The following is a 72,089-nucleotide window of genomic DNA, read 5'->3' on the forward strand; positions in this document are numbered from 1 at the left end:
CTCGTGCTTCCTTCTTTCTTCGACAATCTCGAGCATAGTTGCCAAATCCTCAACAGTTGTAACAGTGCATCTCCTTCATGTCAACTTTCTTTCCATAATACTTGTTGCCCAGTTCTTTCTTGATCGAATCAAAGTAATTCTTTGAATTCTTTCTCGACTTCTCATCAATATCAAGATTCTTTTCCTGCTTCGCCTTCTCTTCCCATATTTCTTGATGAATCTTACTTGTAGTGCCTGTTCAACCATCTTCTCCCTTTATGAGTTCCTTTACTTCAGCCTCATCTCATGATCCTCTAAAGCTTGAAGTTCTTCGAACTTCATCTCAACTAGGTTCTTGGACTCTTCAATTGACACTACAATGTAATCAAAATTTGCAATCAGAGATCTCGACACTTTCTCAATCTTTTACAAATTGTTGAATGATTCACCATATTCCTTCATCTGGTTTGTTAGAAAAACACCACACATGAAAGATATTATGAGACTGATTCGTCTTCCTTCATCTGAGTCATCTCGAATTACTTTCGCAACGTCTGAAACTTCACCCTTTTCAGTTTTTCATCTCCTTCATACAAGTTCTTTAACTTGTCCCACACTTCTTTGGTTGTTTCTTCTTCAATTATTTTCTCAAACACGTTAGAATCCACACACTAGTGAATCAAGAACAAACATTTTTCATCCTTCTTTCTTTATTCCATGTATGCAGCTTGCTGAACAGCATCTGCATTCGCTTCCAATAGTGGTACTCCATCATTCACTATTCCAGACACATCTTGAAATTTGAAGATGACATTCATCTGCGCAATTTGTCATTCATAGTTCTCCCCTTTGAAAATCGATAGATTCGATGGAAGTTGCATTGATGTTGTGTTTTCCTTTGCCATTATAGATTTCTTATGAATCGTAACCCGAGCTCGTTGATACTAATTTGTTGGAACCAAATGTTTTCAAGAAAGATGAGGAAGAAGAAGAACGACAAGAGATATAAACTGAATTGTAGAAAATTAAGATTTATATTGAGTGAAGTTGTTATATTTAAATCATACAATGCCATTTATATAGGCAATTAAAGCCCGAACTCAAAAATTATACAAATCGACCCAAATCCAAAACATACCAAATGCAAAGTACAAAACTACCATTTATATTTCGACATACAAATGATATGATGTATTTGAGTCGAATACAACTGACTTCTACATTTCGATTGACTACAATTACAACTTCTAGATTTTTTAATGTTTTACCAATGATTTTAATTTTAATATTCAATTTATTTTTATATAAATTATTTAATATTAATGTTTTACCAATGATATTTAATAATAAATTATTAATTGTTACTCCCTTCGTCTCATAAAAAAGTGTCTTATTTGCATTTTTTTCTGTCTCAAAATAATTGTTCTTCTACAATATCAATACAATATTTATTATTATTTTTTCACTATCATACTCCTATTTATTAGTTTTCATTTTATTCAACCATTCTTTTAACTACTCCCTTCGTTCCTTTTTTAGTGTCATTTTTTGACTTTTTACACGTATCAATAAAGTTAATCATTATTGTTACTTTTTCAACAATATTTCTCATTTTACCTATAATACCCTTAATTATACATTACCTTCATTTTACTTTTTCTCGCTATATAATAATTACCTAGGGATAATTTTGACAAAATGTAATTAATATTACCTTGAGTTTTGTAAGTGACAATTAAGAAGAAGCAAAAAATTTTCAAAAAAGAGACACTTAAAAAGGAACAAAGAGAATACAATTAACAGGGGTATTCTAATAAATGATACTCTCTCCGTTCCTTTATAAGTGTCATTTTTAAAAAAAAAAAATTGTTTCTTTTTAACCGTCACTTGCAAAGTTCAAGGTTTAATTGCACTTTTATCAAAATTACCCCTAGATAATTATTACATAGAGAGAAAAAGTAAAATGAATGTAATAAATAATTAAGAGTATTATAGGTAAACGAAGAATTATTGTTTGAAAAGTGACAAATGACACTTGGGAAGTATTAGTTTTATCATCAAAACCAACACATTTAATAATTATCTTAAAAAATGTGAATTGTTCAAATTGGATACTTTTTATGAGACGGAAGAAATATTATCTTAATCATATATTATAAATAAATTTTATCTTTTTAAATTTATTAAATAATTAATATATCTGATATATATATATATATATATATATATATATATATATATATATATATATATATATATATATATATATATATATAGATTAGATACATTAATTATTTAATGAATTTAAAAATATAAAATTTATTATAATATGAGACTGACTAAGTAATTTGAAAGTGATGTGTCATATTTTTACTTGCTTCCATAACATTTATTTTTCATTTAATATGGAGTAGGTTGCTTTGATGTACTAACTGTCTATTTACAACGAAAATCCATTTTTCAAAATGATATTAAATGACTTCTCGATAGTCCCAATGTGTACGAATGAGTATATGATTAACTAACATACGTGCAAAATATGTACTACTAATATGTTACTCTGATGGACCAAATTTTCAATTTAAAGAAATTCCAATTTTTTAAATGATAATAATTGATTTCTCGGTCCCAAGATTTCAACAAATTCACGCTACTCAAGATCAACATGCATGTCAAAGCTAAATAATATTAAGGCTATTAATATGTCATTATAGATGACGGCCTACTACCTATGTAAATTATATTTATATTTAATATTTGCAAGAGTAAAATTATATAAGTTTAGTACATATTTTAATCTTTTAACTTTCGATTTAATCTTTAAATTAAAAGTGTTATAATAAGTTTGTGTCTTAACTTTATTTTTTATCCTATTTGATCATTTTTATATATTTTTAATAAGAAAATATTAAGTTCTAATGACGTGACGTGATAATACAATGATTTGTATAAATCTGCATTAATATTAATTTAAAAATTAATATAGTGTTTAAACTATAATGTTTTCCCAAAAATAAAATCTCTATAATTTAAATAGAGTATTTGTTTTTGACTACATATACTTATTCATATTTGTATCAATTGTTTTGCTGTCACGTCACGTTTTTTTAGTTAAAGCAGAACATTAAATTAAGTTAAAAGATTTATAATTAATTATATCAAATATATAAAATGGACACGACCCGCACGTGTAAATTTATTAAAATTAACGCGTATGAGTGTGGGATATCTTTTCTTATACCCGCACAATGTGTATCTATATATTTTAATTATATCATCTTATAAAAGATGTATGTTTATATATATATATATATATATATATATATATATATATATATATATATATATATATATATATATATATATATATATATATATATATATATATATATTAAATATCACAATTAAATTATTATATATTTTAATATAAGTATTCTTTTATTTCATAATTTAATGATAGAATTTTTTTATTTTTTTTTATTTTGATAAAATAATTTAAATAATATACTACTTATATTCTATATAAGTGAGAGCTCACTTTTTTTACTCATTGAATAACCAAAATATCTAATTTAAATCAAATATATTAATTATTCAAATTCAAAAAATAAATTGTCTTTTATATAAAAAAATAGATATAACAATAATTTCAATTGATAAATTTTATTTTCACAAGAATTGCGGATGATAAATACAGTATAAAAATTGGTTTTCACGCACGTATAAGTTCAATTATAAATATAGGGACAAATATTATGGCATTCTTTGTAAATTCTATTCATTATCATCCTTATCATTTAAAGACAACCATATTTCTTCTTGACTTCGTGACACTCTATCTTAATTTGTAAATGAATTTCAATTTTAGAAAATAATATTTACTCTATATGCAGTCCCAAATTTACCATAAATATGCATTGTTAAAATAATATAGATTTAAAAGACATAGATGAATTATTGATATCAAATCTAAGTTAATATTGATGTCTTTAATTTAAATTATTAAAATAAAATCAAATGAAAAGTGATATGACATTAAGTTATAATATTTAATTATATGTGATTATCAATATCTATTTAAATTCAATAAAATCAAAGCATTAATTTTAGAAAACTAGGTTTACTGAAGTCTTACTAAAAGTAGTGTTTTAAAATTCGAATCGTTTCGACTTTTTGGACCGTGAATTGGAGGGTAGAGTTTGTTGAAAGTTATTCAAGTAATTCAAGTGTAGTAACTGATTAATACGGGGTGGTAATCGGTTACAACAAGGTCAAAAGCACATCAAAGTAGTAGAAAAATTGTGTTTTTGTTGTTGTACTCGATTAACCTATTATATTAACTAGGCATGGCAACGGGTCGGGTCGGGCACGTTTTTTACCTCCACCAAACTCAAACCCGAACCCTCAAACAATCCACGTTCTCCACCCCAAACCCAAATCAGGATGGTGAATTAAAATCCAAATCCGTCCCAAACGGGTTCAAGTTGGGTTCGAATATCCCCGCTTCACCACCATCCATTTAGTAAAATCAATTTTTTAATAGAAATATTTATTTTTTTAAAAATCAAATTACATTACAAATAATAAAATAAAATAATCTAAAAAATATTTTAAATAATTAATACAAATTAAAATATCAAAATATAGGTCACTTATTTAATATTCTAAATTATAAAAAATAAATAATAATATACATAATTCAATAAACGGGGCGGGTTCGGGGTGGATACTAGTATCCCCATTACCCGACCTGTCCCCATATTTTATAATCGGGGAAAATTCAAACCCAAACCCAATCAAAATGGGTTTTTCCCATCAACTTCGAGACGGGTTCAGGTGGGTACCCGCGGATACGGATTATGTTGTCATGTCTAATGTTAATCGGTTATCATTGAAGGAGATTTAATTTTTATGTATGGTGTAACCAGTTACAAGCCCAATTTCTATATTTTTCTATTACTTTACTTGATCATTTTATTTCTCAATCACATTGTAACTCATGTATATATAATGCATTCTCATTCTAGGTTAATGCAATCATAACCTCTCACCCTCAACTAACTAACTCTCTCTCTCTCTCTCTCTCTCTCTCTCTCTCTCTCTCTCTCTCTCTCTCTCTCAATTCCCCTCTTTCACTTTCAACGTCCAAAGTTTCTCCACCATTGTTCACCAAACTTATGATGTCTTGTTCCAACATTTGGCATTAAGAGTCTGGTTATGATCCACAAACACCTAGTGTGCAACATGAATTTTGTCTCCAATGAAAGAATCCCTTTAAACCTACCTATCATTAATGCAAAGAATTACGACAAATGGTGCAATCAAATGAAGGTGTTGTTTGGCTACCAAGATGTTCTTGAAGTGATAAAAAATGGTGTTACTTCTCTTGTCCAAAATGCAATATAGGCGCAACAAGCAACATATAAGGAAGAGAAGAAGAAAGACTTTAAAGCTTTGGTTTTGATCCATCAATGTGTTTATGGCGACAACTTTGAGAAAGTTGGTGATTGCGAATCGTCAGAGCAAGTGTCGGAGATCTTGGAGAAGGCCTGTGTAGGGGCTAACAATGCAAAGGCGGTGTGGTTAGAAACTCACAAAAATTGGCTCGAATTGATTCAAATAGAGGAAAAGGAGACAATCAATAATTTCACACCAAGAACCACTTTATTGGTGAATCAAGTGAAGACACACATAGAAGTTGTTACATAGCAGTATGTTGTCCAAAAGTCTTGCGTTCTTTAGCACCATGACAATATAGTTGTGGCGATTGGGAAATCGAAGGATCTTGGGATGATGAGAAAAGAGGAGCTGCAAAGCTCTCTTGAAACTCATGAGCAAAGGATGGAGGAGAGAAATAAAAATAAGGCAAAGGCGGAGATCGCTTTGCAAGCTCGTTTCAACGAGAAGGACAAGCGATCAAAAGGAAAATGACCCATGAATAGCAAAGGGAATTTTCAGAATTTTGGTGGAAGGGAGTCCCAAAATTCAAACAATTCGACTTGTTAACAGGGTGAGAGAAGTTGCAATAAACATGGTGGTCAAGGAAACCTTAGAGGTGAAAAGAAGAGGTTTGACAAGAGCAATGAGCAATGCTATAAATGTCAACGATTCAGTCTTTTGCAAAAAAGTGCAATGCGAACAAGAAGGAATCTCAAAGGGATTAAGCCAAGGTTTCAAGACGAGAGTTTGATGAAGAGAATACAATTTTGGCCATGATCACAAAAGGGGATTGCATCAACAAACAACTGCAGAACAATAGCTCAAAGAATTCTGAAAATTTGAGTTGTGACCGGTTGAATGATGTGGTTAACCGGTTGCATGAAGAGGAAGACGGTGTGATGAGTATGAAAGGATGTTTTATTTTTATTATTGGCGGTCACTCACAAATTTAAGAGGGATTTTATTCTTATTGACATCCTCTTATATGTGTTATATTTTTTTGTTTGAAAGTTGGATATATTAATATTCATGATAAAAATATGGTTGGTTTGGATAATATTGAGTTAAAATTAGGGTGACAAAATGGATCGTGATCCTTCGGATTATGTTGAAATTTTTGTTGATTGAAGTTAAATACTTCAATTATAATTTTGGAATATTTGTCGAAGATTCTATTTATATATTTATCTGAGAATATATGTAATATTTTATTAAGTAAAATTTGTTTAAAAATTACTTTATAAAAAATTATTAAATAAATAAATAAATAATTTAATTAAAATATAAAATAGATACATCAATTTATTAAAAAAAATAAATAAATTTACTTTCACTTCCCCACCTATTTTTAAATTTAATTTCACTTTCCGAAGATAGATTTAAGACGGGGCAGTATCACCCCTAATCAAAAGGTTATTATGGTAAAGAATCTACATCCTTCTATCATTCCTTTCTCTTTCATTTCATCTTCCGCCATCGTCACCCATAATAGCTAGAAAGAAAAAATTTCAAGACCCATCTTCTAATAAACAATATACAATTTCAGTTATCTCCCTTAATCTTCCGTTACAACCCTATCAAATAATATTGAATGTCTAAAATCAAAAAGGAAAAAAAGTCAAAGAGAAAAAAATGACTACGGCAAAAAAAACAAGAGGGGAAAGGGAAAGCTTTTAAATTAGTCTTTGAATCAGTTAGGAAAACAAGAACGGAAATGTGAACCAAAAAAATACTAGTGGAATAGGACGTCAAGTCTATTTTATGAATTAAATAAAAAAAATTATTTAAACCTTTAGAATTTTTTTTACCACATTACTACTCTCATCCGTCTCATAAATAAAAAATATCTTGTTTTTATATTTTCTCTATTTCAAAATAATTATTTTTTATTTGTTTTATAAAAAATATCTTAGTTTTATTTTTTTTATATCTCAAAATAATTATTCTTTTATAATATGAATATAACATTTAATATTATTTTCACATTATCATATTTTTATTTATTAATTTTTAATTTATTCAATCTTTTTTTAATTATAATTAATAAAAATATTCTAAAAAATAATATTAATTTTATTATCAAAATTTATACATTCAATTTTATTCTTTTCAAAACTATAAATCATTGAAATAAGATATTTTTTTTATGAGACGATCCCTAAATGGAATAAAAAGAGCATCACTTTCTTTATCTACTGATTGAATTAGTGTCTTAATTGACTTCCTCGTCTCTTTCTTATGTAACTCTCTCTCTACTTGATTTTCTTGTGGGGTCTTTCATTTATTCTTCCCTTCCTACGTCACATATCGTAGTCAGCATTTATTAATTTATTTAATACTGTTAATGGAGGGTAATGTAATCTCAAAACAATCACTTATAATAATGCACAAAGATCTTGAGTCATCTAAGAAAACATATCACATTAAAAAAATAATATTCAGTCACAACTTTAAGTATAGAAACAAAATTCTTTTTAAAGGCTAAAAAATTCAAAGATAATAGTGTTATTTTTAAGTTAGTCAAAACTGATTTTATATCATTTAATTATTATTTTAATTTGAAGATATATTTTTTTAATGTCTTATCATTGATTATAATTTTAATATTCTTTTTTTTATATATAAATTATTTAACATTTAATTCACTTTTAAATTGCTGACAAATTGCTCACTCATCATTCATTCCTTAATACCAGTAGTAATACTTTCAAGATAAGAATTTAATCGCCCAACAAAATAGTAAAGGTTTTGATTTTAAGACTCTTAGTAATAGTCAATTTTGTATTATAGAAAGGATTAATTAGTTTCCATTTTACTCGTGAAGGCTGTTGAATTGAATTTTAATGATGTAGTAAATCTAAATCTAAATAATAAATAAAAATGTTATAAATTGATAACTAAATTAGATGATTGTGCAGCAACTCCATTTCCATTATTTATAATGCCACATTATTTATATAATTCATTTATATTTTCTTTCAATAATAAAAAATTATAAAATTTTAAGCAATTCATTTTTTAATTTTTAATCAATATTATTTCAAATTAAAATATTAATTAATTAATATTTTACATAACCTTAACTTTTGTAAAAAAATATATGTATTTTATCTAAAAGACTTTTACAATTTCTATGCTATTTACTTTTGGTACATTAAATTTCTCTACATTCATCATAGTTCTTAGTCTTCTGTGCACTTCGACATGCACTCCCTTCGTCATGATGTCTGCAATCTGATTCTCAGTTTTGTAGTGTTTCATATTCATCTTCTCATCTGCTACCTGCTCTCTAATATAATGGAACCTCATCTCGATGTGCTTGCTTCGACCATGTTCTATCAAATTCTTCACCAGATTGATAGCTGACATGTTGTATATCTTCATGGTAATTGCTCTATGACTCTTCGTTGTTATCTCTTCGACCAGATTCACCATCTACGTTTCTTGACATGCACAAAGAGAAGCAACTATATATTCTTCTTCTCACGACGATAATGCCACTACTCACTCCTTTCTCGAACTCCAAGCAACTGGTGCACCACCTAGCATAAACACATAGCCAATTGTGGATTTTCGATCCTTAACATCACTATACCAACTTGAGTCGGTGTACCCCACTAATTTGCATTTTTTTTCTTCATCATCCGCAGGAAACAAAATGCCATGGTCGAGAGTTCCTTTCAGATACCTTAGTATTCTTTTCGTCGCTGCTAAATGTGATACCTTTGGCTTCTACATGAATCTACTCACCATACATACACTGTATGCTAAGTCAGGCCTTGTGTGACAAAGGTATCGAAGTGGCCCAATAAGTCTTCTATATTAGGTTGGGTCGACATCATCTTCATCTGTATCTTTTGACAGTTGTAATTTGGGCTCAGTTGGAGTCGAAGTTGGGTTGCAATCTTGCATCTCAAATCTCTTGAGTATTTCACATGCATATCTTCTTTGGTGCATCATCAAACCTCTACCATTCTTGTAGAATTCGATGCCAAGGAAATATGAAATGTCACCTAGATCTAACATTTCAAATTCCTTGTTGAGATCACCTTTGAAGTTTTCGATCTCCTTCTTGCAGCTACCTATTATCAACAAGTCATCGACATAGAGACATAGTATAAGCAGTTCACTCTTGCGTCTTCTTACATATACTCCATGTTCAGATTTGCACTTCACAAATTCCTTTTCCCTTATAAATCCATCTATCTTCTGGTTCCAAGCTCTTGGAGCTTGTTTAAGTCCGTACAAGGCTTTATGCAGCCTGTACACCTTTTTTTCTTCGCCTTGTTTCACAAATCCAGACGGTTGTGCAACATAAACTTCTTTTTCTAAGGGGCCATTAAGGAATGCACATTTCACACCCATCTGACACATCTGTCAGTTGTTCATGTTTGCTAGAACAACAACCAACCTGATTGTTTCGATCCTAACAACATGTGCAAAAACTTCATCAAAGTCGATTCCTTCTTTCTGAAGAAATCCTTTCGCCATAAGCCTTGCCTTGTGTCGAGTCACTTTTCATTTGGGATTCAACTTCACCTTGTATACCTACTTCACATCGATTTCCTTCTTATCTTGGGGAAATTCGACAAGTGACCAAGTGTTGTTGACTTCGATTGACTTCAGCTCTTCGTCCATTTCTTTCATCCACTTCGAATCTTTCAATGCATCAACTTCATTGACAGGTTCAACATCTGCATAGAAAGCATAGTGTACCAACTCACCTTCTTCATTGACCATATCATCTGATGTAATCACACATTTTTACAACCTTTCAAGCATGTGTCTTGTTCTTTGAGATCTGCTTGTGCTTGCTTCACCTCTGACTTCTTCCTGTCGAACTTCTCTTTCGACTTCACTAGATGGTTCATCATAAAAGATTCTCACTGAATCTTTATTGATATTATCATTCCAATCGCACTCTCTAAGCTCATCTATAATCTCATCCCTGCTGATCACCACTTGTTTATTCACTGGGTCGAACAACTTGTATCCTCCAGTCGAATGATATCCTATCAGGATCATCTGATTCGACTTGTCATCAAGTTTTCTTCTCAACTGATCTGGCACATGTCTATGTGCTATAGATCCAAACACATTTAGATGACTCAAGCTAGGCTTGACACCATACCAACATTCTTCTGGCGTGATTCCTTCTAGCTTCTTCGTCGGACATCTGTTCAAAATATATGTCGTAGTCGACACAACTTCTCCCCATAACTCTTTGGGTAGATGTCTTCCTTTCAACATACTTCTAACCATATTCATAATGGTTATATTCTTCCTTTCTACGACTCCATTCTGTTGTGGAGTGTAGGGTGGCACCACCTCATGCACAATCCCTTCTTTCACACATAATGCATCGAAGTATTTCGACACATATTCTCCACCACCAACAGTCCTCAAAATCTTAATCTTTCGACCATTATGTGTTTCGACCATAGATTTAAACTTGGTAAATACCTCGATCACTTCACTTTTCTTCTTGATCAGGTAAGACCATAATTTTTTACTGAAATCATCTATGAATGTAACAAAGTATTTGTTACCTCCAATCGAATCCACCTGGAGAGGACCACATACATCAAAGTATATGACTTCAAGAATAGCCTTCGACCTGTTTCCTACATCCTTACTTAAGTTGTTCTTATGTTACTTTGCCTGCACACATTCTTCACACACTTCACTTGGAATGTCGATTTCTGGTAATCCTGAAACCATATTTCCTCTCTTCAGATCTCTGATGTCTTTGATATTGAGATGACCAAGTCTATAATGCCATATCCATTCATCTCTGTTGGCTGCTGTTGCAAGACACTTATGCTCCATCATATTTAGTTCAATCTTGAAGGTTCTATTCTGAGACATTTGAGCCTTCAAGATCAACCTTCCATTTGAGTCGGGAACTCTCATCATCTTGTCTTCAATCGATACTCTGTAGTTCTTTTCGACTAACTGCCTTATGCTGAGCAAATTACTCTTCATGTTTGGTATGTACAACACATTTGAAATTACTGACCTCTTGCCATATTTCATCATAATCATAACATCACTAACACCTTCAACTGCTAGAGTATTGTCATTTGCAAATTTCACCATGTTCTTCATTGAGGGATTTATGTTAACAAGCCAATCTTTCCTTTCAGACATGTGTGATGAGAATCCCGAGTCCAAGTACCGCTGGTCCTTGAATCTCTCTTCATCTCTTCTTATAACCATCAACAATGTCTCTTATTCTTCATGCTTCGTCAGCTTTGCACAAGTTTCTTGGTTCTTCTGCTTTTCTGGACAATCACTAGAATAATGACCATACTTTTGACAAGTGTAACACTGAATATGACTTTTGTCTGGCTTTTGACCATCACCTATTCCTCTACATGCAACACCACCTCTTTAGTTGCCCTGGTTCCAGGGTTTTCTCTGATTCGACTAGTTTCCTTCTTGCTGATTTCGACCAGTCGAATTATTGTAGTCTCCTCTGCCTTTGTTGCCATTTCAAATTCCTTTGCCTTTTCTTTCTTTTGCTGATTGAGCCTGCAAATCCATATCAGTTTTCGACTTTCCTGCAGCTTTTTCAACCATTCTTTGTTCATGAGATTCAAGCGTCCCTTGAAGCTATTCCTTTGCCAATTTTGACAAATCTTTTGACTCTTCTATGGCTACTACCACGTGGTTGAACTTTGGAGCCAACGACCTCAAGATCTTTTCAACAACATATCTTGATGTCAACACTTCTCCACATACCTTTATTTGATTCATCAGTTTCGTAACCTTGGTGAAGAAATCAGTTATGCTTTCATTATCCTCCATCTGAAGCAATTCATACGTTCTTTTGTAAGTTTGTAACCTCACATCTTTCACCTTCTCCGAGCCTCCAAACGATTTCTCCAGAATTTCCCATTCTTCTTTCCCTGACTCTACATCACTAACCTTTTCAAAGTTATCTGCATCAAAACATTGATGGATTATAAATAGGACTTTATAATCTTTCTTCTTTAATTCTTTATGTGCAACCTTTTTTTGATCTACCGCGTCTTCTGTAAGTGTTGCTACTTCTTCATTCACAAGATCCCAAAGATCTTGATAACAAAACACAACATTTATCTGTTTGCACTAATTCTCATAATTATTGTTCTTGAGAATCGAAAGATTTGCTGAAAAGTGCCTGTTTGGATGATTCGTTGCCATGGTGATTTTCTTCCCACGAATCGATTAAACCGGAGCTCTTGATACCAAATGATGGAAATCCACCAAAACCTATGGAGAATTTCAATCAATCTTGATGAACACGATTTTTATCACCCACATAATAGCAATGAAAAGAAAAACAATGGAGAAAGAAAGAAAGTAAAGAACGATGAAGAAGAAGAATAATTAAATTTTGCAGAGTTTCTCTCTGTCCACAAACTGTGGAAAACTTCTTATTCACTTTGCAACTGCAAAATACTGTGAATTACAATGTTATGAATACTCTATTCACTTCATTACAAAACTAAGGGTTATTCCCTCTATTTTATAGATTTAGGTTAACTTGGACCTCAAGCCAAAACTCTAAACTATAAAACCCCAAAATAGCTAACACTACAAAAATAGGCCTAAGTCGAAATCATGTGTGAAGCAACATGCTTTGACACTTCAACACACTAACACAACTCAACACACCAGGTGGCTCGACACTTCCTTACTTCTGTCGAGCAACCTGCTTCGACACAAGGAATTACAATTCAACACGGACACCATATACTTATATTTAGAATTGTTAAAATTGGTTATCTAGTCCTAAATAGCTGATTATGTAGGGTCTCAAGCCTTTTAGGGCTGCACCAAAAAAGCCTAATTGTAATATGAGTTCGGAAATTATTATCCGAATTCGATCTTAGATGGGCTTCGAACTATTTGACTCTAAACAGATTTTTTTAATAAAAAATTAAAATATAATATATTTTAAAATACTATATTATCTTTTATAAATACTGTGTTTTTAAATACAACACATATATAAATTATATAGAATAATATTAAAAAATTTAATATAAGAGAAACTAATAAAACATGAGAAAATAGTATTGATTATATTAATATATTAATATATTGATGTATAAGATTTAAAATAGAAAGATTGAATATAATATAATTTTTTTTAAATAAAGTTTAATATGATTATCTATTTAAATATTTTTTCATGTTAATACACACGTCACATTTCTTCATGTTAGGATTCCCGTTTGATATGATTATCTATTTAAATATTTTTTTAATTATCATAAACTTTAATTTAAATATCAACATTATGTATTATTTCATATAAAACAAATAAATTAAATTAATAAAATAATAATAGTTAATAATTCAAATATCTCGTAAATTAAGAATTAAACACAATTAATTAAAAACTCATCATATTATGGTCACAAAATAAATCAATGTGAATAAATGGTTCGACAGTTAATTAAAGAAAGAAGATTAAAGGTTCTGACTATAATTAAAAAAATAGGGTTTTACACCACTTATGTGAAAATGTTTGTGAAACTCCCATGCATGCATTAAGAAAATGCCCTAAGGAAGGTAGCAAGTGGAATGGTTATTGGGTTATGGGATGTCATGTATCATGGACGTGGCGGAATAAAGAAGGTCATGATGAGTCGTTTTTTATGATCCAGGACATATATACTAAATGAGTATGATAAAGCAAAAGACACGAATACTACTATCATTGATAGAGGTAAAACAGTTAGTATGGTTGGATGGAGGCATCCCTCCCAAAATAGGGTGAAACTGAATGCATATGATGCGTGCAAATGTAACTCATTGTGGGTAGGGTTCTGAAAACAAAAATCCATTCTTTATAATCAAATTGATATCCAAATTGTCTCAAATTTAAAAAATCAAATTAAATATTAAAATAAAAATTTAGGTATTAAAAATTTGATTTTGTTATTGGGTATCCAAATTTTAGTATGTGTTAGATTTGTATGTTGGTCTATTTTCATGTTTTATCACATTATAAATCAATTTTATATTTTAAATTTTTTTAAATTTTATAAAAAAATTACTTTAAAAATAAAATTCAGAATAATTTTTCACAAAAAAAATATTATATTCGGAATTTTTATTTCAAAAAAATTATATTTTATATATTTTTTTAAATAAAATATTTTCTTCTAAATAAAAAAATATTTTTTATCAAAAATATTTTATATTTTTTTTAGTAAAAAAAAATCTTTTTTAAAAAAATTTAGATTTTTTTTATATAATTTTTTTAATTTTCAAAAAGGTTATTTTTTCAAATTTTCAGAAAAAAATAATTAAAAAAAAAATATTTTTATAATTTCAGAATAGAAAATATTTTTTATTTTCAGAATTTTTTTATTTTCGATTTCCATTTTTTTTAATTAATTTTTTTTCAATTTTTTTTATTTTTAAGTTTTTTTTTCAATTTTGATTTTGATTTTTTCAATATATATTATAGATAATTACTCAATTTTGATTTTTCAAGATTGAAATTAATTTTTTTTTTTTATAGTTTCTTATTATTTCATCTTCGCCAACGAATAATGATTGATTTCAAGAGCGATTGAATAAAGTTATTTGAAGGAAAATTGATTTTAAAATTGATCCAAACAAAAACTATTTTTTTTAGTACAAACCAATTATTAACCAAACCGATCCAAACATAAACCGATTTTAAAAATATAAACCGGCAAAGTGGTTTTAAAAACCAAACTGATTCATATATTTGATTCAATTTGGTTTGGATTTTGAACTATACACACCCCTAATTACCCCTAGTTGTGGGGGAGTGATCCGAGATGAAAGAGGCACTTGGTTGAGAGGTTTTGCAAAATCGTTTGGTCAATGCAATGCATTCATGACAAAGTTGTGGGGTATGTTTGAAGGACTAAAACTCACAAAGATGCAAGGGTTGCGTAAGGTTGAAATTAATGCAGACTCTATTGAAATAATGTATACTATCGAGAAAGGAAGATCGAAATGGGTGAATGATTGACCTGATTAATTTTTTTTTTTTTTTGATATTCTTTGGAGATCATTAAACTCTGAAGATGAAACAGTTTTAGGTTTTTTTACCGAGATAACCCAGTTTATCGAAAAAATTCCCCAAATACCCCAGGTTTCAGAAAAATTCCCAATCTACCCCACTTTTAGGAGGAGGCGCCAATTGAATTGGCGACTCCTCTTAAAACTTGAATGGAGGCGCCAATTGGATTGGCTAGGGCAGGTGCCATAGCCAATCCAATTGGCGCCTATGTGTAAGTTTTAATAGGAGGCACCAATTCAATTGGCTTCTCCCTTAAAAAAGCCTCAAATGACAAAACCTCCAACATGAAAGTTGTAGATCTTTTCAAGACAATGAATTTGAACATAAATTTTGTATCATTTGGATTTTTTATGAGAAAGTTATGGGCAGTTGAAGTTGGACTTCTGAGTTTTTCAACTGTTATCTGACTTATAATGTTTTGTATTATCCCATGTGTTTCTTTTAGAATTATGAAATTTTGTCCAACATAACAATTGAAGTAGACATATCAAATTTTCCAATTCACTTGGTCCCACCTCAAAATAATTAAAAATGAGTGAGTTAGGTCCTTGCAAACTTGACCCCAAATTAGGGTTTCTGTCAAAATGACCTATAATGTTTTGAAATGAATGATGAGCTTCCAAGTTTCAAATGGATTTTTGATGAACATGAAATTTGTTCATATGGCGACTCTTCTTAAAACTTGAATGGAGGCACCAATTGGATTGGCTAGGGCGGGTGCCGTAGCCAATCCAATTGGCGCCTATGTGTAGGTTTTAAGAGTAGTCGCCAATTCAATTGGCGACTCCCTCATAAAATGCCTTTTTTGTCTTATAAATAGATGCGTTGTGTGACCAATTGTTCCACAACTCATATAATCATTTGCCTATCATGTTTGGTGTTCGTCGCCGATACGATAAGGTGATTTATGCGAGAGACAAACCTCAATTGCTGATGCTGTTTTGGAACATCACCACGTTCGATCAACTGAAGAGGGAGCTGGTTCGATGGTTAGACGGGAAAATACCAAAAGGGGAAAAAATCAGAAGTATTGAGAGACTTGACAGTATCTTTGGTTGGGTGCAAATGAACACTGATAAGGATGCTAGGGAAATGATGTTTGGTCGAGACGACATTAATTTGATTGTTGTAATCAGTTAGAATTATTTATGTTTTCAGATGTTTTGTACTGATGTTTGTTATGAAACTCGTTGTAACAAGAACTTAATGATATATAATGATTGATTGTTACAAAAATACAATGTTACAAAAAGCTTAAGATCTAGATGATGCTCCTTGATTGTGACAGTTGTTTTTGTTGTGTCCTGGTTGACGACAGATACTACATAATCTTATCATTTTATCTGTGGAATCCATCTCTGTTCTGATATGTGTGCTGTTTGGCCTTCCTTTCTTCTTTCTACGCATCTCTTCATTGTGCCAAACAATATCTCATTCATATGGAGGCCAGTAATCCTCCATTGGTAGTACTGAAAAGCTTTGACTATATACATTCATGATGGTGTTGGCCTTGTACACATCAGATAAATGGTTGTAAGCATCTTGACGAGTATAAGCGCATGCTGCAATGACATGGGAGCAAGGTATGCGGAAGGCCTGAAATTTTCCTCAATCGCACCAACTTCTGTGTAGTCTAACAGCGTAGGCTAAATTTGGTCTCCCCTCGTTGTTGCCCATTGTTTCCTGGACGCTGAAATTTTGTCTATGACGGTCAAAGACTGTTACAACGTGTGTCGTAGCTTTGATGCTCTCCTCTTTCATGACCTTCATGCAACACTCACTGAATACTTGTCCGGACATTAACACTGCACTCCATCTTTCACCTCTGGTTGCGAACATAGAAGCCAACCTATAATAGGTTGATCTTACCAAGGCGGTTATCGGCAGATTTCGAATTCCTTTGAAAACCCCATTCATGCATTCCACAATGTTTGTTGTCATGTGGCCCCATCGACAACCACCGTCAAATGCTCTTGTCCACTGCTCTACTGGTATGTTATTTATCCATCTCCCCGCGTCTTCATTAGACAGTCTAATTTCATCACGATAATATTGAAATGACGCCTGAGTTAAAGCATACCCAGCATTCACCACCTTCTTGCGAAGATTCTTATCTTTTATAGCACACATGAATTTTTGTGCAATGTGTCTGATACAGTAGACATGTGTAGAAGGAGGATCATGCCATCCATTGTCATGGTTGTTGTAGGCACTCTCAATGGCAGCATGTCTATCAGAAATCAAACATAGATTGGCTTATGGAGCCACATGCGTTCTGAGATGTCGAAGAAAGAAACCCCATCCACCAGCTGTTTCACCTTCAACAAGAGAAAAGGCAATGGGAAAGACATTGTTGTTACCGTCTTGTGCAACCGCCATGAGCAAAGTACCCTTGTATTTTCCGTATAACCAAGTGCCATCAATTTGTAAGATAGGTTCGCAGAGAGCGAAACCTTTGATGCACGGGTCAAATGCCCAAAAGAGACGGTGAAATATTCTATTACCTGTAGCACAGGTTCCGTCTGGCATCATTGCTGGCACTGTCTCCATAATTGCCACAGTTCCTGGGACATATGTTTTTAGTGCCCATAAAAACCGTGGCAATTCCTTGAATGAATCCTCCCAGTTGCCGAAAACCTGTTCAACAGCCTTTGTCCTTGCAATCCATGCTTTCTTGTAAGATGGAGTATAATTATATGTTGTTCGGATATGGGATATAATTATACTCACCTTCACTGATGGGTCTTTATTTACCAATGGCAGAATGTCTTGACATATCAAAGTTGTGCTCAGTTTACGGTGATCTTGTTCAACGTTAGTTGCAACGCAACTGTGCGGTGGGTCTATTGAAGCGATATCCCAAGAGTCATTTTCTTCTTGTAAGACGCAGCCAAACGAAACTTACAAAGCATGTTACGACATTCGATAACATACCTTCTAGAATCAGTGCGTTTCACTGTAAAGTCAGCAAAGTTGTTCATGTGGAATTTTTTGATTGCCAAAACACATTCTTCTTTGGTACGAAACATGTCTCCCACCTTTAATTCGCCTACTGGTCTCGGATATGGATTATAGAAGACACTGTAGGATGTTTCATCGTCGTGAAGATCCATATTTGTCATATGTTGAGGCGGATTGTAGACATGACTAGGAGGTATTGGTGGTGGTTGATCATCATCTTCATCGTCGTTGTTCAGCATGTGATCAACCTGTATCTCGGTCTCCTCTTCTTCTTCATCAACAACGTCGACTTCTACTTCAGCTTCTGGGTTGAGTTCACTTGACCATTGTGCATCATCTGCATCATCTTCACCAGCTTCATCCTGATCGGTTAGCTGAGACTGTTGAGATGGTATACATGGTTGTAGAGTAATGTACAACTCGATACAATTGTTGCCTGAATGTTCATGACTAACAAACATGTTTTCAACATCTTCATCGTCTCGTACCTTAAGGGGGAAAAACTTGCATTGACCATTCTAAAAAAATATTGGATTTTGATATGTGATCTTTGACACAATACCTGATCCTATAAAGGATTGTATTCTTTTTTTAAAATGCATAAAGGTTGCATTTCTCTTGATCGTGATTCTAATGGTATCAGTGTTTCGAAAACAAAAACCATGAAGCTCAGACTCACAAGTTTCACCGTTGCAGTGAACGTTGACACTGTATAATGATGAAGATGACATTGTGGAGATGAAAACTATTTTCCTACTGCAGATGAATGTGAGTGAAGTGTCTTGGATGTTGATAGTAAGACACTTAAATAGATGGTATCAGTGTCTCACATGCTAGCTAGTTCTGAGATGATGTGTCAGACATTCAAGCTACTCTGAGATGATGTGTCAAGCAAGCAAGCTAGTTCTGAGATGATGTGTCAGTCATGCAAGACAGTGTGAGTTGATGTCTCAACCATGCAAGCTATCAAGAAGTGACTCCTCAGCATGTAGGAGACAAGACAACCACGTGTCTGACATGTAAGCTAGTTCTGAGATGATGTGTCAGACATGCAAGACATTCTGAGATGATGTGTCAACCATGCAAGCTATCAAGAAGTTAGTCATCAGCATGCAGGAGACAAGACAGCCACGTGTCGGACATGTAAGATAGTCAGAGATGATGTGTCAACCATGCAAGCCATCCACAAGTGGCTTGTTCAGCATGCAGGAGACAAGACAGCCATGTGTCAGACATGCAGATGGTGTCGCTAAATGGTTTGGCGCCTCCACTTAATGCTTGTACATGGTCTCCAATTCAAGTGGCGACCTCATGCAATCAGACCTCGAAACCAAGCATTCAGACCTCGAAACCAAGCATTCAGACCTAGTTTTGCATGCATGTCCCTATGGAGGCGCCAATTTGAATGGCGACCCCTCTTTAGGATTGTACATGGTCGCCAAATGAGGTGGAGACACCATGCAAACACAAATTTTTATGCTCTCATCCATTTGCCTATAAATACATCCACTCCTTCAACACTTCTTCCACACCAACATTCTCACTACTTCCTCTACAATACTTCTTTTACAATTTCATCTTCAACAACATCTTCCAATTTCATCTACACCAACTCCCCAACAATATGTCTTTACTCACAATGGGCGAAGCACAAAGAGCAACAATTGCAAACATCGCAACATATGTAAGTTTTTTCTTTTGTTAACTTTTTATCTTTCATCTTCACCAACCCCATTTTATTTTGAAATACCAACTTAGTCAAGTGTTATATTATTTCTATTATAGGATGTATCAAGGTTTCGAACTCGAGTCCACGAATTTGTCCCAATGGACCCGATGATTCAACCTTATGTTGAACTCGTCGGTTTTGGTCATATTAGCAAGATTATGTCTTGGTCTATAGATAACAAGTTCATTCTAGCCTTATGCGAAAGATGGAGGCCAGAGACACACACATTTTGGTTTCCAACCGGTGAATGTACCGTGACGTTAGAAGACGTCTACATGCTTTTAGGACTATGAATTGAAGGCAAAGCTGTTAATGGTAAGACCAACTATGCAAATTCAATTTGCATGGAGCTTTTAGACACTGATTTGTTAGATGATAATGCTAGAGGTCAAGGTATACTACTCTCACGCCTAAAGTCATATTATAATAGTTTATATTTAGATGAGCATTCTATCGAAGATGCTTGAATTGTAAAAACTAGGTGTTACATTATGCTGTTACTAGGATCCTTTTTATTTCCCGAAGGTAGTGGTTCTAGCATGCATATTATGTACTTACCTCTACTTAGACATGTAGATAGAATAGGTAGTTACAGTTGGGGATCCGCTTGTCTAGCCTATCTCTATAGTTCGTTGTGCAAAAACTCCCACAAAGACACATCTACATTTTCTGGATGTGCTGTTTTGCTACAAGCATGAGGTTGGTCAAGACTACCGTCTCTAGCACCGGTCAATAACAACCCTTTCACTTTTTCATATGCAAAAAAGTAAGTTGTTTAAATTGTTATATCTTTACTTACTTCCTTAAAGTTTATTACCTCAAACTATTTTTTTTTAACTTTTTGGTGTAGATGGTCGGCACGTGGTATGAGTTACAGCAGATGTCCGAGACACTGTATTACTCAGTATCGCAACCTGTTGGATCACCTTCGACCGACAGACGTAAGCTAAATAACTTCATTATTTCGTCATATTATGTTAACTTTTTCTACATTCATTATAATCCTATCTTCTTTAACATTTCAGTTCATTTGGCGTCCATACCTTAATCTGGATCATGACCATGAGGTCAACGCTGAAGACGCAGCCGTATGGACAACATGCACACCGATAATACGGTTCACAACTGTGGAGATGCACAACACCGATCGTGTGAAGCTGCAGTTCGGTATGGTCCAGAATATCCCAGATCCCCCAGCTAGCCTAGGAGAATGACATATGCGTAAAGTGAACGACCAATGGAACTTCAACCCTTGGCAAACCTTCGCAAGATCGGAGTGTCGCAAGTGGAAGCACCGTCATGACCATGTCTTAACTGACGCAGTCATGCCAAATGAGGTAAAACCAAGTCGTACTTATATGGCTTGGTACAGATCGGTTGGTTTTCAATTCATCGCCGATGATATGTACCTCTACGACCCACGCCAGACAAGTTACACACAAGAAGGATCAACATCTAACCCCTAACAACATTCTCAGCCCGGTTACTCACAACCCCCTATCCGTCAAACTTTCCGTTCCACAAACACACAAACATACAACCAAAACATGCCATTCACCCAACCCCAATACAAAGAACATATCCCATACCACCACCAACAAATTGACCATCAACCTCAGACCGAACATCGCTTCGCACCCACACCATCACCCTACCAAAGTCGCCTTAGCCAAAACACTAACCACCCCTCCTCCTACCGTAGCCAAGAAGCCCAAACATCACAAAACCAAAACATCCCACAACCCTATCTCTTCCAAACACCCCAACAACCTTTCCAACCTTTCCTAGACGCATCATTCACACCCCATGTCTCCCTTTAACCGTCCCGGTCGCCCATCCATGAGTCAACCACATCCCAACTTCTCTGGCATGGGTCATGAGCTCAACTACGCTGGTACACCATTATTGAATACTGAAGACTATGCTGACTTGGCTGAATACCTCAATGGATCTTCTCCTGTAGGAGGTAATGACGCTCATGGCCCCTCAGATGAACAAACACCGGTGCAGAATCGTCAATGTGGGTTAGGGCAAAGGGTTAGGGTAGCTAGGGGATGTGGGACCGGAGGTCGGTTAGGTGATCCCGGTCATCACCATTAGGTTTCTTTGTGTAAACTCCAAATTTTATTAATATCAAGTCGTATTATATCAAATTTATCTTTGTGTAAACTCCAAACATTAGGTTTCTTTGTCTAAACTCCATTTTGGCAAAATTCACATACACATGTTTTGACTGAAACCCTAATTTTGGGTCATCTACCCAAGAACCTAACTCACTCATTTTTTATGATTTTGAGGTGGGACAAAGTGAATTGGAAAGTTTGAGATGTCTACTTAAATTTTTATGTTGGACAAAATTTCATAATTCAAAAATAAACACATGTGATAATACAAAACATTATAGGCCACATAACAATTGAAATGTCAAAGAGTCCAAGTTCAGGTGCCCATACCTTTCTAAAACAAAATGCAAATGATGCAAAATTTTAGTCCAAATTCATTGTCTTGATAATATCTACAACTTTTATATTGAAGGTTTTGTCATTTGAGGGTTTTATCATTCAAACAGAAGGGCTTGAAGTTGGTCCCTTTTGGCAAAATTCACATACACATGTTTTGACAGAAACCCTAATTTTGGGTCAAGTTTGCAATGACCTAACTCACTCATTTTTAATTATTTTGAGGTGCGACCAAGTGCATTGCAAAATTTGAGATGTCTACTTCAAATGTTATGTTGGACAAAATTTCATAATTCTAAAAGAAACACATGCGATAATACAAAACATTATAGGTCAGATAACAGTTGAAAAATTCAGAAGTCTAACTTCAACTGCCCATAACTCTCTCATAAAAAATCCAAATGATGCAAAATTTATGTCCAAATTCATTGTCTTGAAAAGATCTACAACTTTCATGTTGGAGGTTTTGTCATTTGAGGCTTTTTTAAGGGAGTCGCCAATTGAATTGACGTCTCCTCTTAAAACTTACACATAGGCGCCTATTGGATTGGCTAGGGCACCTGCCCTACCCAATCCAATTGGCGCCTCCATTCAAGTTTTAAGAGGAGTCGCCAATTCAATTGGCGCCTCCTCCTAAAAGTGGGGTAGATTGGAAATTTTTCTGAAACCTGGGATATTTTGGGAATTTTTTCGAAAAACTGGGTTATCTCGGTAAAAAAACTACAGTTTTAAAGAATCTAATAAAAATGTTAATGTGTTAGTAAATGTAGGATGTATTCTTGATTTGGAATTTATTGTTTTTGACTCGACGCTAAATATTATTTCGAGGTTGTCAGAGGATGACATTAAAAATATAATTAGTAGTTCTTTATTTTTTTTTTGTGCTTAGGACCTATCTATTACCTAAAACAATAATATGAGTTTAATAAAATTTAATGAATATTAAAGAATCATTATTATCATATTATTTAATTAATTGTAAAAATGATTTCACAAGCTAAATGTAATACACCTAAATCATATAATTTTTAATGAAAAAGTTAGTTAATAAATATCTAAATATTAAAAATAATTTTTAATAATAAAAAAAAGTTGGTTAGTGAAAATTAAAAAAATAATTAATAAATATTCAGATATTAAAAATAACTTTTTATAATAAAAAAAAGTTAATTAGTGATATAAAAAATATTAGTTAATAAAATAATAAAGTTTATATATATCAGTACCCATTAATTCAAAAAGAAAAATTATTTTTTATTTTAAAAAAATAATTTATTTTTATAATAAGACACTGTTCATTATATTGGGTAATATTATATACAGTGTACTGTATGTATTTAATGTAGAAATTTCTTAAATATAAGTTGCTTATTAAGTTTTCTATTTTCTCATTAATTTTATTGACATAGTTGAAAAATTACCTATCAGATCTATTATTTTAGCATAATTTTCTTCTTGAAATATGTACATAGGGTGATAAAATATGGATAAAGCTAATGTGTCAGGTACACGTTAAAAAACCTAAAATAAAAAATTTAAATTGGAAAAAGTATTGAAAAAATTATTAATTATTATTAATTTTTAATTAAAATAACTCAATTTCTAACAAAAAAAATTATTTTTAGATTTTTTAAAAATTTAATTAAAATACATTATAAAATAATTTTATACGATTAATTAATTTTAAATGTTGGGTTTGATTTTTATTTTAATCATTTTTTTACACTCATAACCACGTGCGTATTAATTAATTTTATTTTTTAATTGATAAAATTTCCTGCCAAAAACAGAAAATGATAAATTAGTATGATTTTACTTCTGTGTATAAAAATGAATGAAAGTTATAATTGAGCTCAACATTGAATTGCGGCTGTAGTGGTTTCAGTTACTGACGCCTAATTGAACCGCCGACTTCACAAGGCGGTTGGCCGGCGAGGTTGTCGGAGAGGTTCCTGAGGCTGAGATTCGTTCAAATCAATATAACGAAAATTTTCCGGTAAAGTTTCTAGTTCTATAATTATTAGTATTATTATTCTATATTAATTTTGACCACTTCCTCTCTTTTCAGTTTCAGATTCATGTGAATTGGATGCGTGTTTTTGTATCCGTTGATTGTAATAATGATAGTGTTTTTAGATTCCTGATGTTGATATTTGATTTTGTTTGCGTTCAATTTCACTGGTACTGTTCTGATTACTTTTCTTATTCTTGAATGATTTTGCAATTTGCAATATCAGAATCTCTCACTGAGATTGAAAATTCAACGAGAGATTAGGAAGGAAAACCTCGCCGCACATTTCGTTTCTCACCGGCCACCGCTAGCTGCCAGGTAATAGTAATACACACTCTGTTTTTCCTACTTGTTCATTGGCTACCACTTTTAACCTAGTTTTTGTTTTAATTTCAATTTGGGGAATTCTGAGTTTTAACTTGGTGTGGTTGTGATTTTTGAATGCTATTAGTGGAGTGAAACCATATTTCATTCTTATGAATAGTAGTGGAGTTTGATGTGTGACTGATCTGAACCTGGTTCGTTAATTTGGTTTGGTTAATGATTTTAGTGAGCCACTAGATTTCAGTTTCTTTATGGCCTGGGTAATTAGTGCAGTGTTTTGAAAAGTTCTTTTTTTGTAAATATTAAAAAATTTGATTTGATTTGCATTTAGTAGATTGTTAGGTGAATACTGAATATTAAGAATGTTAGTAACCTTTTTTTAAGAATCTACTAGTACTAAGACACATGATTTTTAGACTTTTAACAATTTTTCGCCCAAAGTAACTCTTTGAAAAGCTTAAGAGGGGTCTAACAAGTTATCCATGTGTTGTTAACCGTCGAGATTTTTTTATTGAGAATTGATTCTTATTATAAGAATATAGGTAATGCTAACTTGTGCCTTAGGGGCACAAGTTAAGAACCAAATGAAAAAATATTATCTTGAAAATTGTGTATTGATTTTAATAAAAATATAAAATTAATTTTTTAATTGTTTTTTCCAATACAAATTTTCTATAAATTAATATTAGGGGTGGCAAACGGGCATGCCCGTCCCGTTTAGGTCCACCCCACAAAAAAACGGGGCGGGGCGGGGCGGTCATAGTTGAGGATGCGGGCCTAAAACTTATACCCGCCCCGCAAAAAGGTGAGGGCGGGGCGGGGCGGAGAAAGTCCGCAAAAATTTATGTAAATACACGTGCCCGCAAAAACCCGCGAAAAAAACGGGACGGGGCGGGGCGGACACATTTGAGGGTGAGGGCCTAAATCCTTGGCCCGCCCCGCACAAAAGTGCGGGCAAAACGGGCATGTCCCGCGGGCCGAGTCCGTTTTGCCACCCCTAGTTAATATTATCCTAAGAATATAAAAAGAACCTTCCTTAAATGTTGGAGATGCTATGATTCTCTTCCTTATATGTTGATTTTAATGATAAAATTAATATCATTTACTAAAATACCCTTATTTATTATAGTAAGTGAAATAGATGAAAAGAGCGAAAGTTAATAAATAAGAGTATAATAGTAAAAAAAAAATTCCTTTAAATAAGGAAATTAAGAGTTGATATTTTAAAACACTTATGATTTGTTATAGATTTAGAATTTGATATGAAAATTATATTAGTAAATAAAGCTGGTAAATGACCAAAGTATCAACTATTTTAAAAAAAGTAGAGGGTTATACTTGGTAGATATAATATTATCAGGTAAATGTAGTGTGTCCAAGGGTCAACATTTATCCGGTAAAATAAAAGAGGAGTGAACTATTTGTCGTCACTTAGTGAAGTTAAATCCCAATGTAAGAAATGTTTTCTTGAAAATTGTGTATTAATTTTAATAAAAATATAAAATTAATTTTTTAATTGTTTTTTCCAATACAAATTTTCTATAAGTTAATATTATCCTAAGAATATAAAAAGAACCTTCCTTAGATGTTGGAGATGCTATGATTCTCTTCCTTATATCTTGATTTTAATGATAAAATTAATTCCATTTACTAAAATACCCATATTTATTATAGTAAGTGAAATAGATGAAAAAAGCGAAAGTTAATAAATATGAGTATAATAATAAAAAAAAATCCTTTAAATAAGGAAATTAAGAGTTGATATTTTAAAACACTTATGATTTGTTATAGATTTAGAATTTGATATGAAAATTATATTAGTAAATAAAGCTGGTAAATGACCAAAGTATCAACTATTTTAAAAAAAATAGAGGGTTATACTTGGTAGATATAATATTATCGCGGTAAATGTTTATGATGGAGGGAATACATACAGAAAGTTTTTTTTTATTTTTAGAAATAGTGTGTCCAAGGGTCAACATTTATCGGGTAAAAATAAAAGAGGAGTGAACTATTTGTCCTCACTTAGTGAAGTTAAATCCCAATGTGAGTGGACCCCATTCAAATCTTTTGATTAATCATGTGCATGTGTTTGATTATGCGGTGAAAATAATTGATTTTGAATGAATTGATTCTGTAAAGTTGATTTTGCTACTTAGGATTTTTAATTTGAACTTTCCCATAAGGTTTCCATTTCTTAAAAAATTAATCAAGCTCTGAGATTTTTTTTTTCACCCACTAACCAATCTATTCCAATATTACGCAGCCTACTTAATGTATTTAATTGAGCCAGCCTCTTTCATTTGTGCATGCTTTATCCTTTGTTTGTGGTTTGTGAATGCATTCAGTAGTTGGACTGGACAAATAAGATTTTTATTTTGATAATGATTTCTCACTTATAGTTGTCCTGCGGTAGATCCGTAAAAGATGGTAGAAAACATTTCCAGAACAAACCTTAGCTACCGTGGAGATACTGATGGCATCGAGGACGCCATAGATGGCGCATCTTTACACACTGACTCCAAATGCTATGACGACGATGGCCGTGTTAAACGAACAGGTATATGTTAATGTACATTATATACTTTATTGTACATTACCTTTGTTTCCTTGATTGGATGATTAATGTGATATTTGATGTCTTAATATGAGTCAGGAACTGTTTGGACTACATGCTCCCACATAATAACAGGTGTGATAGGATCTGGAGTGCTCTCCTTAGCCTGGTCCATAGCTCAGATGGGTTGGATTGCTGGTCCTGCAGCCATGGTCTTTTTCAGTATCATCACTCTGTATACTTCATCATTTCTCGCTGATTGTTATCGTTGTGGCAACAGTGAATTTGGAAAGAGAAACTATACTTTCATGGATGCAGTTCACAATATTCTTGGTAATGCATTACACATTATTATGGGAATAGCACCATATGACAATTTGTTTTTAGAAGCCGGGCACATAATAATTTTATTTAAACTTTAAATTACTATCCCAACTTTATATTTGTAGCTGCTTTTTTTAAATGTCATGTGAGTTAACATTTTTGTGTATATTTGACCATCATATTCACACACACGCGCACACTCGCAACATAATGACCGTAGATATAATGAGATGTACACCATAATATGTATTATAATGTGTTTTGCAGGTGGTCCCAGTGTTAAGATTTGTGGGATAGTTCAGTACTTGAATCTTTTCGGAAGTGCAATAGGATACAATATTGCGGCTGCCATGAGCATGATGTGAGTTAAGCCATATTATGTCTTTGAAATGACGAAGTTTAGAAAATGTTTTGATTTGTAAATAGTATAATTACAAATTTATAAACGTGAAATAAGATGAATTTCAATTATTTTTTCTCTAATGTTATGTTCAGTAAGATTCAAATGGATTTTAATTTTGTTCACATTGATCAAGCCATTTTGAAATTTTTTAGTGAAGTTAACAAAATATACTTATTAACATAAAACCAATTTGCCTGTAAAAAAAAAAGGAACATAAAACCAATTTGAATGTATCTTTAAAGTAACTTCCAATGTGGAATTTTATTTACAGATCAATTTAAATCACACTTCAATATATTCCAATCAATCAAGCTAGATTATATTAATTCTGTTGATGGCAGTTGTCTTTTACTATGGCATGTATTAAATTTTACCACATGATTGACATGCACAGTAGTTGTATTTCATTGTCCCTTCACAATGGTTCTTTCTACTGATATATGATTATATAGTTTGGTTGATGATCATTGAATGGTTTGTGTTGTTTGACTTCGGCGGGTTTTTTTGTTGACAGGGAAATCAGAAAGTCTTACTGTATCCATTCCTCTCATGGAGAAGACTCATGTCACATTTCGGGCAACCCATATATGATAGCTTTTGGTGTGGCACAACTTTTCTTTTCTCAAATTCCAGATTTTCATAACACGTGGTGGCTCTCAATAGTTGCAGCAGCTATGTCATTCTTCTATTCTACAATTTGTCTCGCTCTTGGAATTTCAAAAGTTGCAGGTTATATACCTACTTCAATTTTTTGATACAAGTTTTCACTTATTTTTTGTCTATTGTTTTATCGGCACCTGTTGAACTATAGGTTTACTGCAGAAATTCTCTTATTGTTTAAAATGTGTGACATGCCTAATGCTTTACTGAACCTATCAGATCACTTGCAAAACAACCTATACAGTTTATAAGTTCAAGGGTTGAAGTAGTTGAATTTTGTTTCGTGATAGATTTTTGTAATTTAACTATAAATAAAGTTGGTTCTTACATTTTCGCTTATTTTGTTCAATATAGAAACGGGTACGATCATGGGTAGCCTCACAGGAATAAGCATCGGGACAGTGACCCCGGCCCAAAAAGTATGGGGGGTTTTCCAAGGTCTTGGAAATATCGCCTTTGCCTATTCATATTCTTTCATTCTCCTGGAAATTCAGGTACACCTTTAAGAAACAATAACATCATGTGCCAAGTCATGTTAAGTTTTAATATCTATATCTAGAGAGAGATGCTAGTACATTATTTTACCATGACAAAGTTCACGAGACTTCAACATACCCCTTTGTAATACTTACTAAAGTTACACACACAGATCCCCCCACATATAAAATGTTTTTATTTCTACCTTCGTTTCTTTTTAAGGTGTTTTTTGTGAGGAAACAAAATTATTCTTATTCATTTTTCGTTGTAGAAGTTAAAAACTAACACTGATTACTATTTTATCAATATGTAACATTAAATAGTCAAGGAACATAAGAGTATTAGGAAATTGAAAATAATTTTAAATTTAAGAAGAGTATGATGCACTTGTTCTATAATCTTAGTCGATTGACTCTTAAGAGAGTATCTAGCCACAGCTGATTACATCCCGTTTTAGATGTCCGGCTCTTAAGGTACATAAGAGTACCTAACTACAGCTGATTACATCTCGTTTTTTGCACAACTATTTCAGCACATAATTTGGTGTGAAGGGATGTGAGTATACAAATGTGTAAGAAGCTTTATTCAAACTAATTAATGTTTAATCTGAATACACAGGACACCATCAAATCTCCACCATCGGAAGGAAAGGCAATGAAGAAGGCTGCAAAGCTAAGTATTGCAATAACCACAACATTTTATTTGCTCTGTGGCTGCATGGGCTATGCTGCTTTTGGAGACGCAGTACCAGGTAACCTGCTCGCTGGATTTGGTGTCTCGAAAGCATATATTATTGTAGATATGGCTAATGCTGCTATTGTAGTTCACCTTTTCGGAGCATACCAAGTGTATGCCCAACCCCTCTTTGCCTTCATTGAGAAAGAGGCAGGAAAAAAATGGCCCAAAATTGACAAAGGATTCAAAGTTAAAATTCCCGGTTTGCCAGTCTACAATCAAAACATATTTATGTTAATTTGGCGGACAATTTTTGTTATCATCGCCACATTGATTGCAATGCTGATTCCTTTTTTCAATGACGTTTTGGGAGTGATTGGAGCATTGGGATTTTGGCCTTTAACTGTTTACTTTCCTGTGGAGATGTATATCATACAGAAGAGGATCCCAAAATGGAGTAGCAAATGGATTTATCTGCAAATAACGAGTATTTTCTGCCTCATAGTATCTATTGTGGCTGGTCTTGGCTCATTGGTTGGGGTCTGGATTGACCTGCAGAAATACAAACCATTCAGCTTAAAGAATTGAATACCTCATAAAGTATATTGCCTCTTTCTGCAAGTAAATGGCCGTGGGAGGTGGTGATTATCCCGGTCTCAATGGGATCTTGATTTCACAATTGGTAAAATTATCCCTAAGTTGCATTTAAGAATAATAACCAGTATTGAATATTACGACACTCTCACTGTACATTTTTTAATCTTTAATTAATTTTTGTACACATACTAGTGATACTAAATCATAAATGAGGTGATAATCGATGCTGTGATAAGGATTTATGCTTTGATGCAAATATTGAATTTTATTTGTCAGGTATATCTCCATGGTCTTGTTAGATAGTAGTAATAGTAGTGGGTATTTTCTTATAGTTGGACTATGACTAGTGTAGTCTATTTATGTCTTATTGTAAATGTAATTTGAATAAGTTATGCTATTCGCATTATAGTTATAGTCAATTTCTCTCTTTTTCTACTTTGTTATCCCTATTGTTAACATGATATCTAAAGTTTGATTTAATCTTCTTTGAATTTATTGTTGCTTTAGCTATTGAGTTTTCAAAAAGTTGGGAATGTGTTTATTTTGTTTGAAGATCCATATTGAATTAAATATGACTTTGGTTGACTATCTCTATTAGTTATTTATTCCTCCATTGATGTTTGATCTCTTTCTCCTAATTAAGTTTGTTTAGTTGAGTCTTGTGTGCAATGTTTTATATATACCCTTTTTAAAGGTTTAGTGAAGTGTCTCTCATTCAATCCTATTCTCTTCTCTCTCTTTCACACATCACTATCGTGAAACCCTAATTTATTATCTATTTCTCTTTTTCCTAGATAAGCTGTTTAGTTGAGTATTTTGTGTGCAATGTTTTATATACACCCCTTTGAAGGGTTTAATGAAGTGACTCTCTTCAATCATACACTTTTCTCTCTCCATTATCCAAGTGGGTTATAGTGTTTTTTTTCTATTATTTAACATCAAGAGTATGGTTCACAATAAGGTGAATGATGACATAAATCTCAAATGAACGAATTTCTGCATATCTTTCAATTCTTGATGTGAAGAATTATGATAAGTGGTGCAAGTATATGAATGTGGTGTTTGGTTATCAAGATGTTTTTGAAGTGATTAAGAATAGTGTGATGCCAATTGAAAGGTATGCAATTGCTGCACAAAAGGTTGCATTATAAGGAAGTGAAAACGAAGGATTACAAAACTTTGTATAATGTGTTGATGCAAATAATTTTAAGAAAGTTGGAGATTGTGAATCTTTAAAGCAAGTATGAGAAATTCTTAAGAAATCGTATGCTGAGAAGGTAAAGGTGGCGAGGTTACAAACTAACAAAAGACAATTAGAATTGATTCATATGAAGGAGAAAAAAAATATTAGTCAATATGTAACAAGAATCACAAGATTGGTGAATCACATTAAAATTCGTGGAGAATCAATTGTCGAACATATTGTGGTTAACAAAATCTAGAGATCTTTAACATCAAGATTTGATAATGTGGTTGTGAAAATTGAAAAGTCCAAAGATCTTTCGAAGATGAGCCAAGAAGAATTGCAAAGCTCTTTTGAAACACATGATGGATGAAAGAACCGTTGATAAAGAAAAAGTAGAGGTTACAGTGCAAGCATAATTCAGCAAAGACAATAGAGGAAAGGGAAAATTGTGTGGGAATAGAGGCATGGGAAACTATCACAACAATGGTGGTATAAATTCTAAAAAATTCAGCAAAGTAACATCTCAAAAGGATGAAAGTAGTAACAACAATCATGGTGGATCTAATAATGACTATAGAGGTGGTGGAAGCTATAGAGAAAGAGGTAGCAAAAAGAAACCTGACAAGATCAATATCCAATGCTAGATTTTTCAAAAGTTCAGACATTATTTTGATCAATGTTATGAGAACAAGAAAGATCCACAAGAATATGAAGCAAAACTTGTTAGGCAAGAAAATGATGATGAAATCACCTTGTTAATCTTAATGGTGATTATTGCTAAAAGAAGTGGTAGTCAAATACAAGTATCTTGAAGTCAAATTAAAAAAATCATATATTTGACTACCAAATGAAGAAAATATGCTCGTAACCACCAAAGAAGATGTTGAATGGAGTGATCAATGATACCTTAACTCAAGGTGCTCAACTCACATGACTGGAAGGAATGATTTATTTATAAAGATATAATTAAACCATAAAGAATAAGGTGAAGTTTGCAGATGATAACATACTAATAATAAAGGGGATTGATGATGTATCAATAAGGAGAAAGAATGACAATCATTCTTTAATTTTAGATGTGTTATATATTTTTGGAATCAAGTGTAATCTTTTAAGAATAAGTCAATTGTTTGAAAATAGTTACAATATTCACATGGAAGACAAAATGTTGAGAGTTTTAGATTCAAGGGGAAATTTGATTCAAAAGGCCCATATGCTAAAGAATAGAACCGTCAAAATTGAGCTCAATGTGATAGATCATACATGTTTGGCAACAACTGCTAGTAGAGAGGAATTGATTTGACATTATAGACTTGGGCATCTCAATCTTAGAGATCTCAATTCTATGCAAAGGAATGGTATGATTTCAGGTTTATCAAAGATACATAACCATCAGAAGTGTGTGAAGAATGTGTTTAGGCTAAGCAACGTAGAGGAAGTTTTAACAAAGATGCATGATGCAAAACCAAGTGTCAACTTGATGTGGTGTATTATGATGTATGTTAACCTATGCAATTGTATTCGATAGAAGATAATAAATACTTTGTCACATTCATTGATGACTTTAGTAGGAAGTTATGAACATATTTGATAAAGAGAAAATATGACATATTTGAACTATTCAAGAATTCTAAGTCAATGATGGAAAGGTAAAGTGGTTACAAAATAAAAAATTTAAGGGCAAATGGTGGAAGTGAATATGTCTCAAATGATTTTGACAAGTATTGTGACCAAGAAGGTGTTGTTCATGAAGTAATGCCCTCTTATACACCTCAACAAACTAAAATTGCTGAAAGGAAGAATATGTCAATCATGAACATGGTAAGAAGTATGTTAAAAGGTAAGTACATGCAAAAGAATTGTGGGGGGAAGTTGTGTCCACTGTCACATACTTGTTGAATATGTGTTCAACTAAGAAGCTAAGAAATATCACTCATGAGGAAGCTTGATCAGAAATCAAACCAAGTGTGAGCCACTTGAAGGTGTTTGGATTAATTGCTTATAAACACGTTCCCAATCAATTAAGAAGAAAGATCGATGATAAAGGAGAGAAAATATGGTATGATATCACTCAACAAGTGGTTAGAAGCTCTATGATATTGAAAACAAGAAAGACTATGATTAATAGGGATGTGATTTTTGATGAAACGAAAGACGTAACAAATGGCAGCCGAATACAAGCCCGAGGTATTTGAATACCATAAACCTGATACAAGACATGCAATGTTTGAAGATATAAATTTAGAAACAAGAAGAGTCAAAGAGGAAGGAAATTTGAGGAGATCAACAAGGCAAAGAAGAATATCTTCTAGACTACAAGATTGTGTAGTCTTCCTTAATAATGAAGTAACTAATAGTGGTCATCTTGTCCATTTTGCATTTATTGCTTAATTTCAGCATATGAATCAGATGAAGCATTAAATGATTCAAAATGGATATGTTCAATGGAAAAGAGATAGATTCAATAAAGAAGAACATGGCATGTGAGTTAGTTGATCTACCTCAAAGAAAGAAGAAAATCGGTGTGAAGTGGGTGTTCAAATTTCAAAGGTGAAGTGATCAAGCACAAGGTTAGATTAGTGGAAAATAAATTTATGCAAATAGAAGACATAGACTTTGAAGAAGTGTTTGCACCCGTGGTCAGAATTGGGACCATTATAATAGTTGTTGTAATTGAAAATAGCAATAACTAGTATATCTATCAAATGGATGTCAAATCATCATTTTTGAATGGTCCATTATAAGAAGACGTGTATGTAACATAAGATCCTGGTTTTGTTGTCAACAATTAAGAATCAAAGTGTCTACAAACTAAGGAAATCGTTGTATGGCCTCAAGCAAGCACTTGCGCCTAGAACAAGAGGATTGGTGGATTTTTAAAGGAGCTGGGATTCAATAAGTGTGTATCTAAACATGGAGTGTATGTCAAGAAAGATACATGCAAATGACTCATCATCCCATGTCTTTGTGTTGATGACTTACTTATCACAGGAAGCAATGATGATTGATGACTACATTGGTGAATTAAAAGTGAACTAATGATGGAGTTTGAGATGACAAATGTCTGTCATATCGCATACTTCCCTGGCTTTGAATACCAAAATACAAGCAAAGGATGGTTTATGCATCAAAGGAGGTATGCACTTGAAATTATGAATAAATTTGAAATAGAACATTGTAATCCTGCCATAACACCTGCAAAACCAAGCCTGCAATTATCAAAGGAAGAGGATGTGAAAAGGATTGATCCAACACAATATAGAAAGTTCATTGGACCACCGAGGTACTTGTGCAATACAAGACCAGATTTAGCATATAGTGTGAGAATAGTGAGTAGGTTTATGGAGAACCCAAAAGTGTCTCACCTAGCTGCAACCAAAAGTATCCTTAGGTATACCAAATGATCAATGGACTGTGGCATTTTGTTTCAAACCCTTGACAAGGGCTATAAATTATTTGAATACGTTGACTAGAATTTATGTGGTGATAAATATGATAGGAAATCAATTGTATGGTACATCTTTTTGTATGGAGAAACACCAATCTCGAGTGGAAAGTGAACCAAGAGAGATTCACGAAAGTTGATGACATCATGAAATTGCACATCAAAGAGCAACTTATGAAGATTGCATATCCAGAAACAACGAATTTGAAACCACTATCGAAGTAGGTTAAAACAAAAGGTGTCCCAAAAAAGGTAAAACTGACTCAAAATGACAACTCCACAAGACAAGTTCATTCTTATTTTGAACATGTTGACTCACATTTTTCGGATTCTCCGACTCCAAAATCCCGAAAAAGTGTTTTCAAGGGTGATCGCATTAGCAAACCATCTCCTCCACCATCGTTACCAAAAATCAAATTCATTGAAGATATGCCACTTTTTATGCACAAATACATCGAGCGGATTACAAATGCTGAAAGTGATGGCAGCTGTGATTTTTGAATTGTTTCGAGTTTACTCGGTAAAGGAGATGAGGACCACCAATTTGTTTGTTGTCATCTTATACAAGAGATGACGATACATAAGGAATCATATATAAAGCTATACGAGAACAAAACAAATTATCATACAACATGCGCCTATATGTAGTCTTAATGGTCCAACTCCGTTTGATAAATGATTCCAGAAATGGAACATCTTATATCAAGTTCTTATGATAGGGTGTGCATAATTTAACACTATGATTTCTCAGAAACATTCTTTCCACTTCGGACTATGTCACCTAATAATTCATCCAAATGTATCATGTATATTGGTTGACTATAAAAAAATTAACATTTTGTTCGGGTTTATTTGAAAACGGGATGTCATATACCAAAGACATCACCAAAGTGGTCGACACATTTCACACAAGACGCTGAAACACAGTCGAATCACTTTCTTGAAAGGATGCAAGAGTTCACCAAGTTGAGTGGCATTGAGAGATAAACAAATAAGAAAAGATCGAAGAATGAACCACCAATACATTTAGATAGTGACATATGTTTTGGTGCGCTTTAATTATAATCTAACAATGTAACACGTTTTTTTTGTATGTAACGCATTACATAATGTTATAAAATTGGATGGTATTTTTTGGGCAATTTTTGTGTTTTGAAATTGTGCTCTGCATAATCAACTGGTTCTTTTCTGCATAATTTTTAGGTGGATCCAGAGATGCATCTCCAGACACACATTTTTATTCATAAAAAAAATACAGGAGATCATTCGTAGATGCATCTCCGGAGCGACCCTTATTTTTTGACAAAAAAAGGCGGATTCGGAGATGTATCTCCGAAGTATTTCATGCAGATATGATCATGTTTGTAGGTCCTTATTGCTCTACAACTTTTATATATAGGGTTTCTCGTTCTATTTTCTTTACACTAACCAGAATGACTACATATCACCATCTTGCATTTGTGTATTTCAATGGCGCAAAACTCCCGCATCAATTTCGGTTCTGCAAGGGCATATTTCTCGTCGATTTGAAAATCGAACTGAATACTCTAATGTGATATCTAGAAAATCGGAGAGTTGTAAATCTCGAGTATCATTCACCTTCGATTGAAAACAAAGGAAATATACAGTTCACCGTGCTTGAATTGAAAGCAAATGATGATTTGAAGGTGATGTGAAGTATCTTTTACCGTTACTCAACAAATGATCTGATTGAAATGGATGTGACAATTCAAAGATCAATAGAAGATATTATAAGAATGCTGTAACGTCCCGAACAATCTATTTTTAATAACATGTAATATTGAACTTATGTAATGTTTGTCTATAATGTTTGTCTATGTAGTGTTTATTTTAGAGTTTATTTATGTTTTCCATTATGCTATTGTTTATACCTGTTTCTATTTTGAACTAACATATAATATTGAATTTATGTAATGTTTGTATATGTAGTGTTTATTTTAGAGTTTATTTATGTTTTCCATTCTGCTATTGTTTATACCTGTTTTTATTTTGAACTAACAGAGCAAAATCCGGAGATACATCTTCGAAATGTTCACAGACAAATGAATTAAAGAGAGATACGGAGATACATATCAGGATCAACATTTTACGTATACGAAAATATATCTTCCGATCAAATTTATCCGAATAAAAATTTCTCATCATTTTCGCCTCAATTGTATATGAAAAGATTTAGTATTTTCGCGGTCGTGCGGGATTACCCTAAGGGTGGAAAGAGTAAATCTCAAAAGCAAAAGTCCGTTATGGCTAAAATAAATATTAACCCTAAAAAAAATTAATAGTTGGTGTGTGGTGATTGAAGTGTACAGATTCTAATTGGACCTACTTTCAAACCCAATTGCGTCGTGGCCACTTAATCCTACCGCCATCGACCACCGGTTATTTGTTGATAACACGACAACATCTCCATTGTTGAACTCTCATCTGATCTTAAGGTATACCTTTTTTGCTTCTTTGCATTTTTAATATCATTACAATCAATTTTACTTATTTGTGATTTCAATTGAATACTATTTTGTTTTATTCTTCACTCCCAAAACTTGTGTTGTTGATACCCTTAGAATCAGTATGAATTTCTGAAACAAACTTTTCTTCAATTGAAATGTTTTATAACAATGTCTTATTCTGTAATGATGATGTTTATTCTACACAGAGGGAGGTGATTCATGTATGCTCCAAATATGTAGTTGATCCGCATTTGTGCAATGATCAACATTTGGTCAAAAACAATATAAATGAAGAAGTCGAGCGGGGCAAGAAGAAAAAGAAGAAGAAACAGAGTGAAGTAAGCAAACATAACTGCGAAGATGGTGATGACGGAAAGAAAATGAGAAAGAAGCCGAGACTAATTGAAGGAACCACATTTAGCGAGTGTAGTCGTTGTAGAAGTAATGAAGGTGAAGATGGAGAGCAGGGCAACAAGTTAAAGAAAAAGAACAAGAAATTGAGTGAAGAAAGCAAACATAAGGGTTATAACAATGTCAAAAGCAATGATTGTGAAGATGTTGGCCTAGGGAAAAAAGTGAAAAAGAAGAAGAAACTAATTGAGGTAGGCAGATTTCAATCACATTAGAAGCAATGAAGATGGAGACGGTGACCAAGGAAATACAACGAAGAGGAATCAGTTTACCAACAAGAAAAGCAAGAAGAACAACGATGAATCAAAGGCAGTTACAAGTGAGTCTCCTAATTGTGCACATAATGGAACATGTAAACCCAAACGGGTAACTTTTTCTGATCAAGTGGAGGAGTTTTGTTGCGATGGCTTAGTGCGTGGGAAAAGGTATATACCAGAAGAAGATGAGAAGATCAAAGCATCTGTTTATGACTATATAGATTTTCATGGTTTGGGAGATGAAGGTGTTGATATGATTCTTCATTCCAGGCAACACTCTTCACAAATAAAGGCAGTTGGAAAGTTATTGCAAAAGTCCTACCCGAGAGGCCTAAAGAGAGTGTGATTCGTCGTGCTCGTAAGTTATTTGAAAGCAATGAGAAGTTTAAGTGGACACCTTATGAGATTGACTTTATACGGAAAGCTCACGAGCAAAATGGACCTAATTGGAGGGGAGTAGCCGACGCTTTGGGTAAAAGTCGATATCAGATAGCAGATGCATGGCGCAAGTTAAAATTTACAAAAAGAAAGAAAGGACGAAGGTCCCAAGAGGAATATCAAACTTTACTTAATTTAGTAAACATCGATCTGCACACGAGGGCTTTAGAGCCTTATAGAAAATCCAAACATGGTATGTTGCGAGATAATATTTGTTGGGATGCAATTGGTCACAGGTTAGAAACCTGAAACAGTGGTCTTTGCTGCAGTAAGTGGTATGATCAGTTAACATCGACAATGGTTGCTAGTGGTGATTGGTGCGGTACCGATGACTTCCGCTTGGGAGATGCTTTGTATGCTTGCAGCATGGAGGAGGTAGACTGGGACAATCTACTTGAGCATAGGTCTGGTGATGTATGCAGAAAACGATGGGATCAAACGGTCCAACATATTGGGGATCATGTAGGGAAGTCATTTATTGAGCCGGTTGAAATTCTTGCAAAGAGATTCTGCCCAGACTTATTGGAAGCAAGAGAGACTTTTGACAAGAAACCTGTAATTTGTTGAGGTTTCTAACCTTTAACATGGTTTACCTTGGGGTGAAATGATTTTGTTAAACCAGAATGTATTATACTACAATGAGTAAGGTGTTTTTTTTTTGTGGCATCGTCGATGCTTTTCTGCTGTATTTCAGAAAACAGACTTAGTATTGGAATTTGAGGGTGATAGTTGTTCTTTCTTTGTAATGAAGTTTTAACCATGTTCTTTTGTTCCTATTTAATATAAGTAAAACTTCACTTATAAGTGTTTGTTTTGATTAAAGTAATAGTTTGATACTAGCTATTGCCGCTGGTTTTGTTTATGGTCTGTTACTTAGTCCTACTAAATTATTAATTCAATTGTGAGCTTCATTTGGTGGTAAATAAAACCTCTTGAGGCCTAGTTGTTTATCTGTGGTTGGCCATAACTGAATTCATTTTTATGAGAATGATGGAAGTTACTTACATATATAATAGAAACTGGGTATGATCTATGCTGTTTGAATGTTTTGGCTAAACAGGCATAAGGAAAAATACACTGGCTTGTATTTATTCTAAGTATGTTCTGAAACTTTTAAATGTGAAGTGCAGAAGCTTATGTGAAGAGACCTTGATCTATTCATTTTGCATAGACCTTGAGGTCAGATTTGTGGACAATATAACAAAAATATTCTTTTAAAAAGAAAAGAAATTTTAAATATAAATAATGTGTCAGAAGTATTGATGCAAATCTAAAGTATATTACATTTGATTTGATACTACCAGATTAGTATTTAAGTAATTGGTATTGTCAACAGCAGGAACTGAGATAGTGGTAGCTATGGAGAATGGAATTCATTCGAGTGGATTCGTCTCCATTAAAACTCTATCGGTCCATTTTTCATATTCTAAACTATCTAACGCGAGTTTGGATAAAATAAAATAAAATAAAAATTCTCTATTATTTTAATTTTGAATGGCTGAGATTTCAAAGAAGGATAATTGGAGTTGAGAGCATCCAAACACATTATTTTATTTTTGAATGGCTGAAATTTCAAAGAAGGATAATTTGGGTTGAGAGAATCCAACCAAACATAGTGTCTTTAGCACGCCGAATTTGACCGAATGAAAGCCAGCTGTTAGTTAGTTATAAATGAAGAAGACTAATATACAGTTCTTTGGATTTGTGGAGAGCCAAACAACCTAGAAACCTGCTTCTGGATTTCAGTGAGTATATTTGCACGCAACTATTCTCTACTATCTTCATCTCTTCTTTATTCATCCTAACATAAACTGATTTTGAGTTTATAAAAAAAACTCAAATATTTAAATGCATTTAATTCTTCCCTTTTTTTTTTATTCAATTATTTATTTTATTTTATGGAAAGGAGAATATTTCATTGAATTGTGATTAATATGACAGCGCACATGATATAATGGTAAAAACCTGTCTATTTGTTTGGTGAGATCTGTGAGAGTGAAAATGCAGTCGAATTGACTGCACAAACAAAGCAAAACGACAATAAGGTCATTATCACTACCGAATAATCTTTCTCTCCATTATTGTATTTTCATTTTGTCTCTATCTCTTTCAAATTCAACACTCAGAATTTGACAATGGAGGAGAAGGAAGAACACTTTATAGAAGGTGCCGTTGCTTCGCACAACGACTCCAAATTGTTCGACGATGATGACCGTCTTAAACGAACAGGTACTCTACTCCAAATGAATTCATTTTCACTTTACATGAATCTGCTGTGATGATCATTAAAAATGTGACAGGTACGGTTTGGACAACGAGTTCGCACATAATAACAGCAGTGGTAGGATCAGGAGTGTTGTCGTTGGCATGGGCTATAGCTCAACTGGGTTGGGTAATTGGTCCTTCCGTCATGCTTTTCTTCAGTCTCATCACTTGGTATACTTCATCACTCTTAGCTGAATGTTATCGAATTGGAGATCCTCATTCCGGAAAAAGAAACTATACTTTCATGGAAGCTGTTCACACCATTCTCGGTAACATTTATAACTTTCAAATGGATTAAACGGAATCATTTTATTGTATTGTATAATATTTAACAAAATAAAATAAAATTTGCAGGGGGTTTCAATGACACCCTTTGTGGGATAGTTCAGTACTCCAATCTTTATGGAACTGCAATAGGATACACAATTGCTGCTGCCATTAGTATGATGTAAGTTTTAAAACTTAACATATCTTTTATATTTTAATATTTCAAAACTTATTTTTTTTAGAGGTAGATCGAAAAGGTGACAAAATAAGAAATAGTTCTACTATTAGATAACCATGATACTATTAGTTTTACATGTATAGAAATCAGATTTGGATAAACTTCAATCTTTTGGACCATATATGGCATATGCATTTTTTTTAATGTAAATATTTTAAATTAAAATACTTCCAAAATAAGTTAATTTAAGTGAAATTTGTTTATTGTTAATAAAAATATTCATATTTTAAGTTATTGAAAATAATTTTATAATTTTTCTTTATCTAGTCATTAAAAAATAATTAATGATGATTTACAGTTTTTCCTTAGCTAGTCATTAAAAAATAATTAATGATGATTTACAGTTATTCTTTAGCTGCATTTATTTATTGATATCTGTGTTTAATAAAATGACTACATCCATTATTATGATAAATAAATAAATAAATAATAATATTTTTTTTTGGCTGTGATTGCTGCATTTTATTGAGCTTAATATCTAGTTTGATTATGGTTAATGTGTTTGTTTGAATTGAATTGGATTTGTCTGAGACAGGGCAATAAAAAGGTCTGGCTGTTTCCATTCCTCAGGAGGAAAAGATGGATGTCACATTTCAAGCAATCCATATATGATAAGTTTTGGAGTAATCCAAATTTTCTTTTCTCAAATTCCAGATTTTCATAAAATGTGGTGGCTCTCCATTGTTGCCGCAATCATGTCTTTCACCTACTCCTTGATTGGCCTTGGTCTCGCAATCGCCAAAGTTGCAGGTTACATATACTTCATTTCATGACACTATTCCTTAGCAGAAAAAAACAATATCCTTAAACTGATTTTGTTGTTTGAAACAGAAAATGGTTCCTTCAAAGGTAGTCTCACAGGAGTAACCATTGGAATGGTGACAGAAGCCCAAAAAGTATGGGGAGTTTTCCAAGCTCTTGGCAACATAGCTTTCGCGTATTCATATTCTCAAATTCTCATCGAAATTCAGGTACTATGGTTATGGTTATGTTATGGGAAGTATGTGTCGATTTTCGAGTATTTCTATGATCTAACTCTAATTACTAATTTTCCATATAATGAATCTAAATTCATAGGATACCATAAAAAATCCACCTTCTGAGGTAAAAACAATGAAGCAAGCCACGAGGATAAGTATAGGCGTGACGACGATATTTTATATGCTTTGCGGCGGCATGGGCTATGCTGCATTTGGAGACACATCGCCAGGAAACTTACTCACTGGATTTGGTTTCTACAATCCATATTGGCTCATTGATATTGCTAATGCCGCAATTGTAATTCATCTTGTTGGAGCATACCAAGTTTACGCGCAACCCTTATTCGCTTTCGTCGAGAAAATAATGATAAAAAGATGGCCTAAAATAAACAAGGAATACATAGTTACAATTCCTGGTTTTCATCCTTACCATCTAAATCTATTTCGATTAATTTGGAGGACTATATTTGTGATAACAACAACAGTTATATCAATGTTGATTCCTTTCTTCAACGATGTTTTGGGATTAATTGGAGCAGTTGGGTTTTGGCCTTTAACAGTTTATTTTCCAGTGGAGATGTATATCAAGCAGAAGAAGATTCCAAAATGGAATTATAAATGGATTTGTATGCAAACTTTAAGTGTTATATGTTTTGTAGTATCAGTTGTGGCTACTGTTGGATCAGTGGCAAGTATTGTGCTTGATCTAAAGAAATACAAACCATTCACAACTGATTATTGAAATCCTCTCAACTTTTACTGTCTTCTTAAGGATGTAAAAAGGAACTTTGGGTAGTGATTTATGTGGTTTTTGTATCATTATCTATTGAATAACAATAGTGCTAGTTAAATATTCTCCTTTTTAAACATTTTTTAAATTTACCCGTGCCTACATAAAATTTATATTAGAAAAGAAGTAAACTATTTATGTAGTCATTAAAACATTATTTTTCTTCAATTTACTCTTTATATATACAAAATCAATAAACTATACAAAATTAATAAATAGTTTCTAAAGTACATGAAACTTGTTAATTTATTATTTAAAATATATAAATGTTCATCATGTTATTTCTTTCATTTTGAAAGCATAAATTAAAATTCCCAAAAGCATATTAAATTCATTATCAACAAAGTTTGAAAATTTTGGGCGACAATCATCATGTCCCTTTTATCACAAATTTAACAACAACCACTCCTAAAAAGTCAAAATTCAGTTCACATGTTAATCTTGCTTTCACGTGAGTGAAAAGAAAACTTTGAAAATCAACAACGGGAAGAAAAAAAGAATCCATAAAATTAAACGTTAGATAATCAGACTGTCTCTCACACCTCACGATGGGTCAAACACGAACGGTTTAACCATCCATCATATATAAGCTCCATCACGTGTCATAAGAGATATCATTTCATTCATTTTTAAGAAGTCTACACCACTTTGAGTTCACTAACTTAGACATTAGAATATTACCCCAGATACACCCACGTTTCACGCACCAAAAAAGCTTTGTACCTCTGCATCATTGATCTCCTGTTCTGCATCCGAATTATGGTGCAGTGTAGAGAAATCAACTTCTAATTCTCACGAATTTTCATGAAAATCCACTTAATGTCACTCGTTGCGCCCCGTTAACTTGAATAGATGTGCATCATAATGACGACGCTACACTTGAAGCTGCTTCACTGGCTCTCGCTTTTGCAAAAGAGATCCTACCTCATCTTGGGGAAAAAGATCCAATCTTTGTGAATTCTCCAACCATCTCATCTCCCAAGGCTCCAGTCCCCCACCTATTAACAAGAACACTTTCTAGATTTTGCTCCACCTATTAACAAGAACACTTAAAGATCTTGCTGACCTTTCGGCATTTCCAACAACTATTTCAAGACCAAACCTCTAAATAACCTCAAACAGAGGTGCAAATTCCCACATTCCAAAGTCTCTAACAACTCCATGCCACCTTAGGGATGCAAGGAGCGAATGAAATGATCACAGTCATTTATAATTTAGTATAACAATATAATGTGTGACACGCTGAACGTAAAAAAAAAATCTTTTTATAGAACATGTATTGTGGAATATTTATATATTATATAATTAAACAGGACATTACGTTAGTACAATTAATATAATATTTTCATATATATGAGTATGTGTTTAAAAAATTGAATCAAACATGGAGATTAAAAGTGAATCCTGGCCTAAATGTCACAATACTAGAGTCGTATTACAAACAAATATACTACCTAACTTAACAGTTCAGCATACATCAACACAAAGTAAATTAATGGATTGCTCTTCTATGCCATCTCCAATATTCTTATAGCCACACAACTATTCCACAAACTCAATACGAGGATATCCTACACATAGATTCAAACCTTAGAAACATAGAAAGAGAGGAGTGATAATATATTCTACAATTTACAATGTATAATAACAACCCATGATAGTATAAATCACAACATACAATAATGCACAATCATACAACTTTACACAGAGTTACACGATGTACTCATGAATGCATATGCAATGCATCTTATCATTCTACTCTGATGGATGTGGTACCATCACTGAATTCATGTCTTATTCATGAAAGTACACGCGGGCTATATTTCGTACCACAACACACTTTCTGATTTCTATAGTTTAAAAGGATATCTGAGTTATGCCCCGTACTACAACACTCTCTCTAGACGTTCGTAGATCCAAAATATCTAGAGTATATGTGAGCAATTTAGTACTACAACACTCTCGCTAAACGAAACATACTCCCATTCTAGTATGACTCATGATGATCAGACATACATGAATGCCCCCCGAACCTCATTCCATTATGGATAACACATTAAACTTGATTACTATATTAGGATTTCCAAAAGGTTTAACCAAACTTTAAACTCATGTCCTAATATTTTCCGCATTTGGGATTCACAATTTTCCCACACATTCACTTCGAATGACCGCATTAGGACTTCATAAGGACTTTATCTAAACAATGAACTAATATCCTAAGGTTACGTCAAATTAAATTATTTCATAACAACATTATACAATGCATATCAGTATCATTAAGCATTACCACAAGATAGGTCTTTGCAATAGTTTTCCAATGCATATGACCGCGTCCCAACTGAAGTTTCTAAAATTAAGTATTGATATTTTTCGTAACTCCTAGGATTGCAATCAATTACGCAACTGTTTTGTTTGAGTTTTTACTTCTGCTGAAGAGGTGTCAATCGATTTCACTTTTGATACAATCGTTTGCACTGCTATTTTTCTTGACTTTTTTACACGTGCTGAAGAGGTGTCAATCAATTTCTCTTTTGGTGCAATCAATTCCATAATACAAAATTTAGTTATTTCACAACCGTAATCACATCCAAACTCAATATAAACTCATCCTAGGCACGAAATTACATAACATCATGCATTATAACATCATACAAACATCAATTTGAACACAAAATTGATCCATACTAACACATTTTCATAAAAGTAAACATGAATTCAACAATCATACACATAATAATGAACAAACATACAAATTCACACAAACACTCTAAAGATCTACCGTTCAAGAGGCAAACCCAAATCTAGGGTTAAAAAAATCATATCTTATGGAAATTTCCACATGAATGTTTAACAACATCGTCATCACCCTTGGGATTAAATGGTCCATCGATGACAACACACGACAGATTTTTGTCAACCAATAACAAGTGTACATACATGTTCACTTTCCAATAAATATAATTTTTACCTTTGAATTATATGCTTCCTTAAGATCGTAATCTTCCGCCATGTTCACAACTTTTGGATGTAACATAGACACAATCAAAAGACCAACTTTGATGTCAATTGTTGGGTGTGAATATGGGAATAGAAAAGCGGTATAGAGGAGGTGAATAAACCCAAATAAAATTCAACCGACATTTACAAAAACTATCATAGTGTTTTAAAAAATTGTGAGCGGAAGGTTTGATGCGAAAATATGAAAATTATACTATTCGAAATTCTGATCACGTTAACACTAGATCGTTTCACAAACACCAAAGATGAATATGATGAAACACTAGGTATTCAATTGATTCAGTTGTGTAATCCACAAGGTGTGTATACACAATTATTCAATGTAGAAAGTTCTAAGCATGCAAATACTACGAAATTAAATGCAAGAGTAAAGATATATATATATATATATATATATATATATATATATATATATATATATATATATATATATATATATATATATATATATAGAGAGAGAGAGAGAGAGAGAGAGAGAGAGAGAGAGAGAGAGAGAGAGAGAGAGAGAGAGAGAGAGAGAGAGAGAGAGAGAGAGAGAGAGAGAGAGAGAGAGAGAGAGAGAGAGAGAGAGAGAGAGAGAGAGAGAGAGAGAGAGAGAGAGAGAGAGAGAGAGAGAGAGAGAGAGAGAGAGAGAGAGAGAGAGAGAGAGAGAGAGAGAGAGAGATGACATCGATATTTAAAACGGTCGGAGTTCCTTGTCGCTTTGCCTACGTGCACTTTTCAATACTTTCCCATTGGAACCTGCATAGTTCCCTTTTATTTGACAAATTTTCCAAGAGTTCATACAATCACCAATCCACAATACAGCTGAGTAAATTAAACTCTCCTATCTGAATCTTGACTTGTATATAGCGTAATGTCAAACTCTCTACGTAATCTTTACTTGATTAACGCTTCTTGAATCTTTCAATACCACCAATATGCTTAAATCCTTCATGTGTAGCAATCAACCCCTTATCCTACCGATTCCTTGAGTGATGAATTGTACTAATATTTGAGAAGAACCCCATCTTATCTGTAGCCTTCCACACAGTCACTACTAAGGAAATTCTGGAAAGAATAACCTACTTGTTTTCAATGGAATTTTTCATCACCAATGACAATCACCTCAATCTTGCAAACAACCTGAAAATCTTAGTCAAATCTTCAAGAAAAATTATTTTCAAGAAGGCACCTCCTTTAATCAATTACCAAATCTCTTGTTATCAAGATCTGAGTTGAATTGAAGTTGAAGATGCAAGAATTTCGTTGCAAGAACTTTGATCTTTCAAAACAGAGGAAATTGATTTTTCACTTAATCACAATGTTAATTATGATATTATGAATTCGAAAATGATGACAAAAAGGTTTTATATGCGCTTGAGATTAAACACTGAAAATGGTTGAAAAAGTTAGTTAGATTCAAATCAAAAGCAATTCATGATTTGAATCAAATGAACAAGTGAAATAAAATAAAATAAATACAAAGTTTTGATCCATTTTTTAGTTTATTCAAATCAAGGACCTCGTGATTTGAATCATGTGTTAAATTTGATCAGAATCAAACAGGTTGGGTCAACTAGGAAAATGTGGAAAAATTGCATGATTCGAACCATGTGTAAAATTTGATTTGAATCAATTGAGGCAGAGGTGAACCCGAGTTTAATGATTCGAATCATATGTAAAATGTGATTCGAATCAAATGGTTCGAAAATTTCCAGTTTGGCTCTGTTCAGAATGATTCGAATCAGGATTTGTACTTGATTCGAATCAAACACCCAAACTCTCAAAATTTCAAAATTTTAAAGATACCTTGAGATTTTTCTTTCCACCTAACTTGAATCAATATCATATTTGACTCTTATTCCACGAACTCATGCAATTGATTAGAAGTATCATGATCAAGTTCAAATATAACCAATGGTTTATGCATGTTAAAAATAAATATTTTCAACACTTGATTCATAGATGCAAAATCATGAAGGAGACTCAATAATCGAAAGTAAATCAAAGATGAAAGTGATAAGATAAGTAACAAAATAACCGTATTGGGGTGCTCTCCCTGAATGTATTAGGGATATGCAACTAGACACACAATATGGTAAAAATGGTCATACACTTGATGTGTGCTATAGGAAGCATGGCTATCCACCAAGTGATTTTCAAAAAGGAATGCCTATGCTAACAATGTTAGAGTTGACATTCAAGAAGATAGCGCATATTTAAAGATGAAAACTACAGATGATGGCAATGTGTCTTTAACTAAATATCAATACAATATCTTGCTTGCCTTGCTCGAGAAGAATAATGATTAGAAGAGAAAGTAACAACTGATATTCTGCAGAAGTAGCAGATAAACACTTTGACCATGATTTCAAATCCAAAGATGATAATTGCAATAAGATCTTAGATACAGGAGCAATATATCACATTCGCAATTCCATAAATTGGATCCTTTCATATAACGTAGTTACTCCTATATCTGTTGGTTTGCCTAACAACAATATTATTTAAGCTCATATAGTTGGTAAAGTTAAATTACATGAAAAGTTGATCATAAAAAGGGTGTTATATCTACATGATATTAATGTCAATCTGATATTTGTTCAAGACTAGCTAAGAGACATAGTAGTGGCATCTTGTTTGAAGATGATTCACCCCATGAAGTTTTATATGGTGTTAAACTAGATCTCAAGATGATAAAGACATTTAAATGTCTGTATTACTCATCCACATCAACCTCTAAAAAGTGTAATACTAGTATTTCAACTTCACACCTCACATATACCTTATCCCTCAACAATGACTCAGAACCCTCGTCATATACCCCAGCTAACAAAAATCTTAAATAGATAGCTGCTATGTAAGCTGAGGTAGATGCTTTAAATGCCAATCAAACTTAGGAAATCACAACTCTACCTTGAAGGTGTTATACCTATATGAACTAAATGGGTGTTTGAAATAAAAAGACATGCATATTTGACTATAGAAAAATATAAAGCAATACTTGTTGCTCAAGGCTTTACACAAATTGAAGGACTTGACTACTTTAAGACCTTTTCATCAGTGGCAAAAATGTCCACAGTAAGAGTTCTCCTTGCATTAATTTCAATTAAATAATGGAATAAATTTGATGTAAACAATGTTTTTTTTGCACGGTGATCTCAATGAAATTGTCTATATGAAGGTGCAACAAGGAGTTCGTTCACTCACCTAAACCAACACAAGATTGTAGGCTCACCCAGTCAGTATATGGCTTGAAACAAGCAAGAAGACAATGGTTTGACAAATTAACTTTTTTCCTTCTGAATCATGGTTTGACTCAAGCTCGGACATACCATACTCTTTTTATCAAGTCCACTAGAAGCACTTTCTTCTCCTTACTTGTGTATGTGGATAACATACTATTGGTTGGACCTAACTTGACGGAGTTTGATATCCACTAGATGAAGATGAAAGTAAGTAACTTGCTCAATAAGTTACTTTGTGAAGGCAATGTATTAGAGACGAAAGTTATGTAAGTAACTTGCTCTGCAAATTACCTAATTTTTAGAGTAAGTTAGACAATTTATTAGGCAGTTATTTTTTCTGTTATGTTCTCTAATTAATTAGCTCATGTGCCAAGCTTCTACGTAAGCTTGTTTTGCTTTCATTGCAAACTAATGAACCGATGCTTTCATTCACTCAATACATTTTCTGTCAACCTTATCAAAGAGTTAGAAACTCGGTTACATAAAATAATACAGAGGAAAAAATGAAAATTTAACCACAATGAAGTACCATGTGAAGCCAAATTTTTTCCAACTAATGAGGCACCATCTCACCAATTTTGATCAATCTACATAGCAAGCAAACTGAAAACTAACTATACAAACAAACAAAAATATGAAAAGGAGCTATACCACAACCACAAAAACTATAGTAATATTCTTTTAATAAATAGCACCATTTCATCATCATTTATAGAAGAGTCTCATGCACTTCATAATAGATTTAATTATATTTTTTCTATTTGAAATTTTAATTCAATGATTCTGAAATGCTATTTACTATTGGTTTTACATCCTAAAATGAAGAAGTAGAAAAATCTAAATTAAAGAAGCAACGAAAACCCTCAGTTGCAGAAGTAATCAACAATTAGAGAGAGCAATTAGAACAATTAGAAGAAGAAATAAACAAGACCAGAAAGAACCTGAAACAATCCAACAAGAGGAGAAACACATAGCACTTATAAGGCTCAAGCAAGATCTCAAGCACTTGCGATGGTGTTCGCTCGACTGGATGAATATCAACAGCGGGGATGAGAGTCACACACACATATTCTAGATGAGAGAGGTACGGTGGTGGCTTTAGACACGAGTATGTGACAAATGAGAATACGTTTGTAGTGAAAGTAGAAATATGAAAAGAGAACACACTCATATAACAGAAAAGGAAAAGAAGATAGTATTTGAAATTACTCTATTGATTAATTGTGTCAAAATCACGTGTTGAAATTGAATTTCTCATAAAATTCTTTTACAAATCTCAACACAAAGTAAAAGATAAATGGCTTGTATTAACTTTTGCCATGTGCAAGCCAAAGTGGCAGTAGTAGATGTTGCTTGATGTTCAATAATCTGTGACGAATGGCCTGTATTTCTTTAGGTCAACCACAATGCTAGCAATTGAGCCAAGAGCAGCAAAAACTGATACAATAAAGCATACAAGACTTATGATTTTTAACCAAATCCATTTCCTACTCCATTTTGGAACCTTCTTCTGCAAGATATACATCTCCACCGGATAATAAACCGTTAACGGCCAAAACCCAATTGCTCCAATAAATCCCAGAACATCATTGAAAAAAGGAATCACCATTGCAACAAAAGTAGCTATGATCACAAATAATGTTCTCCAAACTAATCTAAATAGATTGAGATTGTAACCACCAAAAACTCTGAAATTCACTTTTGTTTTAGGCCATCTTTTTGCTGCCCATTTCTCTACAAAGGCATAGACAGGTTGAGCATATACTTGGTATGTTCCAACAAGGTGAATCACGATGGTCGCATTCGCTAAATCAATGACCCATGATGGATTGTACGAACTAAATCCAGTGAGCAAGTTCCCTGGTGCTTGTTCTCCAAATGCAGCATAGCCCATGCAGCCACAAAGCATGTAAAATGCTGTAGTCACAATAGTACTTAAGGTAGTTGCCTTACTCATTGTTTTTACTTCAGATGGTGGATTTTTTATGGTGTCCTGAATTTCGATGAGAATTTGAGAATATGAATAAGCAAAGGCTATGTTACCAAGAGCTTGGAAAATTCCCCATAGTTTTTCTGTTGATGACACATTTCCACTGCTTCCTCCGGTTACAGTACCCTTGAATGTACCGTTTACTGTTTAAGAATCAGTTAAACAAAAATCATAAGTAAATAATTTTCGTCTATGGTTTATAAATATGTATATAGTATCTATAAAACGGTAGGAATGTAACCTGCAACTTGGTAAATTGCGAGAAAGCAGCCGATTATGGAATAGACGAAAGACATGATTGCTGCCACTACTGAAAGCAACCATGTTTCATGAAACTCAGGAATTTGAGAAGCGAAAATTTGAATCACTCCAAAACCGATCATGTATGGATTGCTTGAAATCCTACATGGATCTTTTCCTCCCGATTTATGAAGGCATCTGGTCTTTTTTATTTCCCTGTCATCCAAAGCGATTTTACATTAAAACAAAACATCAACATCAACATCTTCTCATTTTTTTATTACTCACATTTTCATACTAAAAATTCAAAAAATTAACAGATTGAGTCAATAAAAAAAATCTTAGACTTTCTCTCTTTAAAGTATAATTTTACATTCTACAAAATATTATAAACTTGAATCAGTTTTTTCCCCCAAAAGTACAAATGACATAATTAAACTCACATCATGCTAATAGCAGCTGCAATTGAATATCCTGTTGCACTGCAGCAAAGACATATGTACTGAATTAATGCACAAACTGTGTAATGGTACCTGCCTGCAAAAAACATTAATTTGTTCAAGCATTAACTATATTTGGTCCATCTCAGAGTTTTTTTGAAATCTTGGTATCTGGTTTTGTGACCGACTAATCAAGGGGACCAATCCCACCGTCCACTTGCAGGAGTCGAGTCTCGAGCAAAGCTCTGTAAGGACTTGGCCCAACACAATTATTGTAATTTGCACCTAACGGAATTCGAATTTGGACCCAGTAGACCAAAGGTTTCATGCTAGACTCTTAACAGGTAAAATGAAAAATAAATAAATTTAAGACTAGAGCGAATATGTGATAGTTTACCAAGAATGTTTTGAACTGCATCGACGTAAGTATAGTTTCTCTTCCCAAAAAGAGGATCACCAGAACGATAACATTCAGTTAGCATCCATGAAGTATACAAAGTGATGAGGCTGAAAAGGATCATCACCGTAGGACCAGCAATCCAACCCAATTGTGCTATAGCCCATGCCAATGACAGTACTCCAGATCCAATCACAGCTGTTATTATATGAGAGCTTGATGTCCAAATGGTTCCTTTTCATATACCACAAAATAAAGTTCAACTTTCGTTACTAAAAAGCATCTATAACATAAACAATTGACTTAAAAACTTTCCACTAAATCAGTTCAATTGGTAGCTATGCAGAGACATCAAATATCAAACACAAATTCGAACCGCGATATTCCACTTTCAATAATGAATTTCAACCTCTAAAACACGTAAAACTATAAGAAAATGAATTAATTTGCACCTGTTCTTCTAGGACGGCCATCATCGTCCAAGTATTCAAAATTAGGTTGTAAAGGGTGAGCTTCCATTGGCTTCAATTACTTCAAATAATTAGGAGTGTTTTTTTTTACCATAGGTTTACAGGTTACACCATTTATTTATTTATAGTAATTCAAATGCAAAGAATTCTACATTGACTAATGTGGACAAACGCGGTAAACTTATAAAGGATACTCTTTCCGGTCTTCACTTCACCTTTGATGTATTTGATCTATAATATAGATCAAATACATTATACTAGCTGTTGTAAAGAGAAATACATCTAACTATAAACAACATTATACTTTTATGGAATTTATTGTTATCGATATTCAGAATAAATAAGTGTATCCATATTAATATATTAATGTATTAACTATCTACTTTTTTTTCTTTTTAAATATTTTTTTTATTTTAAAATTGTTTTTTTTAATTGTTATTTTTAAAATTTAAGTTAGTATTAGTTGCATTTTTATCAAAATTATCCCTAGATAATTATTACAGAAAAAATAAAATGAATGTAATAAATAATTAAGAAAATTATAAATAAAAGAAGAATTATTGTTTAAAAAATAATATTAATGATTAATTTTTTTTATATGTATAAAATGTAAAAAAAAAAATCCAGAAATTGAAGGAGTAGTTAAAAATTAAGACATCTACTTGGATGTTGTTTTTATTTTCAATTCTCTTTAAAGAAAATATTAAATTATTGTAAATAATATATCACTAATAAAAAAATGTTGACAATTTACGATTATAAAACTCAGTGTGATTGAACTTTATGAAATTTATATAATATTAAATTAAAAAAATTCATAAATAAAAAATTTATACTAAAAAAAATAAAATTATTAATTATAAATTTATATTAAATTCAACACACAATTTTCAAAAAAAAAAATTATTATATTTATCTCTTAAATATATCTCAAAGATATTGATTAACATTATTCAAATTATTATTATATAAATACACTGAACAAATACACGTGCTCTCACACTATATTATAAATATTATTATAAATTTAATTATGTTTAATATTTATAAATATAAAAGGTAAAATATTTACCGATAAGATCAATATAATATAAAGTGGAAGGGATATAGTTAAATATTAAAAATAATATAGTTAAATATATATATATATATATATATATATATATATATATATATATATATATATATATATATATATATGATTAATTTAAATATATTGGTTCTTCAATAAATCTAAAATATAATTTTTTTTATAGAATATCTATGCAATTTGAGAAAAGACGCGTCTTCTAAGAAGAGGAAAAAGTTGGAATATTTGTAATATTTCTAAATATTTTTTTAATGGTCCAAACTCAAGTTCTATATTCTTTAGAAGAATAGTAAGTAATTGAATGATGTCAATGTTATAATATGTGATTGATGAATATAATTTTCATGAAGGAAGTAAATGAAAAAGTTAGTTTAGATAATTTAACATGTTTTGATAATTGCTTTTATTTCACTTTAGCATCCGCAAACAACATTCCCAACAAATGGTGCTCTCATTGGCATGAACTCCCCTCGTGTTAACACATTTTCCTCCATTAATATTGACCTATCATCTTTAAACCACCATCATTTCCACCTTTTCAACCTCATGAGATTTCCACTCCAAAAATACCCCACACTGGTATTTACACACACCATTTTCTCAACATCAGTCGACAAACGGTCCCTCCATCACCACTCATTCCCATTTCCCACCATACCCATTCTTCATTATTCTTGAAACCAATCGTGAATTGTAAGAGCAAAAAGGAAAAACGACAACATATTGTCACCAGTGGATGCGACATGTCCATCACTTATAATGTCATCACTAAGTTCACTTAGAGACAAACTCTGAATATTGCTTAACCTCTCAATAGAGTCATTGCTCCACCGCAAAAATTTGACGATTATGTGGATGAATCCAAAACCTCTAAAAACAACCATAACAGTGTCATAGGAATTTTTGGGACGAGAAAGAGATACGAAGAAGCCACAAATACATCACAAATTTGAAACCATACAATTACCGTTGCAATTGCCAATGAAAGCGAATTCTCTGTTTTTGCAAATGCTGAGGAATAAAAACTGCACACAGTCCTAGAAAAGGAGCAAACAGAACCTCTTCCAAATCTAATTCCAACCATTCACGCTCTTACCTTATGCGATTCCAATTTCGTTCCCTTTTTAACAGTAGCCATGGCAGAAACACCATCACTTCCACCTCATTCAAAATCGACCCTCTTAATCTTCGATCTAGAGCATTGTCCCTTCAAATTCTATCAGGCCACCCTTATTTCCTTTGAAGTCGACGATGATGGGCTCAGTTTATGTTCTTCGAAGCCGATTTCAGGTGAATATCGAAGTACACCACTCCCTTTGACGGTGCCATGGGATAGAGGGGAAAAAAAGTAGGTATCAGGTTTTTGGGAGATACCGGGCCTATTGGGATTTAATTTATTTATTTTTCTAATTTGGGCTAATAATCTGCATCATGGTACGTAAAAAAAAAGGATTCCTTAATAAACCCTTTATATTTTTTAACGTATCCTTAATTTTAGGCTAATTATTTAAATTTTTTTAATTTTCGAAGATGCATATCCAGACGCATCAAATTTTGAATGAACGTTGAAATATTCTGGAAATGCATTTCCGTAACAATTTGAAACATTTAATACACTTGAATTAGACCGGAGATACATCTCTATAATGTCTCAGAACTTAGTCTTTCATGTTATATTTTGTTTATCTGTATTCAAATAAAGATTTAAACGATATCATACAATCGAAAACCAAAAATCTATGTACATCGATCCAGATGGTCCAAAAATGTCATACATATGCAAGACATATGTCAATTCCTACCTGCACAATCTCCACTATGTGACGACACCTAGGCAAGACATCCTCATCATGATCTAGTTGTGTCTGCTCCTCCTCTAATATCTCCTGATGAGTTGGTCTCGGAGGATCTCTTGGAGTAACATGCACCATGCACGGATGTGACACCCTGAAGAACCATCTGATGTACCCTTTAACGTAGCTCCAGTCACTCTCAGATATGATAGTTCATGCCTACTCTAGTATCATATGACTCCCATAATCATCAAACATGTCCTCTGTCTGTCTACGTTTTAAGGCAGGAGGAACAGAGACAATAGGGTATTTGGGAATGGTCTTAGTGTAACCGAACTGTCGCACAACGGGTTTGGGCAGATAAGGAGCAGTGAAACATGATCTGCGGGCTAACCATCAAGAGTATAACACTATCTCTTCAAATGGTTGCGTCTTACAGTGATCAACATAGTTGTTGAAGTGCATGTCCTCAATAACCAAGCAGTCAAGATAGACTCTATAAGGCTCGGTCGCCTGGTTCCTTCTGAGCGAGATAAAAGCAATAACACGTAACATATCCTTAGTGTACTTACGTACACTCGCCCAGCCAGAGATGTGTGGGAAGTGCTGGAGGATCCAACCTAAAATGAAAAGTTTGGAACACACGCATCATCAATAATGGATTTGCAAAGATGAAATGAAAATGAAAAACATTCAAAGATCAATAATTATTATTGCCAGTAGTGTGACGCTGCCTATGACCTGCTTCGTCTTCCACATATAACCCTCTCTTAGTTTCGAATACACGTAGACCAAACAAGCCGCCCCCAATTATACTCATGGATCAGCTCGAAACCCACGAAGTAACGTAGGTAGACGACGTTTGTATAGGTGACACTCTTTTCCTTAAAAATTATAATTCCAACCAAATAAAACAGGTATGCTCTCAATGCATGCGATTTGTGGAGCGCCACCTGCTCATCATCGCCATCAGTTTGTTGTGCACTCAGTATCGCATCATCATATAACTTATTCAAGTGTACAAATCTAACATGAGCATCCTTGATCTTATCCAACTTCTTCATCGCCTCCTCCATATCATCCCTTAGATACTCTACCATCATCTTGAGTGCCTCGTATTTGGTCATCCTCCCATGATCTAGGAATCTCCCCCTGATCGGAAGATGTAACAAACACGAGACATCATCAGGTGTGATAGACATCTCATTATGCGGGAGATGAAACGACGAGGTCTCTAGTGCCATCTCTCCATGAATGCATTAAGCATCTCGTAGTTGACCGTAGTATAATCGGTCATGCACAATCCTTTAGCCTAGATAAAGATAAAATTGACTGAAACCGATCCTCATTCGGCTAAGGCAATGCAACAATCTTCCTCCTGTGGTTAAGAAACTTTTGCGAATCACGCTCCTGAAATTTGTCAGAAATAATCAATGTCAGAAATTTGTCAATGAAAATTAACGTAAAAAAATAATAAATCCAACTAATTCTACCTCTTCGTACATGATGTGTTTGGCAGTATGGTCTAGATACAAAGGAAATAATGACAAATCAAATGGGCCTCCTCCAAATGCCTCTGGCTCAGCATGAGCAATAGCCTCGCTCTCTGGAAGTGGCACTAGATCAACATCATCAACAGTTGGAGGTGAGAGTGGATCAGCAACATCTACAGTAGGAGGTGGTACTGGTGAAACCTGACGCCTGCGGGAGGATGGAGGAAGTGATACGTCAGATGGTGAATCACGTCTCCTACGGGAAGAAGAAGATGGAGTGGCATGAGGAGAAGCACAAGCCTCAGAAGTAGATGGCTCTGCCTAACCAGAGGGACCAGGAGCCTCCAGAACCTGCTGACTCTTCTCCCTCCGCACAGATGCATATTGAGCAACCCTCTCGTGCCTCAATCTATCATGTCTATAAGTTATTATGCATGTAAGTTAAAGTAAGGCATACCATTAGTGCAGACAAACAACACAAGTAAGAAAATAAAAAAAAATAAAAAAAGACTGAGAAAATTCCGGAGATGCATCTTCGGTTATTGGGAAACTAAAACACTGAAAAATTCTAGAGATGCATCTCCGAAATTTCCTGTAACTCAGAAGTTGTGTCAATGGTGTCAATGTATCCCATGCAATATTAAAAAACTTGTTTTGATCATCATTTCCAGTCAAAAAAACATCTAATACAGTATGTCTGAACTATCTTAAAAGTCATTTCTACTCACTTACATAAAAACTCAAAAAGTTATCGAAAAATCAAAAAACTTACAAGAAATTGATGTTTATGATGTTAGAGATGATGATTGAAGTTCCTTTGAGTATTGATGATTGAGTGTTGAGTTGGTGCAAAGAAAATTTGAGAGAGTCTTGAAGAAGTGTTTTGAGGAAAATAAGAAGTGAGGAAGGAGAAGGGTCTGACGCGATTTAACCTCCAAGATATTCTGAAGATGCATCTCCGAATTTTTTTAACGTTAACTGACCTTTGGATGCGTCTGGAGATGTATCTTCAGAATCTAGGGGAATTTATGTATTTTTGTATGGTGCGTAAGAAGCATATGGGGTGCATTAAGAAATCCTACCAAAATGAGTAGTTTTGGGCTTTGAATTAATTATAAGCTGCGTTATATAATTGTTAAAATATTTGGATTACACCTTGAGGACAAGGTGTTAGTGCGAGAATTAGAGGATGTTATGGGTCAAATATAGATAACATAAAGTTCAACAATTTACTATAGAAGGATTGAAGTGGACGTGGACTTGGTTGATATGAACTTTGTTCTTAATTAGATCTTCTCAAATTGGATCATCCACCACTATAATTTTTTGAAATTGAAATTGAAATTGGATCATACTTTTGGGTGTGTTCCCTGACATCTTCCCTCATGGTCAACCATAAATAGTCAACTTCTTTGATAAGGAATGTCCTCCAAGATGTTATCATGTCGGTCATTCGTATATTTCTCCTAACATTTTCACCTTCTTTTGTTAAACACTTTAGCAAGGGGTTAGTGAAACCTCTCTTTAGCAAGATGTGTCATATCCCAAATTTTCTCCATACCATCTCATTCATTCCTCATGGTATTTGCACCGTTTACATATCACGCTCTTCTTGAGGCATAATTCCAAAAGTCAACATTTGGTTCATTCAAATTAATTAATTAATTTAATATGCATTATTTCAAATTAATTCATTTCATTCATTATATGCATCTTGCATCATTTAAAAAGTCAAAAGTCAAAAGCCAACACAAAATAAATTGAAAAATATCCAAAATATTCCATACATCATTCTTCATTTTTTCCATCATAAAAAACCAAATATAATAACTCAAATTATCTAATAATCTTTTAATCATCATCATAGTATTACATGAACATCACCATGCATTATTTTTAAAAAGTCAATAAATGTCAACATTTGAGTACTAGATGTAAAAATTTGATCACACTTTATTTGCCAAATTGTATCTTCATGGTCATACATCAATACATCACCCAATTTCCCACCAATTGCACAATGTATCAGCAAAATTTACACTACAATTTAGATATTTTCGTTTCAAATTTTACCAAATTTGAGTCACACTTTGTGCCTTTTTGCGCAATTCCTAGACTAACCTTAAACCTAATCTCCATACCTATAAATCAAACCATTTTCAGCAGCATATGATAACAATAATCACCTCTAAGCTTAGCAAAAACCTTGCATCAAATTCATCTCCAAAATTCAAGTTTCTTCACCTTGAAGAAACTTTGAAAAATTCACAAACAAACCTTAAACCTGGAGTAATTTCCATCCATTTCCCTTGAATCATTGCTTAGCATCATTACCATCATAATCCCTACCAAAAACCACTCACAAAACCCAAATTCGTACAAATACATTTTGAACTCGATTTTGAAAAAGTTGTCGAAATTGTGAAATTATGATGAAATGAGGTAGATGAGATCAAAAGGAGTCTAGATCTGCAAAGAAAAGTGAAAAAATCACCTCATCAGAGCCTCGCTAAAATCCGGGTTTCTCGTAAGAATATTCATTATGTTCTTCATCTAAGTAATCTCTACTTACCATGATTTTTTGTAATTCGTTTGAATAAACTTGTTTCTGCACTTAGTATGCTTCATATTCTTTAATCATTTGTGCAAAAAAACTTGAAATGTGAATTTCTAGAAATTTTGTGTTCTTGATGTTCATGAGTGTTCATGAACATTCAAAAACACAACCCCGAAAAATTCAAAAATCAATTGTTTCAAGAAAAATAAATATAAAACAAATTGATTCAAAACACCATTCTAAACATGATTCAATGATTATTTTTTATCTAAAACATCAAGTTACGGTCGGATTGAACCACTAAAAGTCAAATTCGAGTTCTCTTAAAATCCCAATTTTCGCCATTTTTTGTTGTTAATCAATGCATTTTTGGTCATGGATTCATGTTCGTGATGATTTGTATATGAATTTTGCATATTTATTTGTCTAATTCCATGCATATTTGGTATTTTTTCAAAAAAAAAATAGTCATTGTTGATTGCATATGAACATGAGTGAGGAAGAAGAAACTTAAGTGCATAATTAATCCGGACTACCCATTTTGCTTGAACGATTGACCATTTTCATGGCTGATATATTGCCACTGGCGCATCCTTCTCCTTTTTAGTTAGGCTTTTTATCCTCTTTTACAATTGACCATTTCCATGGTTGATATGTTTCTTAGCCACCATGTGAAATACATAATTGCCCCGAGTTTCTGGAGATGCATCTCCGGATGCATCCAAGGCTCAATTAACGTTAAAATTAGGGGTGGTAAAACGGGCTCGGCCCATTGGGCATGCCCATTTTGTCCGCACTTTAGAGCGGGGTGGGTCAAGGGTTTATGCCCTCACCCTCTAATGTGTTCGTCCCGAACCGTTTTCTTAACTGGTTTTTGCGGGCACGAGAATTTACATAAATTTTGCATTTTTAGGCTTTAAAAGTGCAGTGCCCACATGCTTTCCCCGCCTCGCCTTCACTTTTTTGCGGGGCGGGCCTAAATATTATGCCCACATCCTCAACTATGACTGCCCCGCCCCGTTTTTTTTGGGCTTTTGTAGGGCGGGCCTAAATGGGGCGGGCATGCCCGTCTGCCACCCCTAGTTAAAATATTCTGGAGATACATCTCTGCAATATTTTGGAAGTTAAATCGCGTCAGACCCTTCTCCTTCCTCATTTCTCATTTTGGTCAAAACCAACTTCAAACACTCAACTTTTTTCTCATCACTAACTCAAAAATAAATCAACGAAGCTCAAGGGAACTTCAATCAATATTAGAAACATCATTAAACCCTGAATGACACTTGAAATTTGTAAGTTTTTTAAGTTTTTGGTAAGTTTTTGAGTTTTTATGTTAATGAGTAGAAATTGATGATTAAAGTTAGAAATGAGTAGACATTGCATGTGTGATAATTTAGACATAATGTATTACACATTTGTTGACTGAAATGGATTATCAAAGCCTTTTTTTGGAATGCAAGGCTACATTGGCACCATTGACGCAACTGATGAGTTATAGAAAATTCTAGAGATGCATCTCTGGATTTTTCAACGTTTTAGTTTCCCAGATTCCAGAGATGCATCTCTGAAGTTTTCTTAGTATTTGTTTTTTTTTTCTTACTTGTGGTATTTTTTCCTAAACTAATTGTCTACTTTACTTTAACTTACATGCATAATGGATGATAGACACGATTGGCTGAGGCACGGGAGGGTTGCACAACATGCATCAGTGCGGAGGGAGAAAAGTCAGCAGGTTTCGGTGGCTCCTTGTCCCTCTGGCCATGCAAATCCATCTACATCTAGAGCTCGTTGTAAGAACAAAGTTGGTTCTACAATATATCTCTAAGATTTTGATGATAACAAAAGATGAAACAAAAATGGTACTCTAACGAAATTTTTTCTTAGTGTACAGGACTCTGATCAAACATCAGATAGAGAATTACATCAGATACAAAATATTTGATTATTAGATATTACTCAGAAAGAATGTGTCCAGAAGGTTCTGATTCTGATCAACGCAGATACCAACACAACATTAAGAAGTCAGAAACTCTGATAAAAGAATACTGAATCCAGATTCTGAATCTAAAGAAGTCTAGAGCATTGAGAAGCTTTGATATGGTTAGACATATTTATCCTCTGAAGGCAAACTCTGATCTATCAAGACTCTGACGTAGACTCACCAGCTCAGAATGCGTAACTGAAAAGAAATCTGTATTTGGAAAGAAACTATTTCAAGAAGGAAATAATGAGGCTCTCAAAATTGTTTTAGAAAGAAACAATGATAGTAATGACATTAATCACTCTTCAATGACCAAGATCCTGTCATCACTCCAACAATCCTTCTCAATGACTATATAAAGGAAGGAATACCTGACAAGAAGACACACCTGAGACACACAAGAAAATGAAAACTCTCAATTTCATTCTTATCTTTCACGAGCTGCTGCTCTTACGTGAAAAGCTATTGTTCTTACAATTATGTAATTCTTGCTTGTTTGTTAGAAGCACTTTACATTACAATTTTTACTCTTGCTTGAACTACTTCCTCAAGTGACTCTGTGTAGTCTGAATACTTGAGAGGGCTGAGAGATTATTCTATTAGACGTTTGGTTGTGTAATCTTTCAAGATTAGTGGATTAAGTCCTTTTTGAAGGCGAACTCACCTTGACCGGGTGGACTAGAGTAGCTTTGAATTTCAAGCGAACCAGTATAAAATTTTGTGTCATCTCCTGTTTATTCTGTGTGTGTCTGATTTGTGAAAAAGTTTTTATTTCTAAAACAATTCAAACCTTCTTTCTTGTTTTTCTCAACCTTCAATTGGTATCAGAGCTACGACTCTATTATTGATTTTCTAATCAAACACTTAATAGTGTAGAGAGATCCAGCGTGAGAAAAACTATGGCCGACACCAATGAAAGAGATAGTTACAATGCTAAATGTAACACCCTTCTAAAATACCCCAATATTTAATTAAAACAACATATAAAACTCAGAGTAATTATGCAGTTAAGGGTGTCACACACAAACACTGTACACCATTCACCAATATAACGGTCATGCTCTTTATTGATTCAAAACATAAGCATTTGCATAAAACGCAGCGGATAGAAATCTCATCAATCATGTAAAACATTGCATGTAAAATGGTTCATAACCAACAATAAAACATTTAAAACAAGTTAAAACATCCCATCCCGATGTTACATCTATCAGAGCACGACCCACTAAGGAGACTACACTAGACTCCAAGCATTAGCTTCTACTCAACTCATTGCTCGTTACCTGAAAAATAGTTGTAAGGGTGAGTTCCTCAATCGATATAATAAGCATTATAAATTATCATGTCATGTTAAGTAATTTAACACATTAATCACCCTAATCGTATTCGTACATTCAGTAACGGCACACCAACTCAAACATCATATTCAACACCAATACAACTCATATTCATACTCAATAGCAACACCACACACGTATAATATTGGAATACATCCATTCATATTATACGCCATACATAATTTATGCAATGAGACTCCACACATGCGGTACCGACTATTCTTGAACATATAGTTCAAGCTCACCGATCAATCCAGATACGGCTACTAAGCTCACTAGTCCCACTCATTTGAGACCTATTGACTCACTCACTAATTCCTCACCATGGGAATTAGCTACAGCCCCAAAGGCTATGCTATGCACACTAATCATCTAGCATGCAAACATCAACAACAAATCCACAATGATTCACTCACTAATTCCTCACCATGGGAATTAGCTACAGCCCCATAGGCTATGCTATGCACGCTAATCATCTAGCAATGCAACCTCAACAACAATTCACAAGGGACAGATGCTCACACTCTAAGCCATACAACAGTCCATTCACAAACACATGCATAATATATATATTCACAGCATTATGCATATCATCATACATCATCAACACATGTATCAACACATCATATCATGTCAAATAATTAAACACAGTATTAGCACACTCTACTAATACCTATACTGCTCAAAACAGCGGGAAATAATCCCTACCATATCACACACTGATATAGGCAACCACCAATTAGGCACACAACATTTAAATTAACAATTTTTCCACTCTGCAACAGCGTTAACCGGTTAACGCCCTGGGTTAACCGGTTAACGCAGGCAAAACACGCTTACTGCCCAAAACTTAACAGTGTTAACCGGTTAACGCCCTGGGTTAACCGGTTAACGCAGGCAAAACAGCACTAATTCTCAATTCGTAACAGTGTTAACCGGTTAACACCCTGGGTTAACCGGTTAACGCAAGACAGAAAGCTGTTCCTGCGCTAACACAAGGCAGAATGCAGAATTTCCGCATTTTCCGCCGTTGGAGGACTTCCGGACCTCCGATTCCAATTCCGTGAAAAGCTATACGTTCGGGAAATCACTACCCATCCGATTACCGATTAAATTTCAGATTTAACACAACTTATTCATCACAATTTTCAGCATTCCTAATCCCAATTAGGGTCAATTCAACGGTTTATCACTACCCATTACATGCTAACCCATAATACCCATTAAACGACGATAAACCCCCCTTACCTGAGATAATCCGGCGAATCTTTGAGTTTCAAGCTTGTCCGTTCTCCAACCCTTGCTCTCTAGCTCTTCCTCTTGCCCTTTCTCCGCTTTCTCAATCGCTTCTCTGTTTCACGTGAAAACCTTTTCTTTACCAAATGGGCTCTTTTTCTTTATTTCACACTTATATATTTTCCAATAATTATTATTCCAATAATAATAATAATTCAATAATTCCAAAATAATAATAATAATAATCCAATTATCTAATTAAATTAATAAATATATTATTAACTTAATTTAAATAATTACCATATTATTATCGGGGTGTTACAACTCTCCCCACTAAAAGAGTTTTCGTCCTCGAAAACATACCTCAAGCGAACAACTCTGGGTAAGACTCCTTCATCTTACTCTCCAGTTCCCAAGTCACATTGCCACCTGCTGGTCCTCCCCAAGCTACCTTCACCAAGGCAATCTCTTTACCCCGCAACTGCTTCAACTCTCGATCCTCAATCCTCATAGGTGATGTTTCAACAGTCAGGTTATCTCTCACCTGTACATCATCTATTTGGACTACATGCGACGGATCATGAATGTACCTCCTCAACTGAGACACATGAAAAACTTCATGCAAATTCGCAAGCGACGGCGGTAAAGCGATACGATAGGCTACTTCCCCTATCCTCTCCAAAATCTGATAAGGACCAATAAATCGAGGTGTCAACTTTTTCGACTTCAAAGCTCGACCAACCCCAGTTATCGGAGTAACACGAAGAAACACATGATCTCCCTCTTGAAATTCAAGTGACTTCCTCCTCTTGTCATGATAACTCTTCTGACGACTCTGAGCAATTCTCATCTTCTCCTGAATCATCTTAATCTTTTCCGTGGTTTGTTGAACAATCTCCGGTCCAACCACAGCACTCTCACCGGACTCATACCAACATAAAGGTGTCCGACATCTCCTACCATACAAAGCTTCAAACGGTGCCATACCAATGCTCGAATGAAAACTATTGTTGTAGGTAAACTCAATCAAAGGTAAATAACAATCCCAAGCACCTCCCTTCTCCAGAACACAAGCCCTCAAAAGATCCTCCAGTGACTGAATCGTCCTCTCAGTCTGACCATCAGTCTGCGGATGATATGCAGAACTTAATCTCAGCTTAGTTCCCAAAGCCCTCTGCAAACCTTCCCAGAACTTCGATGTAAATCTAGGATCTCTGTCTGAAACAATACTAGACGGAATACCATGCAAACTTACAATCTTCTCAATATACAACTCGGCTAATCTCTCTAACGGATAATCCATTCTGATCGGAATGAAATGAGCCGACTTTGTCAATCTGTCAACAATCACCCAAATAGCTTCACAATTCTTACTTGTCCTCGGTAAACCAGAAACAAAATCCATACTGATACTATCCCACTTCCACTCTGGAATAGCCAACGGTTGCATTAGCCCAGACGGCTTCTGATGCTCAATCTTTGACTTCTGACAAGTCAAACAGGAATAAACAAAACTCGCAATTTCTCTTTTCATTCCCGGCCACCAAAATAACTTTTTCAAATCATGATACATCTTCGTAGCTCCAGGATGGATACTCAGACCACTACGATGTCCTTCCTCCAGAATACTCTTCTTAAGTTCGGTAACATCCGGAATACACACCCGATTACCAAATTTCAAAACACCATTCTCATCAATTCTGAATTCACCACCTTGACCTTGATTCACTAAAGTCAACTTATCAACCAAAAGCACATCGGATTTCTGACCTTCTCTAATCTCATCCAGAATACCACTCGTTAACTTCAACATCCCCAATTTAACACTATTGTGAGTACTCTCACACACCAAACTCAAGTCTCTAAACTGCTCAATTAAATCCAATTCCTTAACCATTAACATAGACATATGCAATGATTTCCGACTCAATGCATCAGCCACTACGTTTGCTTTACCCGGATGGTAATTCAAACCAAAGTCATAATCCTTCAGAAATTCTAACCATCTCCTTTGTCTCATATTCAGCTCTTTCTGATCAAACAAATACTTCAAACTTTTATGGTCACTGAAAACCTCAAATCTTGACCCATACAAGTAATGCCTCCATAACTTCAGAACAAACACTACAGCTGCTAACTCTAAATCGTGTGTCGGATAGTTCTTCTCATGAACTCTCAGTTGTCTCGAAGCATAAGCTATAACCTGCTTATTCTGCATCAACACACCACCCAAGCCCAACAATGAAGCATCACAGTAAACCTCAAATGATTCCGACGAACTCGGTAATATCAGAATAGGAGCAGTAGTCAACCTTCTCTTTAACTCTTGGAAACCTTCTTCACATTTGGAGTCCCAAACAAACGCTTGTCCCTTTCTAGTCAACATCGTCAACGGTAACGCCAACTTAGAAAATCCCTCAATGAACTTCCTATAATAACCTGCAAGTCCAAGAAAACTCCTTATCTCAGAAACTGACTTCGGAGCTTCCCACTTAGATACCGCTTCTATCTTAGAAGGATCAACAGCAACACCACCTCTTGAAATCACATGACCAAGAAAACTAACCTCTTCTAACCAAAATTCACATTTAGAGAGTTTAGCAAATAACTTCTTTTCTCGTAGAACTTCTAAAACCACTCTCAAATGCTCAGCATGCTCTTCTTCAGATTTCGAATACACCAAATGTCATCAATAAACACCACAACAAACTGGTCTAGGTACGGATGGAAAATCCTATTCATATACTCCATGAATACTCCAGGCGCATTAGTCACACCAAAAGGCATTACAGAATACTCATAATGTCCATACCTTGTCTTGAAAGCAGTCTTCTGAATATCCTCAGTTTTCACACGTATCTGATGATACCCAGATCTCAAATCTATCTTGCTGAACACACTCGCACCAACCAACTGATCCATCAAATCATCAATCCTCGGCAAAGGATACCGATTCTTGATCGTCACTTTATTCAGTTGCCTGTAGTCCACACACAACCTCATAGTACCTTCTTTCTTCTTAACCAACAACACTGGTGCACCCCACGGTGACACACTCGGACGAATAAATTTCTTATCCAACAGATCTTCCAACTGACTCTTCAATTCAGCTAACTCAACAGCAGACATACGGTACGGAGCCATCGATATCGGTCTAGTACCAGGTACCAAATCAATCGAGAACTCAACTTCACGTTCTGGCGGTAATTCATTCACTTCTTCTGGAAACACATCAGGAAAATCACACACCACTGCTAGATCGCCAATCACCAGTTTATCTTTAGCCTCCAGAGTCGCTAACAGCATAAACAACTCCGCCCCATCTGCTACTTCCTCATTCACCTGCCTGGCTGATAGAAACAAACTCTTTCCTTCTTCGATCTCAGGAAATATCACAGTCTTATCAAAACAGTTAATAGAAACTCGGTTAAACACCAACCAGTTCATTCCCAAGATAACATCAATCTGCACTAGTGGAAGACACACAAGGTCTATCCCAAAGTCTCTACCAAAAATACTCAAAGGACAATTCAAACAAACTGAAGTAGTAGTCACTGAACCCTTCGCAGGAGTATCAATCACCATACTTCCAAGTGTCATACCCCAAAAATTACCCATCATTTTTCCTAAAAAAAAAAAAAAAAAAAAAAAACGAAAAAAAAAAAAAAAAAAAAGAAAAAAAATTTTAATTAATTAATTAATTAATTAATTAATTAATTAATTAATTAAATAATTAAAATAAATATATAAATAAAATATAACAAATTATTTTGGACTTGGGTCTCCCTCATTCCAAGCCCATTACCCACGAAATTAGTCTATAAATACTGAAGTTTCAGTAGGGGAGTGGGACTGGGAGTTACACTTGGAGTTACACTGGGAGATTCACTGGGAAAAAAAAAGAGGAGGAGAACAGAGAAGAACGAATAGAAGTTTTGGCATAGGAACCCTGCCTACCCGGAGAATTCAGAGTAAAGAAACCCTGAAGGCAGCCCATCTGCACCGAAGCCATCGCCGTCCAATTCCCGCTGCCTAACTTATTCCGATACTACAAGTGGTCAATCCCTTCAACCTTGAATTGGCAAACAGGTTTGCGTATCTCTATTGTTTATACTTTCAATTGGCCATATCTACATATATAATGCATCATGATTAAATGTTGATATATAATTTGCTTTCGTATGGGAATTTAAATATGCCTGAATACCCTGAATGTTTGATCATGTTATTCCTGTGATAAAATGCCATAAAATTCAAAGTTTCTAACATGGGGCTGTTTTCAAATTCAAAATCCGTGGCCTTCGCTAGGCGAGGCAGAGGCGAACGAGACAGTACCTGATTCTTCTAGTCTGTTTTTTTTATGTTTTTATCATAGCCATGCATTATTTATCCTATCTTATTTATTGTTGTGATATTTCTCCGGTGTAATCTTCGATTGCACCCTGATTTGGTGTTCTGACATGTTTCTTTTTTTGAGTTTCGTAAAGGTTCACATATCCCAGGAAAAGGTTATTGGCTAGGTATTCCACTTTATTTGTGGGATACCCTTGTGGAGTTTCACCCTAAATTAATTTTTAATGTATTAATTTCTAATGTATTAATTTTTTAATATATTATTTTTAATAATTTTAATGTGGAGTTTCATCCTAATTATATAATTAATTGTAAAACTTTGCCTTTGAATAAGTGATCTTGGACCTCTCTTTGTTGCCTTACGATTACGATATTACGGTCATGTCCCGCGAACGTGGGGATACCCTTAGCAAAGACCCTTCGGTTAAATCATCATAAAATAAATTATAGTCCCTCGGATGTTGCCTTCGAATATACAACTTTGTCCCTCGATGACCCTCCGATGTTGCCTACGGTTAAAAGATGATAGTCCCTTCGAATGCTAAGGTATCCTCGTAACTGTTGCCTTCAATGACCAATCGATGACCCTACGATGACCCTTTTACATCCAAAGGATAAAACTACTTATTTCTCAATAATAAGGACAGTTTTACCCTCATAAGGATAGGAAATACTCATAAAGACCTTGGGTCGGTATAACTCTTAATTGCTGGCTCACAACCTAAAACATTTTTTTTCACACCTCACACCTTTCAAAATACCTTCAGAAAATCACCACTTGGTATACATTCATACTAGAATCATTACCGAGTTATATTTTTCTAAACAATTTTCAAAACTAAACGAGATAATCACTTTGTATACATTCATACAAGAATCATTACAAAGTTAAATTCTCTTTTCAAAACAATTTTTCTAAACAATTCACAAACACTTTTTTTTTTTAGACAAAAATAATATAAGTGATCGAGCAATTAAGAGCCCATGGATACCCATGGATAACCATGGATACAAAGGGTGCTAACACCTTCCCTTTGTATAATGTACCTCCCGAACCCAAAATCTAAATTAAGGTTTTTCCTGTTCTTTTCCACCTTTCCTTATTGGATAAAAGAAAAGTCGGTGGCGACTCTTGCTAACCGCGACATTGCGATTAAAACCACAAAAAAGTCCAGTTCACCGTATGACAGAACTGGCGACTCCACTGGGGACCCTAAATATTTAAAAAGAGAGGTTACCTTAAAAACAAGATCACTTATTCAATTTGTCTGATTTATTTTTAAGGGATTGCTTGGGTATGTTATGCTTGAGTGAAAGATCCTACACCCGGATCTAGTGTACCTTAGGTAAGTAGCAAGAGATCATCGCGACTGTCCGGCGTATACTGGAATGGTCAAAATGATGGCTACGGTTAATGTGGCACTTTGGATGTCCTGATGTTCCTCATGTTAGTTGAGGAAATATTTGGCATTCGCGTGGTGTCATAAAAGCATTAACCAGACCTTTAGAACCCTAATTGACTCATCCTGGCCATTAGAAAGTAGTGAGATAACTGGCTTCGGTTCCGACTGGAGTTGGTTGAGACTCGATACTACACTCTTTGAGATTGGACTTTAGGGAAGCTTCGGTCAACCACTTGGTGTTGCACTGAAGTGGACTTAAGGAAAGGTCAATGATTTGAGATCCTTCTAGAACCCGGTTACTATTCTAAGACAGGTTAAACCAACCAAACTTCAGTGGGGAGGGTATTTACCTATGGAACTCACGCAAGCCTTAAAACCTAGGAATGATTGTTGTGTGACTTGCTTGTGCTTGTTATTTATCTAACAACATGACATCCTAACAACATAACATCATAACATCATGGCATTGTACTAACCATTTCAAGGATTTAGGGATTTAACTCTGCTAAAAAAAAAAACAGAAAAAACAAAAACAAAAGAGAAAAGAAAAAAAAAGCTCTTTTTGTTAGTTTATGCAAAGTTAAATCCCGAAAGTCCTTGAAAACATTTCATACATTGCATTGCATCGCATAACAGGTATTCTAAAGGATCAGTGTTCTCACGATTTTCCTATCAAACAGATTCCAACAGATTCCAACAGATTCCAACAGATTCCAGCAGATTCAAACAGATTGAACAATGGCTCTCGAACAAACTGTCAAAGATCTCCAGGCCCAGAATGCTCAATTCCAGGAAATGATGCTGAGCTTATCTAAGGGGCAGGAAGAACTGAAAGCTCTTTTGATGGAGAAGAAGAAGGACCAGAAACCTGTGGGTTACATCAACCCGGGGAGAAGGCTTAAGGGACAGGTTACAGGAGTCAAGATTAGAATTCCGAAGGATTCAGAAGAAGAGACCGAGAATGATTCGGAAGATGAGAATCCTAATCTCGTCAATTCTGAGGATGACGATGAAGATTATGAACATGAACAGTACTCTCCGAAGGATGATAAGTACAAGTTGCTGGAAGAACGTATGCTAGCTATGGAGGGGCAGAAAGTGCCCGGTCTGGATTTCGAAAACTTGGGTCTGGTCTCTGATGTGGTCATTCCCCGCAAATTCAAGGTTCCCATTTTCACTAAGTATGATGGTGCCTCTTGTCCTCAGATGCATCTAAGGGCTTATGTGAGAAAGATTCAGCCGCACACTACTGATAAGAAACTGTGGATCCATTTCTTCCAAGAGAGTCTGTCTGGCACACAGTTAGAGTGGTATTATCAGCTTGAGAGCTCTAACATCCGCACATGGACTGATTTAGCAACAGCTTTCTACAAGCACTACCAGTATAATTCTGAGTTAGCGCCTACTCGGCTACAGCTACAAAATATGACTATGGGCTCTAAAGAAAGTTTCAAAGAATATGCTCAAAAGTGGAGAGATTTGGCTGGCAGAGTCAAACCCCCTATGACTGATCGAGAGTTAGTGGACATGTTCATGGGTACACTGACTGGCCCATTCTACGGCCATCTACTGGGAAGTTCCTCGTCAGGTTTCACTGAACTTATCTTGACAGGTGAACGGGTTGAAAGCGGCATTCGAAGTGGAAAGATACAGGCAGTTAC

At 33.9% G+C, this 72,089-nt stretch overlaps 3 protein-coding genes, 1 long non-coding RNA gene and 1 pseudogene across 7 annotated transcripts; 3 read left to right on the forward strand and 2 right to left on the reverse strand.

Annotated features, from left to right (window-relative positions):
• The first annotated feature begins 24,445 nt into the window (after window positions 1–24,445).
• Window positions 24,446–31,087, forward strand: LOC127079108 (amino acid permease 3). Of its 2 annotated transcripts, none has more exons than XM_051019528.1 (8): window positions 24,446–24,620; window positions 24,862–24,953; window positions 27,376–27,519; window positions 27,616–27,849; window positions 28,108–28,201; window positions 28,758–28,972; window positions 29,258–29,397; window positions 29,999–31,087. In XM_051019528.1, exons 3-8 carry the CDS (start codon window positions 27,387–27,389, stop codon window positions 30,641–30,643), a joined length of 1,461 nt encoding a protein of 486 aa, XP_050875485.1. In that variant the 5' UTR covers window positions 24,446–24,620; window positions 24,862–24,953; window positions 27,376–27,386; the 3' UTR covers window positions 30,644–31,087. The 2 variants fall into 2 exon arrangements, with proteins under 2 accessions (XP_050875485.1, XP_050875484.1); XM_051019527.1 differs by having other exon boundaries at window positions 24,447–24,620; window positions 27,362–27,519.
• Window positions 31,088–37,906: 6,819 nt separating this feature from the next.
• On the forward strand, window positions 37,907–39,661 carry LOC127079343 (uncharacterized; annotated as a pseudogene).
• Window positions 39,662–40,437: 776 nt separating this feature from the next.
• LOC127079109 (amino acid permease 3) lies at window positions 40,438–43,460 on the forward strand. Of its 3 annotated transcripts, XM_051019530.1 has the most exons (8): window positions 40,438–40,602; window positions 40,799–40,902; window positions 40,984–41,086; window positions 41,158–41,391; window positions 41,477–41,570; window positions 42,163–42,377; window positions 42,459–42,598; window positions 42,705–43,460. In XM_051019530.1, exons 3-8 carry the CDS (start codon window positions 40,993–40,995, stop codon window positions 43,347–43,349), a joined length of 1,422 nt encoding a protein of 473 aa, XP_050875487.1. In that variant the 5' UTR covers window positions 40,438–40,602; window positions 40,799–40,902; window positions 40,984–40,992; the 3' UTR covers window positions 43,350–43,460. The 3 variants fall into 3 exon arrangements, with proteins under 3 accessions (XP_050875487.1, XP_050875486.1, XP_050875488.1); XM_051019529.1 differs by having other exon boundaries at window positions 40,799–41,086; XM_051019531.1 differs by lacking the exon at window positions 40,799–40,902 and having other exon boundaries at window positions 40,446–40,602.
• Window positions 43,461–50,841: 7,381 nt separating this feature from the next.
• On the reverse strand, window positions 50,842–53,380 carry LOC127079110 (amino acid permease 2). The gene is made up of 5 exons (XM_051019532.1): window positions 53,168–53,380; window positions 52,716–52,949; window positions 52,322–52,415; window positions 51,880–52,094; window positions 50,842–51,781 (listed from the first exon to the last, which is right to left on the reverse strand). Exons 1-5 carry the CDS (start codon window positions 53,232–53,234, stop codon window positions 51,009–51,011), a joined length of 1,383 nt encoding a protein of 460 aa, XP_050875489.1. The 5' UTR covers window positions 53,235–53,380; the 3' UTR covers window positions 50,842–51,008.
• Window positions 53,381–54,651: 1,271 nt separating this feature from the next.
• On the reverse strand, window positions 54,652–55,668 carry LOC127079112 (uncharacterized). The gene is made up of 2 exons (XR_007787900.1): window positions 55,243–55,668; window positions 54,652–55,145 (listed from the first exon to the last, which is right to left on the reverse strand). It is a non-coding gene; the product is annotated as an uncharacterized LOC127079112 (long non-coding RNA).
• Between the last annotated feature and the right edge of the window lie 16,421 nt (window positions 55,669–72,089).

This window comes from Lathyrus oleraceus, chromosome 5 (genome assembly GCF_024323335.1).
Source record: "Lathyrus oleraceus cultivar Zhongwan6 chromosome 5, CAAS_Psat_ZW6_1.0, whole genome shotgun sequence".
NCBI classification, from domain to species: domain Eukaryota; kingdom Viridiplantae; phylum Streptophyta; class Magnoliopsida; order Fabales; family Fabaceae; genus Lathyrus; species Lathyrus oleraceus.

Bases quoted from the DNA above. Each gene is read 5' to 3' on its own strand.
- LOC127079108 (XM_051019528.1), top strand. From the start codon at position 27,387: ATGGTAGAAAACATTTCCAGAACAAACCTTAGCTACCGTGGAGATACT. The intron at 27,850-28,107 runs GTAATGCATTAC...TGTGTTTTGCAG, and splicing joins TGCAGTTCACAATATTCTTG to GTGGTCCCAGTGTTAAGATT. The intron at 28,973-29,257 runs GTTATATACCTA...TGTTCAATATAG, and splicing joins TGGAATTTCAAAAGTTGCAG to AAACGGGTACGATCATGGGT.
- LOC127079109 (XM_051019529.1), top strand. From the start codon at position 40,993: ATGGAGGAGAAGGAAGAACACTTTATAGAAGGTGCCGTTGCTTCGCAC. The intron at 41,392-41,476 runs GTAACATTTATA...TAAAATTTGCAG, and splicing joins AGCTGTTCACACCATTCTCG to GGGGTTTCAATGACACCCTT. The intron at 42,378-42,458 runs GTTACATATACT...TGTTTGAAACAG, and splicing joins CGCAATCGCCAAAGTTGCAG to AAAATGGTTCCTTCAAAGGT.
- LOC127079110 (XM_051019532.1), bottom strand. From the start codon at position 53,234: ATGGAAGCTCACCCTTTACAACCTAATTTTGAATACTTGGACGATGAT. The intron at 52,416-52,715 runs GTAAACTATCAC...TGTTTTTTGCAG, and splicing joins TGCAGTTCAAAACATTCTTG to GCAGGTACCATTACACAGTT. The intron at 52,095-52,321 runs GTGAGTTTAATT...TTTGGATGACAG, and splicing joins GCAGCTGCTATTAGCATGAT to GGAAATAAAAAAGACCAGAT.